The sequence below is a fragment of the Piliocolobus tephrosceles genome, unplaced genomic scaffold (genome assembly GCF_002776525.5).
Source record: "Piliocolobus tephrosceles isolate RC106 unplaced genomic scaffold, ASM277652v3 unscaffolded_74, whole genome shotgun sequence".
Taxonomy (NCBI): Eukaryota; Metazoa; Chordata; class Mammalia; order Primates; family Cercopithecidae; genus Piliocolobus; species Piliocolobus tephrosceles.
The window spans coordinates 448,278-509,814 of NW_022334718.1; the positions used below are offsets into that span (position 1 = coordinate 448,278).

Consider the following 61,537-nt stretch of genomic DNA (forward strand, 5'->3'; position numbering starts at 1 on the left):
CTCAGCTCACTGCAAGCTCCGCCTCCCGGGTTTATGCCATTCTCCTGTCTCAGCCTCCCGAGTAGCTGGGACTACAGGCACCCGCCACCTTGCCCGCCTAGATTTTTTTTGTATTTTTTAGTAGAGATGGGGTTTCACCGTGTTAGCCAGGATGGTCTCGATCTCCTGACCTCGTGATCTGCCCGTCTCGGCCTCCCAAAGTGCTGGTATTACAGGCTTGAGCCACCGCACCTGGCATTTTTGGCCATTTTTGCAAATAATCTCTGTTCCTTCCTCTTTCTCTTCTCCTTTGCTAAACTGCATAATGTGTATCTTGGTCCTCTTGATGGTGTCCCCTGGTCCCTTCAGATGCAGTCACCTTTGTTTGTCTTTTCTTTTTTTTTTTTCTTTTGAGACAGAGTCTTGCTCTGTCACCCAGGCTGGAGTGCAGTGCCACGATCTCGGCTCACTGCAGCCTCCGCCTTCTGGGTTTGAGTGATTCTCTTGCCTCAGCCTCCAGAGTGGCTGGGATTACAGGTGCCCGCCACCATGCCCGGCTAATTTTTGTATTTTTAGTAGAGATAGGGTTTTACCATGTTGACCAGGTCTCGAACTGCTGACCTCAGGTGATCTTCCTGCCTCAGTCTCCCAAAGAGCTGGTATTACAGGCATGAGCCTGTAACATGCCCGGCCTGTTTGTTCTTTTCTGTTTGCTCCTCAAAGTAATTTCAAATGTACTTTCTTCAAGTTTGTTAATTCTCTCTTGTGCCTGCTTGATCCTTCCATTGACTCTACTGAATTTTTCAGTTTATTGTATTTTTCATCTCTAGAATTTTTGTTTTGGTCTTTTTCATAATTTCTATCTCTTTATTGATATTCTCATTTTATACATATATAATTTTGCTGATTTCCTTTAATTCTTTGTCCATGTTTTTCTTTAACTATTCAAGCATATTTTAAGATGGTTTTGTTTTAAGCTCTTTGTCTAGTAAGTCTGATACCTGTGTCTCTTCAGGAATAATTTCTTTATTTTCTTTTTTTGAGATGGAGTCTCGCTCTGTTACTCAGGCTGGATAGAGTGCAGTGGTGCGATCTCAACTCACTGCAACCTCTGCCTCCCAGGATCAAGTGATTCTCCTGCCTCAGCTTCTTGAGTAGCTGGGATTACAGGTGCCCACCACGATGCCCAGCTCATTTTTGTATTTTTAGTAGAGACGGGGTTTCACCATGTTGGCCAGGCTGGTCTCAAAACTCCTGACCTCAAGTGATTTGCCTGTCTCGGCCTCCCAAAGTGTTGGGATTACAGGTGTGAGCCAGTGCGCCCGGCCTCTCCAGATATAATTTCTGCCACTTCATTTTCTTCCTTGAAACAGTCCATGTTACCTTGTTTTTTTAAATATGTTTTGTGATTTTTGTTGTTGTTGGAAAGTAGGCATTTGAAAAGGCAGCCACTTCTTTGCATATTGGGTCTGTGCCAAGGAAACTCCTTTACTAATTAGCAGGACATTTTTTGTGTCTTGGGATCTGCCTGAGGAGAAAGCAAAATGTCTTGGCCCATTTTGTGCTGCTATTACAGAATATTACAGACTGGGTACTTTATAGAGAACAGAAATGTATTTCTCACAGTTCTGGAGACTTTAAAGCCCAAGAGGAAGGTGCCCGCATCTGGTGTGATAAGGGCTTTCTTGCTGGGTCCTCACATGGCAAAAGGCAGAGGGTACAGAGGGATGAAATGTATGTCCTCACATGGCAGCAAACCCTTTATACAGTGGTATTAATCCATTAATGAGGGCAGAGCCCTCATGACCTCCCATTAGGCCCCACCTCCCAATACTATGGTAATGGGGATTATATTTCAATATAAATTTTTGGAGGAGAGAAAAACATTCAAACCATAGCATTCTCCCCTAGCTCCCCGAAATCCGTATCCTTCTCACATCCAAAATACCTTCATTAAATTCCATCCCAATAATCTTTTTCAGCATCACCCTTAAAAGTCTAAACTTCAGAGTCTTATCTAAATCATGCCGGGTGAGGTGGCTCATGCCTGCAACTTTGGGAGCATTTTGGGAGGCTGAGGCAGGCAGATCATTTGAGGTCAGGAGTTTGAGAAAACCTTGCCAACATGGAGAAACCCCATCTCTACTAAAAATACAAAAATTAGCTGGATGTGGTGGTGCATGCTACTCCCAGCTACTTGGGAGGCTAAGGGAAGGGAATTGCTTGAACCCAGGAGGTGGAGGTTGCAGTAGTGAGCTGAGATCACACCAGTGCACTCTAGCCTGGGCAACAGAGCAAGACTCCACCTTAAAAAACAAAACAAGGCTGGGTGCGGTGGCTCATGCCTATAATCCCAGCACTTTGGGAGGCCGAGGCGGGTGGATCATGAGGTCCGGAGATCGAGACCACCCTGGCTAACATGGTAAAACCCCACCTCTACTAAAAAAAATACAAAAACTTAGCCAGGTGTGGTGGCGTGCACCTGTAGTCCCAGCTACTAGGGAGGCTGAGGCAGGAGAATGATGTGAACCCGGGAGGCGGAGCTTGCAGTGAGCCCAGATGGCGCCACTGCACTCCAGCCTGGGAGACTGAGCGAGACTCCGTCTCAAACAAAACAAAACAAAACAAAAACCTTGTCTGGGAAATCTGCTGGTCCCCTTGTTAATTTTTTCTTTTTTTTTTTTTACATGGAGTCTCACTTTGTCACCCCGGCTAGGGTGCAGTGGTGTGATCTCAGCTCACTGCAACCTCCATCTCCTAGGTTCAAGTCATTCTCATGCCTCAGCCTCCTGAGTAGCTGGGACCACAGGCTTACACCACGGCACCCGGCTAATTTTGGTATTTTTGAAGAGACAGGGTTTCACCACGCTAACCAGGCTGGTCTCAAACTCCTGACCTCAGGTGAGCCACCTGCCTCAGCCTCCAAGTGCTGGAATTACAGGCATGAGCCACCACACCCGGCCCCAGACAAGGCTTTTATTTTGGGGCTTGCGCCCCAGTACAAGGATGCTCCAGCTGACTCTCTGAAAAAAGTCAGTAGTTTTTTATTAGGCAAAGTGTGGGAATTGGCATCAGGGGTAAGGTTTGCAGGCTGAGCTGGTAGCACATGATGGGCAAGGCATGCAAGCCAAGCATGTCTGGTTGCAATCTTGGGTAAGGGCCATTTGGTGGTCTGGCTGGCAACAAAAGGGCTGTAAATCAATTACTCAGCATTTCTTTCTGAGGTGGAACACTCCACAGCCTTGGTTTGATATTTAGATCTTCTAAGGTCAGTTCCTGGAATTTTTTTTTTTTTTTTGAGACAGAGTCTCACTCTGTCCCCTAGGCTGGAGAGCAGTGGCACGATCTTGGCTCACTGCAACCTCCGCTTCCCGAATTCAAGCAATTCTCATGACTCAGCCTCCAGAGTAGCTGGGACTACAAACGTGTGCCACCACGCTCAGCTAATTTTTTGTCTTTTTAGTAGAGACAGAATTTTGCCATGTTGCCCAGGCTGATCTCGAACTCCTGAGCTCAGGTGACAGGTGATCCACCCACCTTGGCTTCCCAAAGTGCTGGAATTACAGGCGTGAGCCACACACCTGGCCTATTTCCTGGAATTCTTTAAGTGAAAAGCATGGTTAAACATTATGGCATCAGTGAGGTAGTGGTGTGGGGTTTTTTTGTTGTTTTTTAATTTTTGTGGGTACATAGTAGGTGTATTATTTATGGGTTACATGAGATGCTTTGATAGTCATGCAATGTGTAATAATCACATCATAGAAAATGGGGTATCCATCCCTTCAAGCACTTATCTTTTGTGTTATAAGCAATGTAGGATGGGTGTGGTGGCTCATACCTGTAATCCCAGCACTTTGGCAGGCCGAGGCAGGTGAATCACCTTAGGTCAGGAGTTCAAGACCAGCCTGGCCAACATGGTGAAACCCCATCTCTACTTAAAAAAAAAAAAAAAAAAAAAAAGCCGGGTATGATGGCGCACGTCTGTAATCCCAGCTACTCTGGAGCTGAGGTGGAAGAGTTGCTTAGAACCTGGGAGCAGAGGTTGCAGTGAGCTGAGATGGTACCACCACAGTCCAGCCTGGGTGACAGAGTGAGACTCGGTCTCAAAAACAAAAAAAACTAATTATACTTTAAGTTATTCTTATTTTTAAATTTTAATTATTTTGAGACACAGTCTCGCTTTGTCACCCAGGCTGGAGTGCAGTTGCACAATTTCAATTCACTGTAACCTCCGCCACCCGGGTTCAAGTGATTCTCGTGCCTCAGCCTTCTGAGTAGCTGGGATTACAGGCGCCCACCACCACACCTGGATAATTTTTGTATTTTTAGCAGAGATGGGTGATCCACCCAGCTCGTCCTCCCAAAGTTCTGGGATTATAGGCATCAGCAACCATGCCTGGCCATTTTTTTTTTTTAAATTTTTGTGGGTAGATAGCAGGTGTATATATTTACGGGATACTTTGATACAGGCATGCAATGCATAGTAATCACAGAGTAAAGGGGGTATCCATCCCCTCAAGCATTTATTCTTTGCGTTACAAACAATGCAATTAGACTCTTTATTTTTAAATTGAGGCTGGGCACGGTAGCTCACGCATGTAATCCCAGCACTTTGGGTGGCCAAGGCGTATTGCTTGTGCTCAGGAGTTTGAGACCAGCTTGGGCAATGAGATAAAACCCTGTCTCTACTAAAAATACAAAAAATTAGCCTGGTGTGGTGGCGCACACCTGTGGTCCCAGCTACTCAGGAAGCTGAGGTGGGAGGATTGCTTGAGCCCAGGTGGAGGCTGCCATGAGCTGAGACTTTGCTACTACACTCCAACCTGGGTGACAGAATGAGATTGTCTCAAAAAACAAACAAAAACAAAAACAAAGTACAATAAATCATTGTTGATTGTAGTCACCCTGTTGTGCTATCAAATAGTAGATCTTATTCCTTCTAATTATATTGTTGTATCCATTAGCCATTCCTTCCAACCCCCACTACCCTTCCTAGCCTCTGATAACCATTCTTCAAATCTCTACCTCCATCAATTCAGTTGTTTTAATTTTTTTTTTTTTTTTTGAGACAGAGTCTCACTGTGCTACCCAGGCTGGAGTACAGTGGCACGATCTTGGATCACTGAAACCTCCGCCTCCCAGATTCAAGCAATTCTCCTGCCTCAACCTCCCAAGTAGCTGGGATTACAGGCACCTGCTACCACGCCCGGCTAATTTTTGCATTTTTAGTAGAGATGGGGTTTCACCATGTTGGCCACACTGGTCTTGAACTCCTGACCTCATGATCCACCCCTCTTGGCCTCTCAAAGTGCTGGGATTACAAGCGTGAGCCACTGAGCCTGGTCAATTTTTATTTCTGAAACATTTACTATTAATATGGTAGGAAAATTACACGGAATATATATGCATTTCTTATAAAGTTAAGTCTTCCAGAACCTGGTTTAACAAAAAACTGAGGCTAAATTCAGGTCTCAAATATAGAAACTTAAACTTTTCTTGAAATCCAATTAAAAATGTAGATCTAAATAAAGTCAAGTTTTTTAAGAAAAAAATCACACATTTTAGCTTCAGTCAGATTTCACTTTATTTGTATCCATGACAATATTAACTCTTCAGATTTATAAGATGACAAAACTTCATAATTACCTGGAAACAATTTATTATTAACTAGGTTAACCCTAAATCCATCAAGAAAAACCACCTAACATATTCAGTGTTAAAAAGAGACATTGCGACTACCCTGGCCAATATGGCAAAAACCTGTCTCTATTAAAAATACAGATACTAGCAGGGTATAGTGGCACACGCCTGTAGTCCCAGCTACTCAGGAGGCTGAGGCACCAGAATCGCTTGAATCTGGGAGACAGAGGTTGCAGTGAGCTGAGATCGTGCCACTGCACTCCTGGGTGATACAGCGAGACTGTCTCAAAAAAAAAAAAAAAAAGAGACAATAATGAGACAGATCGGCACATAGTACACATATGCCCTGAGAAATAAATCAACAGCTCCCAGTAAAATTCCCAATACCCTAGAGAGATTTAAAAGTACAATCTAGTACTTTCGTTTTTTTGAGATGGAGTCTCGCTCTGTTGACCAGGCTGGAGTGCAATGTGCGATCTTGGCTCACTGCAACCTCTGCCTCCCCAGTTCAAGCGATTCCCCTGCCTCAGCCTCCTGAGTAGCTGGGATCACAGGCATGCACCACCATACTTGGCTAATTTTTTATATCTTTAGTAGCCAAGGGGTTTCACCATGTTGGCCCGGCTGGTCTTGAACTCCTGACCTCATGATCCGCCCGCCTCCACCTCCCAAAGTGCTGGGAATTACAGGTGTGGGCCACCACACCTGGCCCTAATCTGGTACTTTCAATGTTGCCTATAAACAGATTTCAGCTGAATCTCAAATGGTAAGGTTAAGATGCACGGAACTGCAATCAATTGCCTGGGGAGTGGGACGGATGGATGGGCAGGAGAGGAGGGTTGGAAGAGAAGTAATCCAATCAGCATTGAAAATGAAAGAGTACCAATCTGGAAAATCGAACGTCTACGATCATTTTCTTCCCTAAAACAGGGAAGACAGTGAATGCGGAAAATCCAATTTTCAGCACTATTCGCAGGACCTAAGGCAACAATCACACGCCTGGGGCAACTACACTTTCCAAATCCTGAATTCCTGAATATTAAAAAGGTTTTCACATGGTAATAATCTTATTTATTTATTTTTTTTGAGATGAAGTTTCCCTCTTGTTACCCAGGCTGGAGCGCAATAGTGCAATCTCAGCTCACTGCAACCTCCGCCTCCCGGGTTCAAGTGATTCTCCTGCCTCTGCCTCCCGAATAGCTGCGATTACAGGCGTGCGCCATCACGCCCGGCTAATCTTGTATTGTTTTTGGTAGAGATGGGGTTTCTCCATGTTGGTCAGGCTGGTCTCAAACTCCTGACCTTAGGTGATCCTCCTGCCTTGGCCTCCCAAAGTGCTGGGATTACAAGCGTAAGCCACCCTGCCAGGCTAATTGTGTCCTTTTTAAAGGAGCAAACAATTTGACTGTTGTGCAAATGAGGCTCACCTGGTCTCAATATGAAGCACCTGCCCCGGGCTGCTGTCTCAGGGCAGGAAAGCGGGGTGGTCAGGAAGGCAGCCAACATTGTTTCTACTGCCACTGTCACTAAGCCTGGAGTGCCTGTTTTCAACTGCAGTGATCTAGTCCCTGACATTCAGCCTAAATAGTGAGCTGGTAAACAAAGCCCCTGCCAGCAGAGAAAAGGGGCTCTAGAGCTGTTGAAGGATTGGCCAGGCTGGTCCTTATCTCTGTTGTTCTCGAGGAAATTCCTCTAAGGTGAGCCAAGGTCAGTGACTCATTTTAACTTAGAGTAACTCTGGGGCTCTAACCAGATTCCCAACAGTGCTCTGAGCCCCTGTTTAGTAAGTTCCCAGGGAAGCAGCTGAACCTAATTAGGACATGGCCCACCAAAGAAGACACAAGCATTTTCCCTGCTGTGTATAGAGACCTCCCCACAACTGGGGCAAAGGCCGTGGAGGAAATCTTTCAAGCACAGAGGGGTCCACGGTCACTCTCCCCACCTTCAGCTCTCTGCCCTGACAACCTCGGCCTGTCTTCACCATGTTTCTTCTCCCCAAGGCACAAATATTTCTTTTTAGCTTATTTTTGTGATGAACCCAACTAACCACGAAGCCAGGCCTGCTGGGATAGAGGGTATAATCAAATAAACAATCCTCTCAACATCCAGGAAACGGCTGCTGGGCCTTCTGACTTCATGAAACGCCAGGGCCAGCTGTGCTCTTCTACACTGGGTCCTCTTCGTCCATTGCCACGTCGCTGTTGGTATTCTTCTTCTGCTCAGCCTCTGGCCCTGCAGGCAGAATGCTGGTGACAGTGTGGAGAAGAGCTTCAATCTGCTCCTCCGTGAGCCGCTCTTCACTCTCTTCCACCATCTGCGGAAGGAAAGAAAATCCTCCAGGGTTACAAATGAAACTCACAGCCCTGGGCAGCCCTGCCCACTGTGCTCACAGTCTCAGCCCGGCCTCCTGGCACACAGATCTCATGGCCTGGGTCCTCGTGAGTCCTCTCCATCTTCCAGATGGAAGGGTGGAGCCAACTCACATCCTGGACTAAGCCAATGCGAGTGATCAAAATGAGTCAGTAAAAACCGGGTTGTAGGATAGCATTTTTCTTTAAAGAAAAGGAAAACCCCCAGCCTGGGCAGCATAGAGGAACCCCATCTCTTTAAAAAAAAAAAAAAAATCAGCCAGGCATGGTGGTGTGCGCCAGTAGTCCCAGCTACTCGGGGGTCTGAAGTGGGAGGATCACTTGAGCCCAGGTTGAGCCAAGCACTCCAACCTGGGTGACACAGCAAGATCAACTCTCAAAAAAAAAAAAAAAAAAAAAAAACAGGAAAACGCTAACAGTTATACAACCACCGACACGCACAGAGAGAAGTCAACAGGTTGCATATGCATCTCTGAGAAGTTATACGGCACTTTATGACTTTATGTACTTTTATATTTCACAAGCACATCTGTAATTTTTTTTTTTTTGGGGGGGGATGGAGTCTTGCTCTGCGCCAGGCTGGAGAGCAGTTGCGTGATCTTGGCTCACTGCAACCTCTGCCTCTCGGGTTCCAGCAATTCTCCAGCCTCAGTCTCCCGAGTAGCTGGGACTACAGGAGTGAGCCACCACGCCCAGTTAACTGTTTGTATTTTTAGTAGAGACAGGGTTTCACCATGTTGGCCAGGATGGTCTCGATATCTTGAGCTCGTGATCCACCGCCTTGGCCTCCCAAAATGCTGGGATTACAGTGTGAGCCACCGCGCCCAGCACACAGCTGTAATTTAATGAACATCAACACAGTTGATGATGCCCACTATGTGCCAAATGGTTTGGAGCCTTCTTCTAATCCTCACTCCCACTAGCAACAGCCCTGCGGGGAGGCCTCCCGTGTGCCTGGAGCTGCATCTTGCACTTCCCGTCCAGCATTTCCTTTCATCCTCTCAGCAATGCTGCCAAGAGGTAGAACTAGAATCCCCAGCCAGGCCTGCCCAGTCTAAAACCCACAGTCCCCCACACTCCACACCACACTGCCCATCAAAGGTCCACGCAAAACCTGGTTTCTGATGTGGTCCCAGAAATCTGAATCTAGAGATGATACCCACAGCCTGAGCCCCTAATTCTAAACAGAATTAGGTCGTCAGCTGCCTTTTTAAAAGCAGAATGCAGGCAGTCAAGTTACTTAACCCTGTTTGCTTGGTGGCATCAATCATCGATCACAAACACCTTTCTCCGCTCAAGGTGGCCAGGTCCTATTCCACAGCATTCCCCACAGCACACTCTGAAATTCGGCAAATGGAACCACAGGGAGTTCCAGAAAGAAATCCTGGCAGACTGAAGTAAAACAAGACAACAGGACAGGCCTGCAATCCTGGAGAGGATCCCAGTCTGACCACCTCACTTTACAGACGACAGCACAGTTCAGGAAGTCATGTGACATGCCCAAGGTCACACCACGAACTCCTGGCAAAACCCTGGTCTCTCCACTCACTTCAGCCCAAAAGTGTTTCTGCAACTAGATGATAATTCTGGTGTCCCAGGATGGGCGGTGGGGGATCCCGAGCGAATCAATGGAGGCTACTCCCTATGACGCTGTGAAATAAAATGACCATTTTCTAAAGATTCCATGGCTCAGGAAAATGTAAATTCTCTTCGGAGAAAGAAACAATCTTCAACCCCCACCCCCCCTTTTTTTTTTGAGACAGAGTTTAACTCTTGTTGCCCAGGCTGGAGTGCAATGGGGTGATCTCGGCTCCCTAGTAGCTGGGATTACAGGCATGCACCACCACGCCCGGATAGTTTTGTATGTTTAGTAGAGACAGGGTTTCTCCATGTTGGTTAGTCTGGTCTTGAACTCCTGACCTCAGGTGATCCACTAGCCTTGGCCTCCCAAAGTGCTGGGATTATAGGAGTTAGACACCATGCCCGGCCAAAAACCCATGTTTAAAATTAGACATGCAAAATTACAGTCTATAAAAAGCAGTAATCTAACATGTACTGACCCCAAAGAATAAAGCAGAGAAAGGAGGAAAACAGCCAAGATTTGGTTATTTAATCCAGAGAAAAGATCTCTGTTTGAGGAAAGAATGTGCAGAAAAAATCTTTGCTAAATTCACTAACGGCCGAACCTTTTATCAACATCCAATCCTCAGGGTTATAGTCCGGACCTTTTGTTTTTCAACCTAAGGTTCCCAGTCACAGGAAGAAACCCTACACTGCATTAAACTAAATGAAATACAAACAAAAAGAAACTTTCAGAAATAAAACACTTACTAGCACCTCTTGGATCACTACCGTAAATGACAATGCCTACATTATCCCTCATCCCTGCCTTTTCTTTTCCCAAAGAGAGTGGGTCTTACTCTGTCACCCAGGCTGTAGCATACTGGTGCAATTGTCACTTACCGCAGCCTCAAACTCCTGGGCTCAAGCAATCCTCCTGCCTCAGCCTCCTGAGTAGCTGGGACTATAGCTATGTGGCACCATGTCCAGCTAATTATTTTTTATTATTTTTTGTAGAGATGGGGTTGCCCAGGCTGGTCTTGAACTCCTGGGCTCAAGCGATCCTCCCACATTAGCCTGCCAAAGTGCTGGGATTATAGGCATGAATCACTGTGCCTGACCCTTCACCTTTTCTTTCCAACATAGGAGAAACATTCCAAGAGTAAAGTTCAAAGCACCATCTCAAGGTTCTCAGATACCAACCATTTCAGGTAGTTCAGAACATAAGGACAAATAAATGTAAAAGTCCAAAGTATCGACAGCTGGGTTAACACAAATGATAAACTTTCATTATCTCAGTCTCAGGAGCATCAAACTGGGTTGCTGATCTCCAAAAATGGCAACTCGAAGTTGCCAAACCTAATGTCCTACTTTCCTCAAAATGAGTCAAAGATCTGAGAGCAACAATGTACACTATTAAATATTTGATCCAGGACAGTTTACTGAACCTGGCTTTCTAAATTTCAATTTTCTCTAATGTAAAATGAAAGTAACGCCTACAGCAAGGACAAAAGGAGAACATATGTAACAGTGTTTTACAAGCAATAACACTCTATATGAGTCAAGACTTCATAATCACAAAATTACTAACAGGCCTAAATGGTAGTGCTGTTCAGGACAGTGGCCTGTGAGGTCACAGGATTCACTGACCTCAGGCCGGAGGGCTCACAAATCATTCCAAATCAATACACAACTGGGCACGACAAGTCCTAAGCCGAGTGGCCACCTCATTTCCTCACTGAGCCTCTGAGTCAGCAGGCCTTCATCAGATGGCCACGGCAAATCATGGCTCAGGCGTAACTGAAGAGGTGAGGTTTCAGCCTCCAAAAGACACCTAGCTCCCAAGTGAATGGTAATAAATGTCGGACACTGGGACTATTTTCTGGACCCAGGGAGAAAAAATGGCTCTAGTGTTGATATAGGGAACTTCTCACTCAAGTCCTTTGAGCTTTCCACTGTAAGTGAAACCTTTATTTCTTTTTGTTTTCTTGAGATGGAGTCTCGCTCTTGTCACCCAGGCTGGAGTACAGTAGCGCAATCTCAGCTCACTACAACTGCCACCTCCCAGGTTCAAGTGATTCTCCTGCCTCAGCCTCCCGAGCAGCTGGGATTACAAGCTCATGCCACCACATCCAGTTAATTTTTGTGTATTTAGTAGAGATGGGGCCATGTTGGCCAAGCTGGTCACAAACTCCTGACCTCAGGTGATCCACCCACCTCGGCCACCCAAAGTACTGGGATTACAGGTGTGAGCCACTGTGCCTGGCCATTTGCTTTTTTTTTTTTTTTTAAGACAGGGTCTTGCTTGGTCACCCAGGCTGGAGTACAGTGGCACTATCATAGCTAATTGCCGCCTTGAAATTCTGGGCTCAAGCAATCCTCTCACCTTAGTCTCCTGAATAGCTGGGACCACAGGTGTGTGCCACCACACATGGCTAATTTTTTTTAAATTTTTCGTAGAGATGGGGCCTTACTATGTTGCCCAGGCTAGTTCTGAATTCCTGGTCTCAAGCAATCCTCCCACCTTGGCCTCCCAAAGTGCTGGGATTACAGGCATGAGCCACCATGTTCAGTCAAAGCTTTCATTTCTTATTCACTCTCTGGTGAGAAGAGATACTGCTACAAACCTTGGTAAACAATTTGCTACCTTTTGTAGCCAAATTCCAGAGTGGAAAGAATCTGGGTGTAAAATGGTTCAAATGCTGAGAAACAGCAGTTTCTACTAAGGCCTACATACTTTGTATAAAGGAGAAGGAAACCATCTTAGGAGATGCCACACACATCTTTCGTCTTATCAAGTACAAGTACCTAGCTTGGAGGAGCAAAGTAAAGCTTCTGAATCAGAAGGTCCCAATCAGCCACTCACCAGCCCTCTGGGCTAAAATGGAGAGGACACTTGCCCCCTTCCAAGACTGTGGGGAGGGCATTCAAAGTGACAGACAATCACAGGCGCCAGGACCAAGGTCTGGCACACCCCACACACTCTCTTTTTTTTGAGATGGAGTCTCACTCTGTCACCCAGGCTGGAGTGCAGTGGTGTGATCTCAGCTCACTGCAACCTTGGCTTCCCGGGTTCAAGTGATTCTGCCTCAGTCTCTCGAGTAGCTGGGATTACAGGTATGTGCCACCATGCCCAGCTAATTTTTGTACTTTTAGTAGAGATGGGGTTTCACCACTTGAGGCAGGCTGGTTTTGAACTCCTGACCTCAGGTGACCCGCCCACCTTGGCCGCCCAAAGTGCTGGCATTATAGGCATGAGCCACCGTGCCTGGCCCACCCCAGGCATTCTCATTAGCAGCGAATCTTCCCCCAAGTAATGATAGCACTTTCCACAGGCTGTGGCTGAGGTCACGCTACTCCTCATCTCTTCTCTCTGCCTGTCATTAAGCCATGAGTAACATATGTTGCTGATTAAAGCTGGAGGAGACATGACATGTGATCTTTAACCCAGAGGGACATGGATTCATTTCTTGCTGTTCTGTTTGTTTTTTCTCTCCTCTAAGCTCTAAGTTGAAACTCCAACACAGCGTAAAGCATGAAAATAATCAGGACACATGAGAAAGGGGTTTCTATTTAGCCTACAGGCGGGTTCCCAGAGAAAGGCACCCTTCATGGAAGGAACTGTTCTAATTTAATTTTGGGTACATTCTGAAGGACAAAAACAACCCTAAGAAGACAATGAATAGCTTCTTTTTTTTTTTAACTGGCAGTTAGATGGCCTGCTTGACACTTGTCACATACTGATGCTCTCTGCCCTGTAATAAGAAGGCAGTGGCCACAGCATGCCCAGTGGTGGCCCGGGTATCTCCCTGGATCATTTCCCAGGCCCAATACCCCATCGCAGGCCCTCTACTCTGGCTGCCTCCTCCTGTTCCAAAGCCTATGCTCTCAGTGCAAAGCAGACTCCACAAGTGATGAGGCTGCACTAAATAAATGGTTTCATGCAGGGAAACAGGATCACATTCATCGTTTTAGATGTGATCTCTGACGGTGATGTGGGAGATGGACTTGGGGAGCCAGGGAGAATGGGGAGAGGACAACCGCAAGAGCCGTGTAGAGAAATAATGCAGAAATCAACGTAGTACAGGAAGGAGAGAAGCAAGAACAGAAGACAGAAACAACAGAATTTGGGGACTCCGTGACTATGAGATGAAAGGAAGAGAATGGCTTGCAGGTTTCCAGCATGGGAGGCTAGGCCAGGAGATGAACAAAGAAGGGAGCCGGTGGGAGAGCGCACACATGCTCCCCTCACCCAGAAGGAGAGGAAGCAAGAGTGGGGTGAAGGGTGGGTGTGGGGGCAGAGAATGTTCACCAGAGACATGCTGAGTTTCATGTTTTTATGCAACATCTGGTTGGCAACAACCCCTACAGGGAAGCAATGGCCAGAATGGCCTGGACATCAGGGGAGACGGAGAGCCGCCAAGTCATCAGCCGAAATCCTAGGGGAGTAATAAAATCTCCTCCAGTGTTTTACGGTCCCTAAGTCCACACTAACTATGATCAAACTGGCAAGGCCTCCTTTTCCTTAAAAAATGGGGTGGTTGGGCAGCCTCTTCAAAAAAAAAAAACAACAGTTCCTAGCTTGTCCACCACAGCCTTTCTACATCTCAGACCCACAGCAGCCTCCCCAGCGCAGGCGCCCTTTGCTCACCAGCTGGATCTCCACGGCGGTCACAGGCCGGTGGTTCAGCAGCTGGAGCTTCTCAGCTCTGTGGAGGGAAAGTACAGCGTTGAGAACTCACATAGCCCTAAGTCCTGAGTCCTGACTGAGCTGCACAGAGAATACTTTGTCAGATAAAAAATGGGAGAACCACTGGACTGTGGCTCTCAGTTCCTTCAACTGTAAACCGAGAGAATGGGAACAGGAGCGTCTGTGTGAGTGACTCCCGGCCCAGGGTACGAATGGGTATCAGAGGCGTGATTGTAGGAAACAAAGCAGCAGTGCATGTGCCATTTTAAAAACAGGAGGGTCATTTTCTTTTTCCTTTTTTGAGATGGAGTTTCGCTCTTATTGCCTAGGCTGGTTTGCAGTGGCACGATCTTGGCTCACTGTAGCCTCCACCTCCAGGGTTCAGGCGATTCTTGTGCCTCAGCCTCCCAAGTAACTGGGATCACAGGTGCCCATAACCATGCCCAGTTAATTTTTTGTATGTTTTTAGTAGAGATGGGGTTTCATCATGTTGGCCAGGCTGGTCTCGAACTCCCGATCTCAAGTGATCCACTCACCTTGACCTCCCAAAGTGGTAGGATTACAGGCGTGAGCCACCGCGCCCAGCCCAGGATGGTAATTTCTATCTGGAAAATGTGAAGAAAATAATGCTTTCTTCATCCAAATTACAGAAAGTACCAACTAACAAAATCACCTTGGGCCAGGTGTGGTGGCTCATGCCTATAATCCCAGCACTTTGGGAGGCCAAGTGGGAGGATCCCTTGAGGCCAGGCATTCCCGATCAGCCTGGGCAACATTAAAAGACCTTACCAAAAAATTAAAATAAATTAGCTGGGCATGGTGGGTTGTCCTGCAGTCCCAGCTACGGAGGGCAGAGGACAAGGGGGTGAGGCAGGAGGATCGCTTTAGCCTGTACTCCAGCCTGGGTCCCTGAGCCACACCCTATCTCTAAAACTAAAAAATTAAAACACACAAAATCATCTTGTGTCGTCATCTCTTAGAAATGGGTGAATTCCTTTTTGAGATTAATATTTCCCAGATTTGACCTATTATCTTAGTAAACAGGGACTAAAAGAGGTGGGAGTTGGCCAGGCGCGGTGGCTCAAGCCTGTAATCCCAGCACTTTGGGAGGCCGAGACGAGTGGATCACGAGGTCAGGAGATGGACACCATCCTGGCTAACACGGTGAAACCCCGTCTCTACTAAAAAATACAAAAAACTAGCCAGGCGAGGTGGCGGGCGCCTGTAGTCCCAGCTACTCAGGAGGCTGAGGCAGGAGAATGGTGTGAACCTGGAAAGTGGAGCTTGCAGTGAGCTGAGATCCGGCCACTGCACTCCAGCCTGGGTGACAGAGCGAGACTCCGTCTCAAAAAAAAAAAAAAAAAAGAGGTGGGAGTTAATACATAGAAATACAAGGTACAATCCCTCTGCCCTGAAAGCACTTAACCCAGCTGGAGAAAGAAGACAAATACACACAAATTTTCACAACAAAAGATCTGAGTGACAGTTAGATATAGTGAACATCTGCCTCAAAGAAAGACACAGCTCATTGCTGAAAGGGGGGCTGAATCGTGTGGACGCTGAAAGACTACAGAACTTCGAGGAGATCAAACAACTGCAATGACCACCCCTGTGCAGATGACAACTTCTACATTTCTCTCTCAATTTGACTCTGGGGCTGCAGATCCATCTTTCCAATCAGCTCAGTAAGTATTTATTGCTTTAAAGGCCTTCTGGAGTGAAAACAGGAAGTAGCCACGACTCCTGCAGCCATGTGTTGGGGGAAGCAGAACAATTACCCACTCTCCCTGAGCCTCAGTTTCCTCATCTGTGAAAGAGGAACGATAACAGTACTTACTGTCTTATGAGAGGATGAAGAGGGATGAAAATCTTCCCAGAGGCCACCACTACCACTTATTGCTTGCTTTCCATGTGGAAGTACATTGAATCCTCAGATTTCACTGACACTGAGATAGTAATTAACTTGTCCACAGTTGCAAAGCTAGTAAATGGCGGAAAAGCTCCTGTTCTTGGCCATCTGCTTCTAGTGTACATGTGATAATGGATGGAAAGTGTCATAATGCCATCTGTCCCACAATAATTTCTCCATAAATGGCAGTCATTGTTAGGGCAGGTCTAGTCAAGTTCTACTGCTTATAATTCCCCCAAACATTTACTCTAGACTCAAGAAGGGAGACTCCACAGAGATGACGCTTGCACTAGACCCTGATGGCTTTTCAACTCAAAAGGGTATGGGAGGGACAGACAGCCAAGGCAGGAACAACACAAGGACATGCCCACAGGAAAGAAAGCTCCTGGAGTTTTAGGAAATAGCTAAAGAGGGGTGGGACATGGGGTGAAAGAGTCATTTGGGGTAAGATCAAAAAGGGCTCTATCAAGAGGCTGGGTGTGACTTGGTCAGTACAGGAGAATAACCAAGGAAGAGGGGCATGCTCTGGCTGGTGCTGGCAGCAATTCTGGAAGACCCACAAAAAATGGAGGCAGACAGTGAGGAATGCACTGTAACACCCCTTGGGTGAGTGACAGTGAGGTTATAAAGTTGGCCACCAGCAACAGGCATGCCAATAAGCACACGTGAAATGCTTCCCGTCACCCTTAGGTAAAGTCAACAGTACTTTACAACTGCCTAGATTGGGTGGGGTGGGGGAGGAGGAGTGAGGGAACAGAGAGAGTCAAGGTTAGGTTGTTTAGAAAAAAATACATTACTTAAAATGAAATATGAGTTTATAGTACCTTTATAACTCTGAAGAGGCTTCTGTCAAAACGTGTGTCTAGTTTGGTCTAGAACTAAAGGAAAAAAACCAGCACTAGCTTTATTTGCAAGGAGTTACATGAAACCATGGAGTGGATATTATGCTCCAGAGACCAACTGTGGAGCGAGTGAACCAGGACAGAACACCATAAAGCGTCTCCATTTCAGGGGCCAGAATCCAGACGCGGTGGCTCACATCTGTAATCCAACACTTTGGGAGGCTGAAGTAGGAGGATCACTTGAGGCTACGAGTTCAAAAACAACCTGGGCAACAAACTGAGACTCTGTCTTTACAAAAAAATAAAAATAAAACAATTAGTCAAGCATGGTGGTATACACCTGTAGTCCTAGCCACTCGGGAGGCTGAGGCAGGATTGCTTGAGCCCAGGAGTCTGAGGCTGCAGTGAGCTATGATCACACCACTGCACTCCAGCCTGGGCGACAGAGCGAGAAAAATAGGTAGACTGTGTCAATGTAGAAGTCACTGGATTTGCCAACCAAGACGTCATCGGTGGCCTGTGCAGTTCAGTGGAATGACAGCTGTGCTGATAACTGGACTCTCGGGACTGAGGAATGATTGTGGAGGAAACAGCCTCTTGATAACACAGAAGTAAAAAAGCAACTCCAGCCAAAGTAGGGAGGGTCTGGAAGGAAAGTAGAGAATGGCCACTGGCTGGGGAGACAAACATGTGGAGAGACTGAAATTCCAGGAGGGAAAAGTAAAGACCCTCAGAAACTGCTGCCCAAATCTCCAGCAAAGGGGCTCATGTTTCACCGAGACCACGGTGAGGGGAAAGCAGCAGCCAATCGGAAAGGAGATGAGTTCATTCCGGGTAGTTTTCTCAGTTCCCATCTGAGAGGTCTCCACGTGAAGAGGGAGAAGAGGGATTGCAAGGACTAAAAGCTGCAGGGGATCTGGTAATGAGACGACCAGAATTAAGATCAGCAACGACATTCACAACCGCTCCCTGAAAAACTCCAGCTCGAGGCTGAACCACCAAGCAAGTTCCCTGTTCTACATCCAAGGAGTTGAGCACTGCTGTGGTCACAGCAGGCCCCCACACACTGCACACTCCAGTCTGGGATACTGGGGGAGTTAAGGGGGTTGGGACACAAACATTTTCCGCTGGCTTCAGAACCAAGCCTCTTTCATTGTGTCTACTTTCTCCCCTTGCTTCTCAACTCCCCACACCCTAGCTCTTGCCCCAGTGATCACCAAAACTGTTCTTGCTTCAAGAGCCTGGTGTCCTCCACACATAGTGACTGCTCCTCGGTTCTACTCCATCCTGTTGATGACATGTGACATTGCTGATCATTCCCTCCTCAAAACTGCCTACCCTCAGGGCTTCCATGACACCTTTCTCAATTCTTTTGTGATCCTTCCAACTCTCCCTTCTTCATCTCCTGGATTTTCCCTTCTTCAGCAAGGCTCAGGCACTCTTATGGTGCTTTCATCCTCTGACCCTCCTACTGACGTCCTCACCCAGGCCTCAAAATCTCAGCTACCACTACAGGCTGTAACCAAGAAGTCCGTGCTTTCTGGAGACAGAGAGAGGAGAACGACCAGAGAGTAGCAGACCAGAGGAGGGGACGGGCAGTGGGGTGGGCGAGGTAGGGGGAAGTGCACATGGTTAACGACTATGAAAAAATAGAATGAATGAATAAGATCCAGTATTTGATAGCCCAACAGGGTGACTACAGTCAACAATAATTTAATTATACATTTAAAAATAACTACAAGAGTATAACTGGATGTGTTATGCTCACGAATATAACAAGAGCTGCAAGTTCCCAGAGGAGGAGCCAGGCCCGGCCGCAGTGAAGAAGCCTGCCGCTCCCTCTACTGGCTGTTGGACACCACCTGCCTGTGGTGTTTGCTCTTGGCAGAGTCATGGAAACAAGCAATTAATCAAAGGGTTGAGGTTAAAAGGTTTAGAAAATCTTTTAAAAAGATTTTTTAAAATCCTCGATTTTAGGATCACTAATGGAAAAAAGGGAATTAAAATTAATCCTTCTTGAATTCTACAGTCTGCTTTATATTTATATAGATCACGGCCAATCATGAATCGGCTTGCAAGACAATGCCAGTATATTTGTAGGTTTTTTGAACAGTATTTGTCCATACTTAGAGTAGAAAAGATGTTGGGCTTAGGAAGCAATACGTCAGCCCAGACAAAGAGCTGAAAAGAGGCCTTACAAATCAACTGTTAGCACTTCTGGTATAGGAGAAGATGAAGGAAGCCCACGAAAGCTTTTCTCTCTCCACAGATTACATTGAAAAATTTCCAGACAGCTGGGCGCAGCGACTCATGCCTGTAATCGCAGCACTTTGGGAGGCTGAGGTGGTGGATCACCTGAGGTCAGGAGTTGGAGACCAGCCTGGCCAACATGGAGAAACCTTGTCTCTACTAAAAATACAAAAATTAGCCGGGCACGGTGGCATGCACCTGTAATCCCAGCTACTCAGGAGGCCGAGACAGGAGAATCGCTTGAACCCGGGAGGTGGCAGTTGCAGTGAGCCGAGACTGTGCCACTGCACTGCATCCAGCCTGGGTGACAAGAGCGAGACTCCGTCTAAAAAAAAAAAGAATCCCCAGACAAAAAACACAAAAATACCTGAGGACTCTGAAAAGCAAACAAAAGCAGGTGGTCTGGGAGGGAAACAAAACTTGAGAACCATCTGGAGTGGAGGATGGATGTGAGTTTCTTGGGGCTTTTTCCCCTCTTTTGTCTCAGGGCCTCAATCCTGGTGAAGCTGTGGTGGCCCCACAGGTAGCTCCAACTCCAGGAGAAATCCAATCTTTCTGGCCAGGGGACTGAGAAAGGCTGGAGACCCAGGAGGAGCTCACAACTCAAGGGCAGCCCCCCAGGCGGGGACCAGCAGCAGGTGTAGCCTGGAAGCCCTCGCTGTCCACAGTGCCCAAGAATCCTTTTTCCTTTTCCCTTTTCTACTTCCCTGCTCTGCTCCAAGGACAGCTCTAGTAACAACCATACACAAGCGGGCAGGCAAACCTTTGATAGAAAATCGGAACTTGTGACTAGAGGACCCAAAGAGGGGTATCATGTGGGCTAGAGAGTAGGGAAGTTCCAGAGAGGAGAGCTAGAGAAGGGGACTCCTCCAAATTTGAATATCAATCAACACAAATTCTAGATTCACCTGAGCTATTTATGTGCAGAACTGCACCAAAACAGCAAGCATGGAACAGACCCAGAACAGCAAAGACCCGGAATGAGAAGGGAGTGAGTTACACCACCAGTCCAGTCCCATATGCAAAGACCCAGAGTGGCAGGGCAACAGTTTCAAAACCAAGTAACACTGAAATCCTTGCCCCAGAAGGCAAGACTGACTTGAAGTCTGAACCTAATTAGATAGACAGCCTCCTAAAACACAAACCAGAGTTTAACAGGACCCAGAGTCTAAACAATATAATACTCAAATGCCCAGGATACAATCTACAATTACCCAGATCAGGAAAATACGATTCATTCTCCAGGGAAAAGATAATCAACAGGTGCCAAGCCCATGATACCCCAGATGTTAAGATTATCAAGATTCTAATTATTATAACAACTGGGGGAAAAGGTAAACATTCCTGAAATGAATGGAATAATATAAGTTCTCAGAAAAGAGCAGAGTTATAACAAATAACCAAATGGAAACTTTAGAACTGAAAAATACCCGAAATGAAAAATTCACTGGTAGGCTTGATAACGGAAGATGCCAGAACAATCTGTGCGTATGCAAACAGATCAACAGAAATTATCTCATTAGACTTTGAGGCTGCAGTGAGCCTGATGGCGCCACCGCACTTCAGCTTGGGCAACAGAGTGAAACCCTGTCTCTATTAAAAAAAGAGACAGGAAAAAAAAGAGAAATTATTCCATTTGAACTACAATTTTTTTAAAAAAGGAACAGAGCCTCAAAGATCTGTACAGCAGTATCAGAGGTTTACCAGTTGTGTTTTTGGGAATTGAAGAAAAGGAGGAGAAAGAGATTGGGACAGAAAAAATATTTCAAAAATAGGTGAAAACTTCACAAATGTAGTAAGAAACATAAATCTACATAATCAAGAAGCTCAGCAAAGAAACTAGGGAAAAAAAGCTGAAACATATCATTATCAAATTATTGAAGACCAAAGACTTAAAGAATCTTTTTAAAATTTAATTTAATTTTTTATTTTATTTTATTTTATTTTTTTTGAGATGGAGTCTCGCTCTGTCACCCAGGCTGGATGGAGTGCAGTGGCGTGATCTCAGCTCACTGCAAGCTCTGCCTCCCGGGTTCACACCATTCTCCTGCTTCAGCCTCCCAAGTAGCTGGGACTACAGGCACCCAGCACCACGCCCGGCTGATTTTTTTTTTTTTTTGTATTTTTTTAGTAGAGACGGGGTTTCACCGTGTTACCCAGGATGGTCTCGATCTCCCGACCTTGTGATCAGCCTGCCTCGGCCTCCCAAAGTGCTGGGATTACAGGCATGAGACACCTCACCCGGCCTAAAAAATTTTTTTAGGCTAGTGAAGTGAAGCAGTGAGAGTACAGAGGGGATTAAAAAAAAATCTTAAAAGCAGCCAGAGGAAAATGACACATTAGCGTTAAGGTGATAGCAGATTAAAAAAAATTTTTTAATTAATTATTTTTCAAAATATAGAGATGGAGTCTCACAATGATGCCCAGGATGGTCTCAAACTCCTGGCCTCAAGTCATCTTCCTATCTGAGCCTCCCAAAGTGCTGAGATTACAGGCGTAATCCACTGCATCTAGCCTGATCACAGATTTCTAATCAAAAACTGTGACAGCCAGAAGTCACTGAAATGACATCTTTAAAGTTCTGAAGGAAAAGATCCAGGGAAATAATCCTTCAGGAATGAAAGAAAATAATGACATTCTCAGCTAAACTCTCTTACAAATAAGAGAGTTTGTAGCCAGCAGACCTGTTCTCAGAAAAGTGCCAAAGGAAGTTCTTCCTGGTGAAGTAAATGATAAAAAGGACACAGGGCACTTCAGGAATAGAGAGCAAAAGAAATGATGACATTTTGGGTAGACATAAAAGATATTTTTGTTCTCTCAAGTTCTTTAAACTATGTAAGAATATAGAAAGTAAATGTACCCTAGAACTTAAAGTATAATAATAATAATAAAGTAAAAAAAAAAGTAAATGTTAAAACACCACTAATAGTATGTAGATTATATGTTCCAATGTATGTAGTTTATATGTTATAAATATAACCATAACACAAAAAGAAGGTAAAGAGACCTATATACACTAATTGGTAAAACATTAACTCTGGACTATAAATGGTCAGGCATGCATATTATTAACCCTACTAGTAACCCAGTAGGGATCCCTACATTAACTACTAAAAAATAAACAAAAAGATAAGCCAAAAGGCTACAAATCTTTTTAGCTTTATAGATATAGAAAAAGCAAGTGACAACATTCAACATCCAATCTCAGCAATTTGAACTTCCTAAACCTGGTAAAAGACATCCATGGAAAACCTAAACTAGCATCATACTTAATGGTGAAGGCTGTACTGTATTCCCTTAATACCAGGGACAAGCTAAGGATGTCTGCTCTCACCACTCCTACTCAACATCGTCCTGGAGGCCCAAGCTGGGGCAATGAAATAAGAAAAAGAAGGAAAAGGCATACAGATGAGAAAGAAGTAAAACTCTGTTTGCAAACACCATGACTGTCTGCATAGAAAATCCTAAAGAATACACTAAAAAAGTTCCTGGAACTAATAAGTGGATTTTTCAAAGCTTGAGGGCATAAGATCAATACAAAGTCAGCTGTATTTCTATATCAGCAATCAACAACTGGAAATGAACACCATTTACAATAGCATGCAAAATTATGAAATAGGTATAAATCTAAGAAAATTTGTGCAGAACCTGTATGTTACACTGTTTTCATGGACTAGAAGGTTCAGTATTGGTGGGTTGTTTTTTTAAACCTTTGACTGATCTTAAATTATTATTATGAGTTTTTTTTGTTTTTTTGCTTTTTTTGAGACAGAGTCTCACTGTGTCACCAGGCTGGAGTGCAGTGGTGCGATCTCAGCTCACTGCAACCTCCATCTCTCGGGTTCAAGTGATTCTCCTGCCTCAGACGCCCGAGTAGCTGGGACTACAGGCGCTCCTGCCACCACTCCTGGCTAAGTTTTTGTATTTTTAGTAGAGACAGGGTTTACCATGTTGGCCAGGATGGTCTCGATATCTTAACCTTGTGATCTACCTGCCCTGGCCTCCCAAAGTGCTGGGATTACAGGTGTGAGACACTGCGCCTGGCTGATCTTAAATTACTAATATTGTCAAAATGTCAATTCTCCCCCAAAACTGACCTATAGATGTAACACAATCCCAATCAGAATCTCAGCAGGATTTGTTCCAGATATCAACAAGTCAATTAAAAAATGTATACATAGGCCAGGCACGATAGTTTACGCCTGAAATGCTAGCACTTTGGGTGGCTGAAGCAGGAGAATCACCTGAGGTCAGGAGTGTAAGACCAGCCTGGCCAATACAGTGAAACCCCATCTCTACTAAAAATACAAAATTGGGCCCGGGGGCGGTGGCTCACGTCTGTAATCCCAGCACTTTGGGAGGCCAAGGCGGGCGGATCACAAGGTCAGGAGATCGAGACCATCCTGGCTAACATGGTGAAACTCCGTCTCTACTAAAAATAGAAAAAATTAGCCAGGCTTGGTGGTGGGCACCTGTGGTCCCAGCTACTCGGGAGGCTGAGGCAGGAGAATGGCGTGAACCCAGGAGGCAGAGCTTGCAGTGAGCCAAGATCGCGCCACAGCACTCCAGCCTGGGCAACAGCAAGACTCCATCTCAAAAAAAAAAAAAAAAAATTAAAAAAAAAATAAAAACACAAAATTGGCCAGGCACGGTGGCTCATGCCTGTAATCCCAGCACTTTGAGAGGTCGAGGTGGACGGATCATCTGAGGTTGGGAGTTTGAGAAAAGTCTGACCAACATGGAGAAACCATGTCTCCACTAAAAATACAAAATTAGCCAAGCGTGGTGGTGGCATGCCTGTAATCCCAGCTACTGTGGAGGCTGAGGCAGGAGGAATCACTTAAACCTGAAGGTGGAGGTTGCGGTGAGCTGAGATCACGCCATTGCACTCCAGCATGAACTCACAAGAGCGAAACTCCATCTCAAAAAAACAGACAAAAGAAAACAAAAAAAACTGGGCTTTCTTCTCATGTAAACCTTTGGTCTATGACGTTTTCGATTTTAATAGATTGAACTCATTCCAGACCAAGAAAAAGAACTGGACACTACAAGAACTCACAGAATACGATCAAGCCACTTTTGCCTCAAGCAAACACAAACATCAAAGGACTTCATTGATCAACTTTATAAAAAATACTTTAACTTGTAAACCCTACTTTTCATTCAATTTGGTCTGAATTCTGGGAGTGGGGGTGATGCAATAGGTCATACAAACTGGGACTCCAAGAAAAGATTATTTATTATTATTTTTTTTGAGACGGAATTTTGCTCTTGTTGCCCAAGCTGGAGTGCAATGGCGTGATCTTGGCTCACCACCAGCTCACTGGCTCACCGCAACCTCCGCCTCCCAGCTTCAAGAAATTCTCCTGCCTCAGCCTTCCTAGTAGCTTGGATTACAGGCATGTGCCACCATGCCCAGCTAATTTTGTATTTTTAGTAGAGACGGGGTTTCTCCATGCTGGTCAGGCTGGTCTCGAACTCCCGACCTCAGGTGATCTGCCCGCCTCGGCCTCCCAAAGTGCTGGGATTACAGGCATGAGCCACCGCACCCGGCCAAGAAAAGATTTTTACACCCCATTAAGATTTGTTCCTCATGGCACTTGTACACATATGTAACAAACCTGCACGCTGTGCACATGTACCCTAGAACTTAAAGTTAATAAAAATAAATAAATAAATAAATAAATAAGGAAGGTCTTCTCTTGCATTTACTCAGTCAAACCAGAGTTAGTACTTGATTAATATAATATTTCAATTCTGTCTTGTTTTTTCCCCATTTCTACCACATTATCACATTTCCTTCCTTTCAAAACAATTTAACTTATTTTACTAACATTTTGAGATCAGCTCATGACATTTAATATTCTCAGTAATTAGAGAAGAATTAATTTCGTTAGCCTAGAATACACTCACTTGTGTTTCTAAATTAGTAAGCTCATTTTCATCCAGATAATGGAAGGCTAGAGGGGTCCTGCTTTAAAAGTAGAACTATTGGTTCTACCAATTTTGGCTTGGAGGCACTGTGTAGGTAAGAACCAAGTGGCCCTGATCCTCAGCTCTTGGAGTGAAGCGCTCTATAAAGTTCATCTGAATTGAATCGTTAGGGTACAGGCAGTGTTAATAATATAGAAATGTTTGGCCCTGTTCACAGTAATGATTAATAAATAAGGTTGCATCATTTACGGCTTCTGGAGTCCAAAAAGGACATCTACACATATTGTTTCCATGAAGACACCACCCTCCACCCTTGCCCCAGCCTTGTGAGTTTAGCAGATGATCCTTATCTCAGTGGTGAGGATAATGAAACTCAGAGAGGTCAAATACCTTTTCCAAGGTCATGGTGCTAGTAAGGGGCAGAAACTGGACTAGAGCCCAGGTTCCCCGATTCCAATCTTGTCATGCTGTGGTCAGAGGCTAGCAGTTGGGAGTTAGCAGATATAAATAAACTGTATTTTGGCCCATTTGATTGAGATCTCTACCCATGACCTAAATTTGCCTTCTTTTCCATGAGGCATTTCCATTTCCCCTCACCCGTCTTTTTTGAGAATGTAAATTATTCTCTGCTAATTTTGCCGAATAAGCAGGCACACTAATACAGTATCACTAGGAGAAATGAACTTTCTTCATTGATTAAAAAAAAAAAAAAAAGATTTGTTCCTTACTCTAGTCCCTATGTCTAACTTTCAGTTGTTTCATCTACAATACTATAATCCTCCTTTAAATCCAAACCCAGCTGAGTATCAATACACCGTAGCTTCGAATGGCTTTCCTCAGCCATCATTTCACCATGTGTCACTCTCTTCCTACTTAAGAGATTTACTTACTTGGTCAACTTGTGGCTTTTCATTGCTGTGAGAAATTCTCTGACAATCTCAGGACTCTGGTGCCTGCACGGTGTTTTTGATATGTATTTTAACGTCTGGAAAAAAAGAAAAAAGCCAAGCATAAGACAACCCTGAACGAGAAAAAAACGAAGGAAATGGCTGTAATTAAAATTCTAAAATTTTGTTTTTAAAAATCCTGTAGAGGCTGGGAACGGTGGCTCACACCTGTAATCCCAGCACTTTGGGAGGCTGAGGTGGCCAAATCACCTGAAGTCAGAAGTTCGAGACCAGCCTGGCCACCATGGTGAAACCCCATCTCTACCAAAAATACAAAAAATTAGCTGGGTGTGGTGGTGCATGCCTGTAATCCCAGCTACTAGGGAGGTGAGGCAGGAGAAACACTTGAACTCGGAAGGCAGAGGTTGCAGTGAGCCCAGATGGCACCATAGCACTCCAGCCTGGGCGACAGAGTCTGAGACTCTGTCTCAAAAAAAAAAAGAAAGAAAAGAAAAGAAAATCCTATATAAAACAAAGAGGCATTCAGGAGAACCAATCTTCATGTAATTGGAATTCCTGAAAGAGAAAATCAGTAGCTAGAACAGGAAGAATAATTAATGAAATTTTAGAAGAAAATTTTTCTGATTTCAAAAACAAAAACTCAATCTGACAATTGTGCTATCATATTTTGAACAATTTGTTTAAAGAGGGGGAACCCAAATAATAAAATAAATTGCCATGAGTCTACATGGATATATATGAGTGAATAAAATAATGGGTAGGAAGATACAACTTTTACTTTTTTTTTTTTTTGAGACAGAGTCTCAGAGTCTCGCTCTGTTGCCCAGGCTGGAGTACAGTGGTGTGATCTCCGCTCACTGCAAGCTCCGCCTTCCGGGTTCACGTCATTCTCCTGCCTCAGCCTCCCCAGTAGCTGGGACTACAGGCACCTGCCACCACGCCTGGCTAATTTTTTTGTATTTTTAGTAGAGACGGGGTTTCACCCTGTTAACCAGGATGGTCTCAATCTCCTGACCTCATGATCTGCCCGCCTAGGCCTCCCAAAGTGCTGGGATTACAGGTGTGAGCCACCGTGCCCAGCCAGAAGAGACAACTTTTTCTTATGGAAGAATTCTAACTCATATGAGCTGGGTACAGTGGTGCACACCTGTAATCCCAGCACTATGGGAGGCCAAGGTGGGAAGATCACTTGAGCCCAGGAGTTTGAGATCAGCCTGAACAACACAGTAAAATCTTGCCTCTTAAAATAAAAAAATAAAAAAAATTGTATCTAATAAGCATAGAAAGAATGAGAAAATTTATAAATCACTCTCAGGCAATTGTACCATAGTCATAACTACTGCAAGAAAGATCCACCAATGAATGCTAACATTGATGGTTAAAAGCTTAAGGAAGGGTAGGCTGTTTTCCTAGCCTCAAAGCATCTCCCACAAAATATTTTTTAATTACTGTGGTGGTTTTAACATACATCCACAAATTCTTTGACATCCCTCCCTTCAAGAGGTGGAGCTTAATCTCCCCCTTCCCCTTGAATATGGGCTGAACTTGGTGAATTCTTTCTAACATAATATGGAAATAAAGAAACAGTAGCTTTACAGTGGAGAAACCGGGCAGATACCATCTCAACCAAATGACCAAAGTTAACAACATTAGCCATAAGAAACATCGACATCATGTACCCCGAGAAATCATGACACAAGAAGGGGAGATCACCTCTGTGGTACTCTTCCTCAAAAGCCATAGGTTCTGTGTAATCATAAGAAAACATCAGGCCGGGCGCGGTGGCTCAAGCCTGTAATCCCAGCACTTTGGGAGGCCAAGACGGGCGGATCATGAGGTCAGGAGATCGAGACCATTCTGGTTAACACGGTGAAACCCCGTCTCTACTGAAAAATACAAAAAACTAGCCGGGCGAGGTGGCAGGCGCCTGTAGTCCCAGCTACTCAGGAGGCTGAGGCAGGAGAATGGCATAAACCCGGGAGGCGGAGCTTGCAGTGAGCTGAGATCCGGCCATTGCACTCCAGGCCGGGTGACAGAGCAAGACTCCATCTCAAAAAAAAAAAAAAGAAAGAAAACATCAGACAATCACGAATCAAGGGACATTCTACAAAATACTTGACAAGCCCTTTAGAAGTGTCAAGGTCATGGAAGACAAAGGAAGAGTAAGGATACAGATCGAATGACATTATGGAGACATGTTAACTAAATACAAAATGGTATCCTGAATTGAATCCTGGAACCCAGAAGACAGCAATGGGAAAACAAGGTATTAAATAAAATTTTAGCTTAGTTTAGCAGTATGTACCACTGTTAATTTCTTGGTTTTGATCACTGTACCATGGTTATGTAAGATGTTAACAACAGAGAAAACTATGGGAAGGGTACATGAAAACTCCCAGCACTGTCTCTACTCTACAACCTTTATGTAAGAGAAAAATGGCTGGGTGCAGTGGCTCATGCCTGTAATCCCAGCATTTTGGGAGCCCGAGGTGGGCGGATCACCTGAGGTCAGGAGTTCGATACCAGCCTGACCAACATGGAGAAACCCCCGTCTCTACTAAAAATACAAAATTAGCTGGGCAAGGTGCTGCATGCCTGTAATCCCAGCTACTCGGGAGGCTGAGGCAGGAGAATGGTGTGAACCTGGGAGGTGGAGCTTACAGTGAGCGGAGATCGCGCCACTGCACTCCAGCCTGGGCAACACAGCGAGACTCCGTTTCAAAAAACAAACAAACAAACAAAATCAGGTTAGAATAAAACTATTCAGATCATATAAAAAGCGATCTTGATTTCGGCAGCCAGTCACTGGGAGAATAAACCTCCCTCCCTCAATGGTACTTTAGGTAGGTCTGCCAGAAGCCCAGGCTTACTTCATAGGTGATAGTGTTCAAGTTCTGTTGTCCAGAGCTGTGTTTATTCTTTCCACTTTCTTTACGCTGCTCCTTCAGATCAGTTAATAACTGAAACACCTAGGAGGAGATACAAAAAAGATGTTTATGAATAAATTTGAGAAATATTATCTATCCAAGGTCAGTGGTTTGGAAAGATAAACAGGAAAGTGTAGTACCTTCCTTTCACCTGCCTATCACCCAGCTTCCAACTCTTGTATTTGAGCAAATGAGTCCTAGAGACATGACATTTTAAAAAAATGCTCTTATATAAGCCAAATAATCCAAATTCATTAATTTATTTAAAATATTTAAAATATTTCCTATCAATATATATACATCACTAATCTCCTCTGATCTCAAAAATATACTATTTGAAAGCAGATTTTCTTAAAACAAATATTTTGTTAAAAAAGAATTATGTGGCGGCCGGGCGCGGTGGCTCAAGCCTGTAATCCCAGCACTTTGGGAGGCCGAGACGGGCGGATCACGAGGTCAGGAAATCGAGACCATCCTGGCTAACACAGTGAAACCCCGTCTCTACTAAAAAATACAAAAAAATTAGCCGGGCATGGTGGCGGGCGCCTGTAGTCCCAGCTACTTCGGAGGCTGAGGCAGGAGAATGGCGTAAACCCGGGAGGCGGAGCTTGCAGTGAGCTGAGATCCGGCCACTGCACTCCAGCCTGGGCGACAGAGCAAGACTCCGTCTCAAAAAAAAAAAAAAAAAAAAAAGAATTATGTGGCCAGGCACGGTGGCTCATGCCTGTAATCCCAGCACTTTGGGAGGCCAAGACGGGCAGTTCACGAGGTCAGGAGATCAAGACCATGCTGGCTAACACGGTGAAACCCTGTCTCTACTAAAAATACAAAAAATTAGCCGGATGTGGTGGCATGTGCTTGTAATCCTAGCTACTCGGGAGGCTGAGGCAGGAGAGGCAGGAGAATCACTTGAACCCGGGAGGCAGAGGTTGCAGTGAGCCTGGATGGTGCCACTGCACTCCAGCCTGGGTGACAGAGCGAGACTCCATCTGGGGAAAAAAAAAAAAAAAAAAAGAATTCTGCTTCTCTAGTATAAAAATCTAATATAACGATTTCTTTCTGGAAAATAAAAATTTTGAGGCAAGTGATAAGACAGAGTTTACCCCCCTAAAAAAAGAAAGGAAAAAATGCTATGGATCTTTAGAAGCAAACTTTCCCCACAAGGATAAAACATACATGCATTAGTGCTGGGGGCAGGGGGGAATCTCAATCTCATTCCTGTTTTAGAGATTCTACCAGAGAAGTGAAGAAAATGCAGGCTCACACACTATTACTAGATACAATGGAACCCCTCTCGTCTGCTGTTCCTTTCAGAAATAGTGACATGAGATCAATGAATGCAATGTTTCCCCAACGGATAAAACACTCAAACACCTAGCAAAGTCCAAACTGGACAAGGAGGCTCCTAAAAGCCAAAGGCTTGGCCAATGACCATTCGACCATTTCCTTCCTGTTCTAAGCTGCAACCATTTACGATTGAGCCTTTAGGGAGGAAAGAATACGGTCAACTGTGTTTATATTCTACTACCTTCTAACTTGTGGGGCGGGGTAGGGGGCACAAGGGGGAGGTTTCTTTCTTTCTTTTTGCTGTCTTCAACTCTGGGAGCTTTTTCTGGGGACAGGGTCTCAAAGGCTGTCTCCCAGGCTGGAGTACAGGGTGATCACTGTAACCTCAAACTCTAGGGCTCAAGGGAATCTCCCCTCTGTCTTCCAAGTAGCTAGGACCATAGTAGGTGTTTGCTACCACGCCCTGCTAATTTTTTTTTTTTTTTAAGAGATGGGGCTCTTGGCCGGGAGCGGTGGCTCAAGCCTGTAATCCCAGCACTTTGGGAGGCCGAGACGGGCGGATCACAAGGTCAGGAGATCGAGACTATCCTGGCTAACATGGTGAAACCCCATCTCTACTAAAAAAGTACAAAAAACTAGCTGGGCGAGGTGGCGGGTGCCTGTAGTCCCAGCTACTTGGGAGGCTAAGGCAGGAGAATGGCATAAACCCGGGAGGCGGAGCTTGCAGTGAGCTGAGATCCGGCCACTGCACCCAGCCTGGGTGACAGAGCGACATTCCGTCTCAAAAAAAAAAGAAAAAAAAAAGATGGGGGTCTTGCTATGTTTCCCAGGCTGATCTCTAACTCATAGCCTCAAGTAATCCTCTCTCCCTGGCCTTCCAAAGTGCTGAGATTACAGGTGTGAGCCACCGCGCTTAACCTACTACCTTCTAGACCTCCTCTGAGTCTTCCTGAGTTTAGACTCCAGCACATGGAAAATTCACAGTCAATGTAGAAATGGTTCTTTCTACACCTGGAGCGAGCCTATCAGATGGTTTTGCTAGTGCCAAATAGGAGGCAAAAATGCTGGAATATCTCCTGTCTTACCAACCTGTTTCCTTCTTTTCCTTTCTCCAGCAATCTCACCCTAAGCCCCAAAAATTCTACATTTCTTAATTTCTACTATTCAGAAAGGCGAGTCAACTAAACTCACTTTTATTTATTTATTTTTTTTAAGTAGGGACGGGGTTTCACCATGTTGGCCAGGATGGTTTTGATTTTCTGACCTCGTGATCCTCCTGCCTTGGCCTCCCAAAGTGCTGGGATTACAGGCATGAGCCACTGCGCTCAGCCTAAACTCACTTTCAAAATAAGGATATTAATACCCATAAGACTATTTGCAATGATAAAAGCATTATAAATATACAAATATATCAAGGGTGATAATTAGGAAAAAGCATAAAAAATGTAATGGGAAATTTTGCATACAGAAACAGCGTTAAAATACTTTTAGATATTAGACATAGCTTCTATACTATGATTACATCCCAAATGATGATCTAGAATCTTTGAGATTTAAAGAAGGTTGCCACCTCTAAATTAGAGTCTTCCCAGCTTCCCTGAAGTACTATGTATAACATATCAAGCTTACACTATTCCAAGGGTCCACCAGATGGTGCCATATGTCTTGTTTTAAAGTGGAAAATCCAAATAAATTCAGTCATTTCTTTTTTCTTTTTCTTTTTGTTTTAGACGGAGCCTTGCTCTATTGCCCACGCTGGAGTACAGTGGTGCATCTTGGCTCATTGCAACCCCTGCCTCCTGGGTTCAAGTGATCCTCCTGCCTCAGCTGGGATACCAAGTAGCTGGGACTACAGGCACGTGCCACCACACCCAGCTAATTTCTGCATTTTTAGTAGAGACTAGGTTTCACCATGTTGGCCAGGCTGGTGTTGAATTCTTGACCTCAAGTGATCCACCTGCCTCAGCCTCCCAAAGTACTGGGATTACAGGCGTGAGCCAATGCGCCCAGCCTGAATTCAGTCATTTCTAACCAAAATGAATTTAACAATCTCAGGAGCAAAGGGCAAACTATCAGAGAGGAAAATGTAACAGTTCGATTTACCTCATAGTTACTGAGAAGAGCAGAATTGGCATCCTTCCTGAAAAAGAAAAGTAAGCTATCATCAGTCGGCGCTCACACCCCTTTCTGGGTATCAAATTCTGTAAAAGAATTCCTGTTAAGATGTAGTAGTCCACTTTTTGAATTTAGGGCCTACAACCTAAAACTGAAACTGAGAAATGTCTTAAGTCCAACATAGTTTAGCTAGCTGTGGGCAATTTCAGAGCAGACTTAGGATCAAAGTGCTGTCCCATCACACAGCCATGTCCTCTCCCCATTACTATCTGCCTCCCATCAGCTACTGACATCCTGGGCTAGCCACGTCCTCCTGCTGAATCAACAGAAATGGGCCACTTAACACTAATGTCACCACTGGGAATTCCAGCCATGGTCAAGTATCCTGCCAAATATCCACCATGCTCCAAGGGTGTTCACCACCTACATCAACTCCACAGGCAGAGTCAGGGTGGCAAGCAGCGGCCAAAAGCCTGGTTCCCTGTGTGACAGTTAATCCAGGCAATATGCCATCTTTCCTGAGTGAAGAAACACAACGATGTTACATATATTAAATCACAATCAATCCACCCTACAATAGCACAACAGAAAGCATTGTTTCAGCAGTCTGGAGGCAGTGCAGTATGACAAAGAGCAGAGTTTTGAAATCAGACTTGGGTTCGTATTCTAGCTCTGCCATTTATGTGCTGTGAGAATTTTAGTTAAGTTAATTACTCCCTAAGTTTTCCTTCTACAATAAAAATGGGATGAAACAAGTGTCGAAAAGTATGGCCTGGATTCTAAATCCAGCTCCTGAATTCTTTGGCTATGTGAATCTGGGCAAGTTACTTAATCTCATGTTTAAATTTCCTATCTATGAAATGGCAATTATAGTATCGGCCTTGTAAGACTGTTCACAGGGTTCACTGGAAACATGTAAAGTACCTGGAACATAGTAAGTGCTCAATAAGCACCAATGTTATCATTACCACTACCTGTGCAACTACCATTACCACCAGCTCCTCCTACCTCATCAAACTGTTATGATGAAGTGAGACAACAAATTTTAAAAGTTTAGAATAGTTCTTGGTACTTGTATTAACATTTCCATAATGGAAGACTATTATTTTTAAAAGATATTATCTCAGCTAATTCTCATTAAAACCCGTCTGACGTAGGAGCTATTTGTAAGATCCCTACTCTATAGAGAGGAAGCCAAGGTTCAGAAATTAAATAACTTGCTCAAGATCACACAGTAAGAAGTCTAAACAAAGTGGAAGGTAACTATGGAATTGTGGGAAATGAGATTGGACTGGATGAATGGAAATTCATAATGCAGAATCCTGAAAAATCAGGTAGAGGGGTCTGCACTTGACATAATGTGCAACAGAGACACCTATATTTTCTTAAACCAGGAGTGCAGCGAGATGATGCAAATGATGACCCAAGATTTCAAAAGCACAGGCCAAACAGAGAGGTGATTTCCCAGCCAATAAATAAAGCAAAACCAACAGGGGTTCACACAGGGCTCGACCTAGGCCTTAGGTCATCAGCACAGTGATGTCAGCACTGTAATCAAATCAGCTCTGTGCTACCAGTGATCCAAATGCTACCAGTGATTCAAGCTACGATTTCACAAAAGTGCTGCTTTGCCCAAATGACCACAAACACACTCAAGTCACAGAGTATCATATTTGAAAGGAACCTAACACAGGAAGGACAATGCATAATTAGTGCATGTGATGCAGTTCATTTAAAATTGAAAATGACAAGTGAAACCACATGTCATCTTTGCCTACTTAATCAGGAAATCAGCCCACTGTCTTCCTCTTATCTTTGCTTGAAATTGAGTTATAATTCCCTGTGCTCTACACAATATGAGGCATTAAGACATCTCTTCCTGGAATACTTGACTGGAGAAAAACACATGAATGTTATTTCTCTTCGGGGCCAATGGATCCATCCCAGGTGCACCGTTAAAACTTCATTTCCAAATCATGGCCCCTTCTCTGTCACTCAGAATATTCCACACCCTGGGAAATTTGTCCTTAGCCATTCCAAGTTACTACCCCACTAAACAAGTCAATATTGTAATGCAAGAATCCAAAGAACAGCCTCTGCCTCTTCTAGAACAAACGTAAGTTTTAATGAATCTGTGTTTTGGGATCAAGAGAACAATCGATGTTTACACAGTACTGCATTTTGCAGACTCTGGCTGACAGAAGCTGATCTATCCATTGATTTTTATCAGGAAGATAAATTTTTTTTTAAACCCAGCCAAATACTCACAGTATAAATGCCCATGTATGCCAGGCCTTTCTTTATTTAATAAAATGTCAAGAGGTACCTTATCTACCTTTTATGAAGTCCTAAACAAGCTGTATGTATAGGAAATTTTTTTAAAGGCAGTTTTTATTCTTGAGAAGTGACTGTAACCACCACTAAATGACAGATTGTTGGCAACAGGACAGGATACGGTGAAACCAGACAGACATCAACTTAATCAAGTTATCCAATTTCACAGCACCAATGATGATATGACACATGAGAAAGACACATCCCTCAGAGTAATCCAGCCCCAAGATGGTTTTTTTTTTTTTTTGAGACGGAATCTGGCTCTGTTGCCCAGGCTGGAGTGCAGTGGCCGGATCTCAGCTCACTACAAGCTCCGCCTCCCAGGTGGGAGACACATCCCTCAGAGTAATCCAGCTCCAAGATGTTTAATTCAAATCTATCCATGGGGATACAGTCAGAGAATTCCAAACTGAGGAACAGCCTTCAAAACCACTGGGTTAGATTCAGACTGTTCAAATATCAATGTCATCTGTCAGAATGCCAATGTCACAAAAAGAAGCTAAGGAAATTTCTAGAGGAAAGAAAATTAAAGAAACATGACAACTAAATGCAATGTGCAGTTCTTCACTGGATCCTGAATTGGGAGGAAAAATAACACTATTATGACAACTGATGAAATATGAATTTACATTGTTTGTCTTAGTAATAGTAGATGCTAAGTTTCCTGAGCGTGATAAGACAATTAGAGCTACACAGAATGCCCTGTTTTTTCAAGAAGGGGTGAAATGATCTGATATCTACAACTCTCTAACGGTTCAGTTAAGTAAGTGTGTGCACCTGTGTATGGAGAGAAAGCTCATGCCTGTGCAAAAGAAATAAGGGAATGCCAGGCAGGGTGGCTCACACCTGTCATCCCAGCTACTCTGGAGGCTGAGACAGGAGGAAGCTTCAGCCTAGAGTTTAGATCCAGCCTGGGCTCAAGTGTCTCTAATCAAAAAAAAGAAAGGAAGAAAGAAAGGAAGGAAGCGAGGGAAGGAGGTAGGGAGGGAACGAGGGAGGTAGGGAGGGAAAGAGGAAGGGAGGGAGGGAAAAGAAAAAAGAAAAGAGAAAACGAAAAAGGCAGCAGATATCCGAATCAAAATGTTAACAAGTGGTGATTCTAGGTAACAAGTATAAAAATGTAAAACTAAAATAAAGAATGCCATAAGGTTAAAAAAAAAAAATACTGTAACTTATAATTGAGGATGTAAAATACATTTTCCCCCAAAGTTTTTTTTTTTTTTTTTTTTTTTTGAGACAGAGTTTCGCTCTTGTTGCCCAGGCTGGAGTGCAATGGCATGATCTCAGCTCGCTGCAACCTCCACTTTCCGGGTTCAAGCAATTCTCCTGCCTCAGCCTCCCAAGTAGCTGGTATTACAGGCATAAGCCACCACACCCGGCTAATTTTGTATTTTTAATAGAGACAGGGTTTCTCCATGTTAGTCAGGCTGGTCTCAAACTCCCGACCTCAGGTAATCTGACCGCCTTGGCCTCCCAAAGTACTGGGATTACAGGTGTGAGCCACCACACCAGGCCTCTAAAAGATTTTTAGAGGTACTAGAACTTAATAGACACATCTAGCAATTATAAATGTACAAGCTGTTGATCTCTACAAAGCAGAACTGTCTGCTCTACAGCTAACACTTCAGTATTATGTAATATATTCACATGCAATCAGACTTCCAGAAACTGCTTACCTATACAAAAACTTCATATTCTCCTGTAGGACTTAAAATAGTACTCATTTTATTTACATGTGTTTAAAGCAAATACTCCAAATGCATTTTAAAGACTGTCTAGAAAAACGTTTAGGGACTTGTGCTCACAGAGAGACCATGTGAGAACACAGCAAGAAGTATGCAATCTGCAAGCTAAGGCAAGATGCCTCAAAAGAAACCAAACCTGCTACACCTTGATCTTCGACTTCCAGTCTCCAGAACTGTCAGAAAATAAGCTTTTGCAGTCGAAGCCACCCACTGTGTGGTGCTTTCTAAAATCAGCCCTGGCAAATTAACATGGCAATGCTTGAGTAAAAAAAACAAAACAAAAACAACTGTCTAAATCAATACCACAGGCAGGCAGTTACTTAATTTCCTCAAGTAATGAATTAGATGACTGAAGCTGACGTTCTATTTGACACTTAACTTGTAAAATTTGCTTAAAAAGGTGAGTCAATTAAATGGATGTAAACAAGTAGTTGGGGAAACTGAATTCCAAATAAACAGAACAAAATGATCTCTCAGTGAACTTTCCTTAGAAGCAAACACATACACAAATGGCCCATGCAAACAGTGCCTATTATTTATTTATTTATTTTGAGACCGTCTCACTCTGTTGCCCAGGCTGGAGTGCAGTGGCACGATCTCAGCTCACTGCAAGCTCCACCTCACCGGTTCACACCATTCTCCTGCCTCAGCCTCCAGAGTAGCTGGGACTACAGGCGCCCGCCACCACGCCTGGCTAATTTTTTGTATTTTTAGTAGAGACGGGGTTTCACTGTGTTAGCCAGGATGGTCTCAGTCTCCTGACCTCGTGATCCGCCCGCGTGGGCCTCCCAAAGTGTTGGGATTACAGGCGTGAGCCACCGAGCCCGGCCAAACAGTTCCTATTAATTGCCACACAGTTAACTCTAATGCAGGCAATGATTAAAAGAATTGCTCAAATTCTCCTATGCCCAACCTATGCTATCAAGTCATGCTCTGAAAAACTAAACTCTGGTACAAGCAAACTGGACAGCTTCTGAAATCAATGAACAAATTAACCTGTAGCATTCTCTTGGGATCTAGCACATGAGTATCCTCTTTCCAGTCCTGTTACTGGGTTGTTATAGTACCTATTACCTACCTTTTGTAAATATCAGTATTTCCGGCTGTAAAAGGAAAGAAATCCTGACACTACCTCAAAAAAATGGTACAGAGGATAGTGTCCACTTTGCTAATTCTACATATTACGTTCAAGAATAAAAGAGTAGACACAAATCTTTCCAGCATATCAATGATCATTTATAGACAAAGCCAAACAGCAAATACCTTATATACAGAAATACCTAACTTTGCTATATAAATATTTTGCATGGTGGCACATGCCTGTAGTCCCAGCTAGTCAGGAGGCTGAGGCAGGAGAATCGCTTGTACCCAGGAGGTGGAGGTTGCAGTGAGCTGAGATCGCACCACGCACTCCAGCCTAGGTGACGGAGCGAGACTCCACATTAAAAAAAAAAAAAAAGAAAAAATTGTAACCTTTTACTTAAGGAAAATACATTTCCAAGTAATGGTCAAGAAGTTTTTATTTTTAAATTGTCAATCAAATAAAGCATAAATATTCCTCCCCTTTAATAAATTTCTGGGCCGGGCATGGTGGCTCATGCCTGTAATCCCAGCACTTTGGGAGGCAGAGGCGGGTGGATCACCTGAGGTCAGGAGTTCAAGACCAGCCTGGCCAACATGATGAAACCCCATCTCTACTAAAAATACAAAAATTACCCAGGCAGTTACTCAGGAGGCTGAGGCAAGAGAATTGCTTGAACCCGGGAGGTGGAGGTTGCAGTTAGCCGAGATTGTGCCATTGCACTCCAGCCTGGGTGACAAGAGCGAAACTCTGTTTCAAAAAAAAAAAAGAAATTGCAGGTATCATTATTATTATTGGTATTATTATTATTATTATTATATACTATTAACTTAGTAGGTATTTACTCAATAAGAATTTTTAAAGTAGCAAAAACTTAGGGGAGTTGTTCACTGTGCCTCCTCACTTCAGGTTCTGGGAGTGTCTGATGAGGTACAATACACAGTCATCCCCTGGTATTCATTGGAGATTGGTCCCAGGACCCCCACATATACCACAATCCAAACATGCTTGTCTCCCAGAGAGCCCTGCAGAACCAGCAGCTAGGAAGTCAGCTCTCCACATACGCGGTATATTCTCAACCCTCAAATACCGTATTTTCATTCTCTGCATTGGGTTGCAGATGTGGAACCTGCAGATACGAAGGGCCAACTGCATTTATTTTTTAACGTCTGCGTATAAGGAGATCCATGAAGTTCAAGCTCATGTTGTTCAAGGGTCAACTGTATCTGCAACTCAAGGTTCTGCTAAAGATCCCAAGGAGCAGACTTCCAAAGGCCACGCCTCCTGTTGAAGACCAGGTAAGGACCAGAAGTTAGGCTTCCAGACCTTTCCACTCCAGGGCCCTTCCCACTCCCAAACCACACGTCTATATCAGGAAACCTCATTTTCCCATGAATTACTGGGGGCTAAATTCTGGATTGGTCACCAGAAGTCACTGACTACTTGGCAGAAGTGGACAGGCTGTTACAAGAACAAAAACCCCTTGATTCAAACCATTTCACTTAGGAAAGTCAGAAAATATACACGCCTAGCAACTAGGATGCTAGCTAATGAATTCCTATACAGTCGGTCCTCCTTAGCCTCAGGTTCCACATCCTTAGATTCAACCAACCTCAAACGAAAAACATGCAAAAAAAAATTTTAAGAACATGCTACATTGTTGCTGACATGTACTATGTAGTTAGGCCTAGGATGGCTGCCTCTATACTAAACATGGACAGACTATTTTTTGTCATTATTCCCTAGACAACACAGTACAATAACTATTTACACAGTCTTTACATTGCATCAGGTATGACAAGTTGATTGAGAATCAAAGTTTTTCCTCTGCTCTCACCCGACAACAATCTATACAGAAGACTTCTGTGACCAGATGCGTGGGGATTTCTACCAATAAGCAGGCAATCAACTCTGCAGCCAACACCAGCTGGGTATCTTCCCATCCAATTCAATCCGGACACTAACTACCTGGAAACAGTGTCAGATGCCACGGGTTGAGGGCTCAGTCCCAGAAGACTACCCCTACTTCAGACACCAGTCACAAAAGTTAGGGCCTCCAGAACTTCTCAATAATGGGCTTCAAGCTACAGTTCCCAGGACCTCCTTTTCGGGTTTCATTCATTTGCTAGAATGGCTCACAAAACACTTACTTAGGTTTAACTGGTTTATTATAAAGGATATTACCAAGGAAACAGATGAAGTGGTGCACAGGGTGAGGGATGGAGAGGGGACACAGAGCTCTATGCCCTTCCCAGGCGTACCACCCTCCAGAAACATCTACCTATTAGGCTATCTAGAAGTTCTCTTGGGCGTTTTGTAGAGATTTCACTGGAGAGAGATGACTGAAGCATGGCCAACCTCACAGTAATTGATTGGATAAAGAGTGTGATCTAATACTAGCAGACTAAGTGCAGAAACCCAGCAAGGCCCATCCAGATTCTCCTTGGCCTCTCTGTGCAGTATTCCTTCCTCCCAGGTAAGGAGCAGGATCCCCTCTGAAACATCCAGACAAGATAGGTCAGAGATTTTCTTTATGGCCAGCTCTAAGACAGAAAGGCAGTGGATGATTAGAGAGCAAGAGACAGATGGAGCTTCTGTTTTCTGAGGCCTACAGCGCCCCAACATTCTTTTTTTTTTTTTTTTGAGACAGAATCTCGCTCTGTCACCCAGTCTGGAGTGCAGTGGCACTATCTCGGCTCACTGCAAGCTCCGCCTCCTGGGTTCCCGCCATTCTCCTGCCTCAGCCACCCAAGTAGCTCGGACTACAGGCGCCCGCCACCACGCCCGGCTAATTTTTTGTATTTTTAGTAGAGACGGGGTTTCACTGTGTTAGTCAGGATGGTCTTGATCTCCTGACTTCATGATCCGCCTGCCTCGGCCTCCCAAAGTGCTGGGATTATAGGCATGAACCACCGTGCCTGGTCAGAGCATCCCAACATTCTAACAAAAGACTGTCTTTCACTTTTACTGCTCTGAAGCTGTTCCAAGGCCGCTTTAGGAACCATGGCAAAGGACAAATACTTTAACAAAAGTTATGCTTACTGTTTTAGTCACTCAGGAAGTAACAAGGACTATGGCAGTTGTGAGCCAGGAACCATGGACAAAAACTGGTATTATGTGTCATGAGATCACAATAAGTAATCTAGAAATGATTTAAAGTATATGGGAGAATGTGCATAGGTTACATGCAAATACCACACCGTTTTACATAAGGGACTTGAGCATCTGTGAATTTTGGTATACGCGGGGGGTCCCAGAACCAATCCCCCAAAGACACTGAGCGATACTATATTTATGAAGTTAATAAAGTATTGTTATATTACTTTATTGAACAAGTATTTGCTGAATGCCTACTGTGTGTCAGATGCAATGCTAAGCACTAGGTGAACACACACTGGTCCCCAACCTCCAAACAAGTAAACATACATTTATCATTGCAACTTGTAATTATTTAAGGGAAAGTAAATCAAGGTGATGTGAAAGACAAAAAGAACTTATGTTAGACTCACTGAAGAGGAAAGGCAACTTTGAAAAGGGACACAACCTTCAAGAAGAGAACAGGTGGCCAGGTGTGGTGGCTCACATCTGTAATCCCAACACTCTGGGAGGCTGAGGTAGGTAGATCACCTGAGGTCAGGAATTCAAGACCAGTCTGGACCAGTCTGGCCAACATGGAAACCCTGTCTCTACTAAAAATACATAAATTAGCTGGGCATGGTGGCAACGCCTGTAATCCCAGCTACTTGGTAGGGCACGAGAATCTTGAATCCTGGTGGCACAGGTTGCAGGGAGCCGACACTGCGCCATTGTACTTCAGCCTGGGTGACAGAGCGAGACTCCATCTCAAAAACAAACTTAAAAAATACAATAAAAAGAAGAGAACAGGGCGAGAGCAAGGAGGAAAGTATACCAGACAGAGGGTATCGCAATGCAATAGTCCCCAGGAAGTGCTCAGAAGGTTAGAGGAGAAGGAAATACCTGTCAGTGGAAAGTGTGTGTCTGGGAGGTTGGGAGAGTGGCAAGTGGTCAGGCTGGGGAGTAGGTGAGGTTTTACAGGGTCTTGCAGGTCCTGGTAAGGGATGGAGATTTCCTCTAACTGCAATGGAAAGTCAATGAAGGGTTTTATCCAGGGGATGACATATTCCAGTCATTATTTAAGATCACTCCAGTTGCCATGTGGAGAACAGAATGGAGGCTGGGGAAGAGTGAACACTCAAAGGCTATTGTTTAATCCAGCCCAGAGGTGATGGACTACAAAGCTAACAGTGGAGATGGTGAAAAGTAACTGCATTCAAAATACATTCTAGGGTGGAGACAACGGGACCACTGATGGATTGGATTTACAGAGTGAGGAGAGAGGGCTAGATTTTTCATCTATGCAATTGGATAGATGATGAGAAGAGGCTAGAACACGCCGTTGGGAACCATCAGCAGACAGATGGGTTAAATGACAGAGCGTGGAGAGAAAGGGTCCCAGGACTGAGTCCTAAGATACCTCAACATTTAGACATCAAGCAAGGGAGGAACAGGACCCAAGGAAGGACAGTGTGAAGTGGTCCTTGATGTAGGAGGAAGTATCACAAAGGAACATATGTCATGAAGAAAGGAAAGATTCTAGAGTTTCTGTATTAACCACTGCTGAGAGATCAAAAAAGTTGAGGCCAGAAAATCAACCTCTGGATTTGACAAGATGGAGGGATGGAGGGATCAGGTTTTTTTTTTTGGAGATGCAGTCTTGCTCTGTCACCCAGGCTGGAGTGCAGTGGCACAATCTGGTTCACTGTAACCTCTGCCTCCTGAGTTCAAGTGATTCTCCTGCCTCAGCCTCCTGAGTAGCTGGGATTACAGGCACCCACAACCATACCTGGCTAATTTTTGTATTTTTAGTAGAGACAAGGTTTTGCCATGTTGGCCAGGTTGGTCTCAAACTCCTGACCTCAGGCGATTTGCCCACCTTGGCCTCCTAAAGTGCTGGGATTACAGGCGTGAGCCACTGCGTCCTGCTGGATCAGGTAATCTTAGCAGTCATTTCTATAGACCAGTGAGGATGAAAGCCCAACAGAATGGTTGAGAGAATGAGGGGCTAATCAGCACTTTCAAGAAGTTTTGTTGGGATGGTAAGCAGAAATGGAGTAAGAGGTGGACATGTATGTGGGGACAGGGGATTTTCTAAGATGAATATATTAAAGCAGGGTTGTATGCTCACAGGAAATGCTCTAGTAAAGAGGGAAAAATTAGTAATGATGGCTTGGACTAGAGTAAATTATATGAATAGTTTTTCAGGTTGCAGATGAAATCCGATCAGTGGGTTGCAAAATTAATTCAGTGGGTCAACCTTTTTTGTTATATTTTGTTTTGTTTTAGACAGAGCCTTGCTCTGTCACTCTGTCAGGAATGCAGTGGCTCCATCTCAGCTCACTGCAGCCTCCTGGTCTCAAGCGATCCTCCCATCTCTGCCTTGTAAGTAGCTGAGACTACAGGCATGCACTACCACACCCAACTAGCTTTTTAATTTTTTGTAGGGACAGGGTCTCCCTATGTTGCCCAGGCTGGTCTCCACCTCCCAGGCTCAAGTGATCCTCCTGCCTAAGCTTTCCAAAGTGCTGGGATTACTGCTATGAGCCACCATGCTTGGCCCCATTCATCTTAATAAAAAATAGACGGCCGGGCGCGGTGGCTCAAGCCTGTAATCCCAGCACTTTGGGAGGCCGAGACAGGTGGATCACGAGGTCAGGAGATCGAGACCATCCTGGCTAACACGGTGAAACCCCGTCTCTACTAAAAAAAATACAAAAAACTAGCCCGGCGAGGTGGCGGGCGCCTGTAGTCCCAGCTCCTCGGGAAGCTGAGGCAGGATAATAGTGTAAACCCGGGAGGCGGAGCTTGCAGTGAGTTGAGATCGGCCACTGCACTCCCGCCTGGGCGACAGAGCCAGACTCCGTCTCAAAAAAAAAAAAAAAAAATAGACAATATGAGAGTGTACTCCATACATTATTGTTTCATGAGCCTTTCATTTCAGTTACACAGACATATTATGTTAAGGTAAAAAAAAAAAAAAATGGGAAGGGACCAGGTGAGGTGGCTCACGCCTGCAATCCCAGCACTTTGGGAGTACAAGGCAGGAGGATCACTTGAGCTTAGGAGCTGGAGACCAGCCTGGGCTGTAGTGAGATCCTGTATCTACAAAACCTTTTTAAAAAATTAGCCGTGAGTGATGGTATGGGCCTGTAGTCCCAGCTACTGGAGGGGCTGAAGCAGGATTGCTTGAGTCGGGAAGGTGAGGCTGCAGTGAACCATGATTACACCATTGCACTCCCACCTGGGGGACAGAGCAAGACCCTGTTTCTTAAGAAAAAACAATTATGAATGTAAAAATCTGAAATACCATCGTACATATAACCATTAAACATGAGGCAAAAGAACATAAAGGAAACTCAATCAAATAATCAGTGCACAGAGAACACAAGATAGGTAAATACCTACAAGTTAATATCAACTATATAAAGCCCACATTCGGAGTAGGTGCAAAAATTTCCATTTGCACGCGGTGCAACGAGCAAGCATGGCAAAGACCACGTGGACTTAAATTGTCAGAAAATCTTTTACCGTCGCCTTGTACACACCCACACACCCTGTGCTGTTTCTCCGGTCCCAGTCCTGGCTCACATCCTTCCCTTCTCCCCACAAAAACCAGCCCCTTCCCTCACAGTGTTGACTGCTCCCATCCAACTCTGAGAGCAGCTCTTCCGAGCGACAGCTCCCCAGGGGCCCAGTGCTGCAAGCAGAGCTCTACCCGGCCCTGATTCATCTTTCCTCCAGGTACTTTCAGGGCGGACAGACTCAGGCCTTTATAGCCTTCTAAGTCCTGGCTCGGATACCAGGCTGGGCTCCACCCCCGCACTGTGACCCAAAAACGCTTCTAAATGAATGAGAGAAGGAGGGGGCACACTGAAAGGCAACCAGACCTGGAGGTGTTCGGCCGCGCACCCCAGACACAGGGTGCGGAGGGGAAGCGAAGGTTCGGAGGTGCAAAGCGCGAGTCCCATTCGTCCCCGTCCCCACCCCGCGGCCCTCCCGGACAGGGCCGGCGCCCTGTCCTCACTTCCGTACGAGGGTCGCCCAGTTCCCACGGATCTCGGCTCTCAGCGGTCAAACCGTTGGGCTCCTCGGCCGAAAAGGGACGCGCCCGAGTACACTTACACTTCCATGACGTCCCGCCTCGTCACCCCTAGCTGCCAGCAGACCAGGAACTCACACTTCACAGCTGTCCCCGCCGCCGCCGATCGCGCCAAGGTGCCAGCTCCGCGCGCCAAGGTGCTCGCCGGGATTGCAGCGCTGCATGCCGGGAGCCTGGCGGACCCGGAACCTCGCGCTGCGCGTTCGCCTTTCTCGGGGGCGCGGGTGGGGGAGTGTTCCTGCGTCCTTTCACCGGGCCGCCGTAAGACGGCTAAGCGTTTGCGGACAGGATTATCTCGTGTTTTCTTTTCTTTTTTTCTGTTTTTTTTTTTTTTTTTTTTGAGACAGAGTCTCGCTCTGTCGCCCAGGCTGGAGTGCAGTGGCGCGATCTCGACTCATTGGAACCTTCGCCTCCTGGGTTCAAGCGATTCTCCTCCTGCCTCAGCCTCCCAAGTAGGTGGGACTACAGGCGCTTGCCACCAAGCCCGGCTAATTTTTTGTATTTTTAGTAGAGACGGCGTTTCACCGTGTTAGCCAGGATGGTCTCGATTTCCTGACCTCGTGATCCGCTTGCCTTGGCCTCCCAAAGTGCTGGGATTACAGGTGTGAGCCACCGCTCCCAGCCTCTTTTTTTTTTTTTTTTTTGAAACAGTCTCGCTCTGTCGTTTATTTTTTGAGACAGAGTCTCGCTCTGTCGCTCAGGCTGGATGGAGTGCAGTGTCGCGATCTCGGCTCACTGCAACCTCTGCCTCCGGTGTTCAAGCAATTCCCTGCCTCAGCCTCCCGAGTAGCTGGGATTACTGGCGCCCACCATAATGCCTAGCTAATTTTTATATTTTTTAGTAGAGATGGGGTTTCACCATCTTGGCCAGCCTAGTCTTGAACTCCTGAACTCGTGATCCACCCGCCTCGGCCTCCCAAAGTGTTGGGATTACAGGCGTGAGCCACCTCGCCGGCCTATCTCTGTTTTCATGGTCCAGGTTTTAACAAAGTATAGTATTAATCAGCTCAAGTTGAGAGATGTGTTCGGGTTAGTGGGCCTTTGCATGTTAAAATCCCACCCCTCAGAGAGTAGTGAGGCTGGTGGCATCTGGGCTGCCAGAAACATTGAAGTTTTTTTTTTGTTTGTTTGTTTTTTAAGAGACAGGGTCTTCCTCTGTCGCCCAGGCTGGAATGCACTGGTGCAGTCAGAGCTCACTGCAGCCTTGAACTCCTGGGCTCAAGCAATCCTCCCATCTCAGCCTGCCAGAGTAGCTGGGGCCACAGGTGCGCTCCACTACACCTGGTTAATTTTTTTTTTTTGAGATGAGTCTCACTCTGTTGCCCAGGCTGGAGTGCAGTGTCGCCATCTTGGCTCATTGCAACCTCTGCCTCCTGGGTTCAAGCAATTCCCTGCCTCAGCCTCCCGAGTAGCTAGGATTACAGGCGCCGCCATAACGCCCAGCTAATTTTTGTATTTTTTAGTAGAGCCGGGGGTTTCACTATCTTGGCCAGGCTGGTCTTGAACTCCTGACCTTGTGATCCACCCACATCAGCCTCCCAAAGTGTTGGTATTACAGGCGTGAGCCACCGCATCTGGCCACCTGGCTAATTTTCTAAAATAAAATTCTTTATTGTCCAAAGGGTCAGCTAGAAAATTTTAAATTTTTTTTTGTGGAGATGGGCGTCTCACTATGTTGTCCAGGCTGGTCTTGAACTCCTGACCTCAAGTGATCCTCCCATCTCCACCTCCCAAAGTGCTGGAATTACAGGTGTGAGCCACCGCAATAGCCTCTGTTGCCTACTTGGTAAATAATAAGTGTGTTAAATAATCCTTATAAAGTGCCTGGCACTTTATTAATTACTGCGGCAATACAACCATGACTCTCTATGAAGTAGATTCCAGTATTATTGACATTTTATAATTGAAGAAACTGAGGCAGACTTGGAGAGATTATGATTTACCAAAAGTCACTCATCTAGGAACTTGTCCAGTGGGTATTGAACCCCAGTCAATCTGAACAAATACTAGGGATGCATTAACTAGAGACTGATGAGTGGATGAATAAAATGTGCTACATTTGTACAATGGAAAACTACCTAAAAAGGAGGCCCGCCGGGCGCAGTGGCTCACGCCTGTAATCCCAGCACTTTGGGAGGCCGAGGCAGGCGAATCACTAGGTCAGGAGATTGAGACCATCCTGGCTAACACGGTGAAACCCCATCTCTACTAACAATACAAAACAAAATTGGCTGGGTGTGGTGGGGGGTGCCTGTAGTACCAGCTACTCGGGAGGCTGAGGCAGGAGAATGACATGAACCCAGGAGGCGGAACTTGCAGTGAGCGAGATCGTGCCACTGCACTCCAGCCTAGGTGACAGGGCAAGACTGCATCTCAAAAATAAATAAATAAATAAATAAAAAGGAGTCCAGGCTTGGTCCCAACACTTTGGGAAGCGGAGGCAGGAGGATTTCTTGAGACCAGGAGTTCCAGACCAGCCTGGACAACATAACCAGACCCCCATCTACGAAAACTTAGCCAGGTGTGTGGTGGTGAGCACCTGTAGTCCCAGCTACTGGGGAGGCTGAAGTGGGAGAATTGCTTGAGCCGGCAGGTCGAGGCTGCAGGGAGCTATGATCACACCACTGCACTCCAGCCTACAGAGTGAGAGACCTTGTTGCAAAAAAATACATAGATAGATAAATGCTGTGAGATGGATAACCTCCCAAAACATGATGCTATTAATAAGTGAAAGAAGCCAGACACAAAATAATACATATCACCTGCCTGGGTGGCTCATGCCTGTAATCCCAGCACTTTGGGAGGCCGAGGTGGGTGGATCATCTGAGGTCAGGAGTTCAAGACCAGTCTGGCCAACATGGTGAAACCCCGTCTCTACTAAAAATACAAAAATCACCAGGCGTGGTGGCGGGCACCTCTAATCCCAGCTACTCAGGAGGCTGAGGCAGGAAAATTGCTTGAACCCAGGAGGTGGAGGTTGCGGTGAGCCAAGATCACGCCACTGCACCCCAGCCTGGGTGACAGAGTGAGACTGCTTCTCAAAACATAAGGCCAGGCACGGTGGCTCACGCCTGTAATCCCAGCACTTTGGGAGGCCCAGGCAGGCGGATCGTGAGGTCAGGAGATCAAGACCATCCTAGCTAACACGTGAAACCCTGTCTCTAAAAAGAAAAAAAATTAGCTGGACATGGTGGCGGGTGCCTGTGGTCCCAGCTACTTGGGAGGCTGAGGCAGAAGAATGGCACGAACCCAGGAGGTGGAGCTTGCAGTGAGCGGAGATTGTGCCACTGCACTCCAGCCTGGGTGACAGAGTGAGACTCTGCCCCCCCCCCACAAAAAAGAATACATATAGTATGATTCACTTTATATGGAATGTGCAAAAGGCCAACCTATGGATACAGACAAAAGGCTAGGTTGGGGGCAGGGATGGGAAGTGACTGGTAATAAGTAGGGAGTTTCTCTTTGGGAAACAAAAATCATCTAAAAGTATTATAGATGGTGATGGTGGTTGCACAACCCTGTGAATATACTGAAAACATTGAGTTGTACACTTTAAATGGCAAATTGTACGGCATATGAATCCTATATTAATAAAGCTGTTAAACATTTTTTACTGGCTAAGCGTGGTGGCCCACACCTATAAACCCAGCACTTTGGAAGATGAAGGCAAGTGAATCGCTTAAGCCCAGTCTGAGACCAGCCTGGGTGACATGACGAAACATCATCTTTACCAAAACAATAGAAATTAAACAGTGTGATGGCTCGCGCCTGTAATCACAGCTACTCAGGAGGCTGAGGCAGGAGAATCGCCTGAAACCGAGAGGAGGAGGTTGCAGATCACGCCACTGCACTCCAGCCTGGGCGAAAGAGCGAGACTCTATCACAAAATAACAACAAAAAAAGTACATAAAATGCCACCCAGACCCAGCTGGCCTGGTTAGTGTGGAAAATCCCCCGTATCTTCATTGAGGAAAATGGATCCCACAAAGAAATGCTAAAGATGCTCCTTGTGTTACTCACTCACAATCCAAGCCATGGCCCATCGGGGGCTGATGATACAAATGTGACTAATACACACCCTCTGCACTGGCTAGCTGACAGCCTAGTTGGGGAACCAACTCTGGACATAAATAACTACAATGCATTGTGTTTCGACGGGATGGGGCAGAGGAGGGAATGACTAATGAGGTGGAGATGCGTCCCAAAGCCACGGGCCTTTGAAGTGGGTGCGGGGAAAAGCACACAAGGTCTAGGGATTGGGTACAGGCTTCAGTGGAAAAGAGCAGTGCCTCTGACAGCCCCCATGATAAAATGGCTCAGGTGTGACTTAGAGTGGCGAGTTAGCTGGGTGTTCAAATGGTACCCACTAGGCCGAGCATGGTGGCTCATGCCTGTCATCCCAGCTTTTTGGGAGGCCAAGGCAGGTAGATCATTTGAGTCCAAGAGTTCAAGACCAGCCTGGCCAACATGGTGAAACCTCATCTCTACTGAAAATACAAAAATTAGCCAGGCATGATGGTGGGCGCCTGTAATCCCAGCTACTCAGGAGACTGAGGTTGGAGAACCACTTGAGCCCGGGAAGCGGAGGTTAGAGTGAGCTGAATAAAAATTATTTTTATTGTCTGCACCTCTGGCCCTGGACAGTCGCTGATCACCATGACAATTAAGGGTATGGACCTTGGGATGAAAAGAAAAGATTATCCTGGATTTTGTATATGGTATCAACGTAATCACATGGGTCATTAAAAGCATAGAATCATTCTCCCCTGATGTCAGAGCCCAAGGGAGGTATGGCTAGGGAAGAATGGTCTGAGAGATGCAATGTTCCTGCCTTTGAAAATGGAGGAAGGAGCCATGAGCCAAGGAATGTAGGGGACCTCTAGAGGCTGGAAAAGGCAAGAAAACAGATTCTCCTTTGAAGCTTTCAGAAAGGACTGCAGCCTGGCTGGGTGCGGTGGCTCACACCTGTAATCCCATCACTTTGAGAGGCCAAGGCAGGTGGATCACTTGAGATCAGGGGGTCAAGACCAGCCTAGCCAACATGGTGAAACCCTGTCTCTACTAAAAATTAAAAAAAAATTAGCTGGGTGTGGTGGCGGGCACCTGTAATCCCAGCAATTTGGGAGGCTGAGGTAGGAGAATCGCTTGAACCTGGGAGGGGTAGGTTGCAGTGAGCCAACATCATGCCACTGCACTCCAGGCTGGGTGACAGCGAGACTCAGACTCAAAAAAAACAAAAAGACTGCAGCCCTACCAACACCTTGATTTTAACCCAGTGAGATCCATGTAGGACTTCTGTATTTACTCCGTTTTCACACTTCTATAAAGAAATACCCGAAGGCGGCCAGGTGCGGTGGCTCACGCCTATAATCCCAGAGCTTTGGGAGGCTGAGGCGGGTGGATCACTTGAGGTCAGGAGTTTGAGACCAGCCTGGCCAACATGGCGAAACCCCATCTCTACTAAAAGTACAAAAATTAGCCAGGCATGGTGGTGGGCGCCTGTAATCCCAGCTACTTGGGAGGCTGAGGCAGGAGAAGCACTTGAACCCGGGAGGCAGAGGTTGCAGGGAGCTGAGATGGTGCCACTACACTCCAGCCTGGGCCACAGAGCGAGACTCCGTCTCAAAAAAAAAGAAATACCTGGCCAGGTGTGGTGGCTCAAGCCTGTAATCCTAGCACTTAAGGAGGCCGAGATGGGCGGATCACGAGGTCAGGAGATTGAGACCATCCTGGCTAACATGTTGAAACCCTGTCTCTACTAAAAAATACGAAAAAACTAGCTGGGCGAGGTGGCAGGCGCCTGTAGTGCCAGCTACTCGGGAGGCTGAGACAGGAGAATGGTGTGAACCCAGGAGGCGGAGCTTGCAGTGAGCTGAGATCCGGCCACTGCACTCCAGCCTGGGCGACAGAGCAAGACTCCGTCTCAAAAAAAAAAAAAAAAAAAAAGAAATACCTGAAGGCCGGGCACGGTGGCTCACGTCTGTAATCCCAGCAGTTTGGGAGGCTGAGGCGGGCAGATCATGAAGTCAGGAGTTTAAGACCAACCTTGCCAATGTGGTGAAACCCCATCTCTACTAAAAAAATACAAAAATATTAGCCGAGTGTGGTGGTGCACATGTGTAATCCCAGTTACTGGGGAGCCTGAGGCAGGAGAATCGCTTCACCCAGGAGGCAGAGTTTGCACTGAGCTGAGATTGCACCACTGCACTCCAGCCTGGGCAACACAGCAAGACTCCATCTCAAAAAAAAAAGAAAAGAAAGAAAAGAAAAAAATAAAAATAAAGAAATACCTGAGACAAAAAAAAAGAAAGAAAAAGAAAAAAAATACCTGAGACTAGATAATTTGTAAAGAAAAGTGGTTTAATCAGGTTACAGCTCCACAGGCTCTAGAGGAAGTAAGGCAGCATCTGCTTCTGGGGAGGCCTCAGGGGTCTTCTACTCATGACAGAAGGTGAAGGGGAGCAGGACCGAGAGGAGGGGAGGAGCTACACACTTTTATTATTATTGCTTTCTTTCTTTTTTTCCTTTTTTTTTTGAGACGGAGTCTTGCTCTCTCACCCAGGCTGGAGTGCAGTGGCGCGATCTCTGCTCACTGCAAGCTCTGCCTCCCGGGTTCACACCATTCTCCTGCCTCAGCCTCCCGAGGAGCTGAGACCTCAGGCGCCTGCCACCACACGTGGCTAATTTTTTATATTTTTTAGTAGAGATGGGGTTTCACCGTGTTAGCCAGGATGGTCTCGATCTCCTGACCTCGTGATCCTCGGCCTCCAAAAGTGCTGGGATTATAGGCGTGAGGCACCGCGCCCGGCCAATTTATTTTATTTTATTTTTTGAGACAGAGTCTCACTCTGTTGCCCAGGCTGGAGTGCGGTGGCACAATCTTGGCTCACTGCAACCTCCACCTCTGGGGTTCAAGCGATCCTCCTGCCTCAGCCTCCTGAGTAGCTGGGATTCCAGGCTTGCACCACCACACTCAGCTAATTTTTAGTAGAGACAGTGTTTCACCATATTGGCCTCGCTGGTCTCAAAGTCCTGACTTTGTGATCTGTCTGCCTCGGCCTCCCAAAGTGCTGGGATTACAGGCGTGAGCTACCGCACCTGGCCAATTTATTTATTTATTTATTTATTTATTTATTTATTTACGTACTTATTTATTTATTTTTTTTGAGACAGAGTCTCACTCTGTTGCCCAGGCTGGAGTGCGGTAGTGCAATCTTGGCTCACTGCAACCTCCATCTCAGGGGTTCAAGTGATCCTCCTGCCTCAGCCTCCTGACTAGCTAGGACTACAGGCACACACAACCACACTTGGCTAATTTTTGTATTTTTAGTAGAGACAGGGTTTTTCCATGTTGACCAGGCTGGTCTCCAATTCCTCACCTCAGGTGATCTGCCCACCTCGGCCTCCCAAAGTGCTGGGATTACAGGCATAAGCTGCCACACTGGGCTGGATCTACACACTTTTAAACAACTAGATCTTGTGAAAACTCTCTGACTATTAAGAATAGCACCAAAGGGACAGTGCTATACCATTCATGAGAACTTCACCCACATGATCCAATGACCTCCCACCAGGTCCCATCTCCAACACTGGAGATTAAAATCTTCATGAGATTTGTGTGGGGACACAGATCCAAACCATATCAGCTCCTAATCCAGTGGTCCCCAACCTTTTTGGCACCAGGAACCTGGGTTGTAGAAGACAGTTTTTCCACTGTCTTCTAGACTGGGAGACAGGGAGGTTTCGGGATGGTTTAAGCACGTTACATTAAATGTGCACTTTATTTCTATTATTATTGCCTTGTAATAGATAATGAAATATTTATACAACTCACCATCATGTAGAATCAGTGGGAGCCCCGAACTTGTTTTCCTGCAACTAGACAGTCCCATCTGGGGGTGATGGAAGACAGTGACAGATCATCAGGCATTAGATTCTCATAAGGAGCACGCAACCTAGATCCCGCGCATGTGCGTTTACGCTCCTATGAGAATCTAATGGAATCTAATGCTGCCACTGATCTGACAGAAGGCAGACCTTAGGTGGGAATGCGACCAATGGGGAGCTGCTATAAATACAGAAGAAGCTTCTCTCACTCGCCTACCACTCACCTCTTGCTGTGAGATGTGGTTCCTAGCAGGCCACAGACTGGTACTGGTCTGTGGTTCAAGGTTTGGGGACCCTTGTTCTAACCTATAGAAATTTAAAACAATAAATTTGTGGGGTTTTGTGCAGTAGTATGTTACTGCAGTAAGAGAAAATCAGTATATTCCCGTACACATCTGTTGTTCTGTGCAGACTGTCTCCTGCTTACTCAGGGTCCAAAGTTATAAAATGCTACTTCTCCAGGTTTGTCCCTATGTTTTCTGCAGGAAGCTGAGTACTTCCTCAGATACCTCCTAGATAGATCCAGGTGTCTCAAAAATGTCATATGCGCGCCCGCGCGCACACACACACACACACACACACGCATGCACGAGCACCCCCAGAGTCTGTGCCCCCGACGGTGGCTGCCACTGGCCTCTGCAGTAGGGGCTGCTACCTTGCTGCAGCAGGCCAGGCTGCTGTTATTCTGGGGCCCTGAGGTATGGCCTCCTGCCTGACACCATGTCTGCAGACGCCTTGAGCTGCTTTAATTTATTATTATTTTGATTCTCTGCCTGCTGGAGTCCGTGGGGCCTTGTAGGGAGACAATCAGAGTAATAGTCACAGTGTTCCACTCAGGATTGCCCCTTGGACCTTCCAACCAAGCAGGAACCTTAGCTCTGCACCCTTGGGAGGAGGGACTCTTTCCTGGAGGCTCCCTGGTCCTGAGGGGGCCTGCTCTTCACTCCCAACCCAGCCCTCCAGGCAGGCCTGTCTCCTGGGGCCTCTGCCATGGGCTTTTTCCCATAAACAATATGCAGTCCCCAGAAAAGTACTTGAGATAGTGCTTGGCACTTAGTAAACACTATATAAGAATGCTTATTGGCCAGATGCCATGCCTATGCCTATCATCCCAGCACTTTGGGAGGCCAAGGTGGGAGGATTGCCTGAGCTCAAGAATACAAGACTAGCTGGAAAAACACAGTGAGACATGTCTCTGCAAAAAATTAGCCAGGCAGGGTGGCATGTGCCTGCAGTCCCAGCTACTCAGTAGGCTGAGATGGAAGAATCACTTGAGCCTTAAGGTTTGAGGTTACAGTGAGCAACATTGCACTCGTCTGGGCGGCAGTGTGAGATGCTGTCTCTCTTTTTTTTTTTTCTTGAGATGGGGTCTCGTTCTGTCACCCAGGCTGGAGTGCAGTGGCCAGATCTCTGCTCACTGCAAGCTCCGCCTCCTGGATTCACGCCATTCTCCTGGTTCAGCCTTCTGAGTAGCTGGGACTACAGGTGCCCGCCACCACGCCTGGCTAATTTTCTGTATCTTTTTAGTAGAGACAGGGTTTCACCATGTTAGCCAGGATGGTCTCGATATCCTGACCTCATGATCTGCCTGCCTCGGCCTCCCAAAGTGCTGGGATTACAGGCATGAGCCACCGAGCTCGGCCAAGATGCTGTCTCTTTAAAAAAAAAAAAAAAAGAGGCTGGGCGTAGTGCCTCACACCTGTAATCCCAGCACTTTGAGAGGCCGATCACCTCAGGTTGATCACCTGAGGTCAGGAGTTCGAGACCAGCCTGACCAACATAGTGAAACCCCTATCTCTATTAAAAACACAAAAATCAATCGGTTGTGGTGGCACGTGCCTGTAATCCTAGCCACTCAGGAGGCTGAGGCAGGAGAACCTCTTAAACCTGGCAGGTGGAGATTGCAGTGAGCCGAGATCGCACCACTGCACTCCAGCCTGGACAACAGACCAAGACACAGCTCAAAAAAAAAAAAGAGAAGGCCAAGCGCGGTGATTCATGCCTGTAGTCCCAGCACTTTGGGAGGCTGAGGCTGGCGGATCACCTGAGGTCAGGAGTTCAAGACCAGCCTGGCTAACATGGTGAAACCCCGTTTCTACTAAAAACACAGAAAATTAGCTGGGTGTGGTGGCGCATGCCTATAATCCCGGCTACTCGGGAGGCTGAGGCAGGAGAATTGCTTGAACCCGGGAGGTGGAGGTTACAGTGAGCCAAGATTGTGCCATTGCATTCCAGCCTGGGCAACAAGAGCGAAACTCCATCTCAAAAAAAAAAAAAAAAAAAAAAAAGTGCTTATTAACAAATTCCAGCTGGACACAATGGCTCACTCCTGTAATCCTAGCACTTTGGGAGTCTGGGGCAAGCAGATTACCTGAAGTCAGGAGTTTGAGAACAGCCTGGTCAACATGATGAAACCCTGTCTCTACTAAAGATACAAAAGTTACCTGGGTGTGGTGGTGGGTTCCTGTAATCCCAGCTATTTGGGAGGCTGAGGCAGGAGAATCACTTGAACCTGGGAGGCGGAGGTTGCAGTGACCCGAGACTGTGCTTCTGCACTCCAGCCTGCGTGAGAGCAACACTACGTCTCAAAACGAAACAAAGAAACACATCGCCTTTATATTTCTGTCTAGTATAATTTCTATAGCATAGGGATTAAGAAAACAGGTTGGGTGGGTGGCTCACACTTGTAATCCCAGTACTGAGGGAGGCTGGGGTGGGCAGATCACCTGAAGTCAGGAGTTCAAGACCAGCCTGGCCAACATGGTGAAACCCTGTCTCCACCAAAAATACAAACATTAGCTGGGCATGGTGGTGGGAATCTGTAATCCCAGCTACGCAAGAGGCAGAGGCATAAGAATCTTGAAGCAGAGGCTGCAGTGAGCTGAGATCACACCACTGCACTCCAGCCTGGGTGACAAGAGTAAGACTCTGTCTCAAAAAAAACCAAAAAGAAACTAAAAAAAAGAAATGGACACTTTTGGCAATAAAGCTTGAAAAGTATATTTATTTTACCTGAGTTCCTTCCTCAGGAGGGATCCCCAGGCCTTTCAAAGATTATCAAAGAACTGAAACTAACCAGGTCATGGCATCTTGACAATAAGACTCCAGACCCCTCATTCATCATGATTGCTTCCTTACCCCTCCTGAGTTCCTGTTTTCCCACACATAGTTGCATTTCTTCCCTGCTGTATAAACCCCTAATTTTAGTAGTCAGGGAGATGGATTTGAGATTGATCTCCCAATCTCCTCAGCTGCAGCACCCAATTAAAATCTTCCTTGGCAATAATCATTGTCTCAATGATTGGCTTTTTGTTTGGCCAGCAGCTGGAGCTAGGCTGAACCCTGCTGTTTTGGTAACGCTAAAATTATGAAATGTGATCATAAACATGCAGTGATTCTAAAACATGTCTGCAAATTCTTTTTTTTTTTTTTTTTTTTTGAGACGGAGTCTCGCTCTGTTGCCCAGGCTGGAATGCAAGAGTGCAGTGGCGTGATCTCAGCTCATCACAACCTTCGTCTCCCGGTTTCAAGCAATTATCCTGCCTCAGCCTCCTGAGTAGGTGGGATAACAGGTGCCTGTCACCACACCCAGCTAATTTTTGTATTTTTAGTAGAGACAGGGGTTTCACCGTGTTGGTCAGGCGGGTTGCCAACTCCTGACCTTGTGATCTGCCTGCCTTGGCCTCCCAAGTGCTGGGATTACAGGCATGAGCCACCGTGCCCAGACCATGTCTGTGAATTCTCTGACACCCCTCATGGAGTGGAGTCTAATTCCTCCCCACCTTGAACATGGTCTGGTCTTCATGACTCACCTCCTTTTCTTTTGAGACAGGATCTCACTCTGTTTCGCAGGCTAGAGTGCAGTGGTGCAATCAGCTCACTGCTGCCTCGACCTCCTGGGCTCTGGCTATCCGCCCACCTTAGCCTCCTGAGAAGCTAGGACCATAGGTGCTTACCACCACACCCAGCTGAATTTTTTTTTTTTTTTTTCCCGAGATGGAGTAATGCTCTTGTTGCCCAGGCTGGAGTGCAATGGCGCGGTCTCAGCTCACTGCAACCTCTGCCTCCTGGGTTCGAGCGATTTTCCCGTCTCAGGGTCCCAAGTCGCTGGAATTACAGGTGCCTGCCACCACACCCGGCTACTTTTTGTACTTTTGAGTAGAGATGATGTTTTACCATGTTGACCAGACGCCTGAGTCTCAAACGCCAGTCAGGTCTCAAACGCCTGACCTCAGGCGACCCGCCCACCTCGGCCTTCCAAAGTGCTGGGATTATAGGTGTGAGTCACTGCTCCCAGTTGATTTTTGTATTTTTTTTGTAAAGATTGGTTCACCACTGTTGCACAGGCTGGTTTTTTGTGCGGCCAGCAGCTGGAGCTAGGCTGAATCCTGCTGTTTTGGTAACACTAAAATTATGAAATGTGATCATAAACATGCAGTTCTAAAATATGTCTGCAAATTCTTTTTTTTTTTTTGAGACAGAATCTTGCTCTGTTGCCCAGTCTGGAATGCAAGAGTGCTCGGCTCAAGTGATTCTCCCATTTCAGCCTCCCAAAGTGCTGGGATTATATGCGAGAGTTACTGTGCCTGGCCAACTCACTTCTAATTCTTTTATTTTTATTTTTATTTTTTTGAAACGGAACCTCCCTCTGTTTCCCAGGCTGGAGTGCAATGGTGCAATCTTTGCTCACTGCAGCCTCTGCCTCCCGGGTTCAAGCGATTCTCCTGCCTCAGCCTCCCGAGTAGCTGCAGGCATGTGCCACTACAGTACTCAGCTAATTTTTGTATTTTTACTAGAGATGAGGTTTCACCATGTTGGCCAGGCTGCTCTTGAACTCCTGACCTCATTCAGGTGATCTGACCACCACGGCCTCCCTAAGTGCTGGGATTACAAGCGTGAGCCACCACGTCTGGCCCTGACTCACTTCTAAGAGGTAGAATGTGGTCAAAGAGACTGCATGACTGCTGAGGCTGCGTCAGAAAAGGTAATGCAGCTCCGACCTGGCTCTGGGGGATATGGGTCTTTGGAGCATGGAGTCAGCCTATAAGAAGCTCAGCTGCCTCCACACCATATGCTGGAGGGATTACATGGAGAGATCACACGGTTATACTGTGAGATGTCCTGTCTGTTCCAGCCCTCAGTCATTTGAGTCTTCCCAGTCTAAATACAAGACATGTGACTGAGGAAGCTTTTGAAATGACCCCACGTGGTGGTGCGCACCTGTAATCTCAGCTACTCGGGAGGTGAGGGAGAGTTGCTTGAACCCAGGAGGTGGAGGTTAGAGTGACCTATGATCAAACCACTGCACTCCAGCCTGGGCGACACAGCAAGACTCCATCTCAAAAAATAATAATAATAAAATAAAAATAAAAATAAAAACATGGTCTGGTCTTCATGACTCACTTCCTTTTGAGACAGGATCTCAGCCAGTACTGTAACCATATGAGGAACCATAAGCAAGACCTCTTAGCTAATTCAACCGCCTGAATTATCAGAGGTAATAATTGTGACAGTTGTTTTACAACCTGGGATGTCTCCTTATACAGCAAAAGACAACAGGTATACACATATAGTACTTTGCACATAAAAAATATTGAAAACATAGCAGTCCTGGCCAGGCGCGGTGGCTCACATCTGTAATCCCGGCACTTCAGGAGGGCAAGGCGGGTGGATCACCTGAGGTCAGGAGTTTGAGACAAGCCTGGCCACCATGGTGAAACTCCCATCTCTACTAAAAATAAAAAAATTACCGGGTGTAGTGGTGGACACTTGTAATCCCAGCTCCTCAGGAGGCCGAGGCAGGAGAATTGCTTGAACCTGGGAGGTGAAGGTTGCAATGAGCCAAGATCGTGCCACTGCACTCCAGCCTGGGCAACAGAGTGAGACTCCATCTCAAAAACAGAAACATAGCAATCCTAATTGTTATTATTTCAAACCAGCTTTATCTTGACCCACTAGGCCCTTACATATTAATCATAGCAACTATTATTTATTGAACACTTAGTATAAATCAGACACAGCACATACGCGCACACCTTGTTATGCTGCACTTTGATTTATCGTGCTTCACAGAAACTGCATTTTTTACAAATTGAAGACTTGTGGTAACCCTGTGTTGAGTAAGTCTGTCAGTGGCATTTTTCCAACAGCACATACTCACTTCATACCTCTGTGTCACAGTTCGCTAATTCTTGCAATATTTCAAACTTTTTCATTATTACTCTATCTGCTGTGGTGATCTGTGATCAGTGGTCTTTGATGTTACTACTGCAGTTGTTTTGGACGTCATACACTGTGCCCAAATAAGATGGTGATTTAATCAACAAATGTGTGTGTTCTAACTGCCTCTCTGACCAACTGTGCCTCCGTCTCATGCCCTCTTGCCCTCTTGAGTCTCCCTATTTCCTGAGACAGAACAATATTGAAATTAGGTCAATTAATAACCCTACAATGGTCCCTAAGTGTTAAAGTGAAAGGAAGGGTCCTACATATCTCACTTAATGTCGAAAGATGGAAACATCGTGAGGCAGACATGTTGAAAACTGAGATGAACAAAAGCAAAGCCTCTTGTATCTGTTAACCAGGTTGTGAACACAAAGGAAAAGTTTTTTTTTCTCTCTCTCTTGAGATGGAGTCTTGCTCTGTGGTCCAGGCTGGAGTGCAGTGGCGCAATCTCAGCTCCCTGCAACCACTGTTGCCAGGGTTCCAGTGATTCTCCTGCCTCAGCCTCTCAAGTAGCCGGGATTACAGGCACGTGCCACCATAACCGGCTAATGTTTTGTATTTTTAGTAGAAATGGGCTTTCACCATGTTGGCCAGGCTGGTCTTGAACTCCTGACCTTTAGATGATCTGCCTGCCTTGGCCTCCCAAAGTGCTAGGATTACTGGCGTGAGCCACCGTGCCTGGCAGGAAAAGTTCTTGAAGGAAATTAAAAGTGCTACTCCTGTGAACACACGAATGAGAAGAAAGCAAAGCAGTCCTATTGCTGATACAGAGAAAGGTTGAGTGGTCTGGATAGAAGATCAAACCAGTCACAACATTCCCTTAAGCCAAAGCCTAATCCGGAGGAAGGCCCTAACTCTCCTGAATTCTATGAAGGCAAAGAGGGGTGAGGAAGCTGCAGAAGAAAAGTTGGGGCCGGGTGTGGTGGCTCACGCCTGTAATCCCAGCACTTTGGGAGGTCAGGGTAGGTGGATCACCTGAGGTCAGGAGTTTGAGACCAGCCTGGCCAACATGGTGAAACCCCATCTCTACTAAAAATACAAAAATTAGCCAGACATGGTGGCAGGTGCCTGTAATCCCAGCTACTCAATAGGCTGAGACAGGAGAATCACTTGAACCTGGGGGGTAAAGGCTGCAGTGAGCCAAGATCATGCCACTTCACTGCAGCCTGGGTGAAACAGCAAAACTCCACCTCAAAGAAAAGAAATATATTTTGTGGCTGGGTACGGTGGCTCAAGTCTGTAATCCCAGCACTCTGGGAGGCCGAGGTAGGTGGATCATGAGGTCAGGAGATCAAGACCATCCTGGCTAGCCCAGTGAAACCCTGTCTCTACTAAAAAATACAAAAAAATTAGCCAGGCATGGTGGCAGGCGCCTGTAGTCCCAGCTGCTCAGGAGGCTGAGGCGAAATCATGGCGTGAACCCAGGAGGCAGAGCTTGCAGTGAGCCGAGATGGTGCCACTGCACTCCAGCTTGGGCGATGGAGTGAGACTCTGTCTTAAAAAAAAAAAAAAAAAAAAAATGTTTACACTCTTCTGTAGTCTTTTATTAATTAATTAATGTTTTGAGAGGGAGTCTCGCTCTGTCACCTAATCTTGGCTGATCTTGGCTCACTGCAACCTCCACCTTCTGGGTTCAAGTGATTCTCCTGCCTCAGCCTCCTGAGTAGCCGGGATTATAGGCACATGCCACCCTGCCCTGCTAATTTTTGTATTTTAGTAGAGATGGGGTTTCACCATGTTGGTCAGGCTGGTCTCGAACTCTTGACCTCAAATGATCTGCCTGCTTCTGTAGTCTCTTAAGTATGCAATAAAATTGTGTCTATAAAAACAATGTACAGGTCAGGCACAGTGGCCCATGCCTGTAATCCCAGCACTTTGGGAGACCGAGGTGGGCAGATTACCTGAGGGCAGGAGTTTGAGACCAGCCTGGCCAACATAGAGAAACCTCATCTCTACTAAAAATACAAAAATTACCTGGGTGTGGTGGCACATGCCTGTAATCCCAGCTACTCGGGAGGGTGAGGCATGAGAATTGCTTGAGCCCGGGAGGCAGAGGTTGCAGTGAGCCAAGATTGTGCCACTGCACTCCAGCCTGGCCGACAGAGCAAGACTCTGCCTCAAAAAAAAAAAAAAAAAAAAAAAAAAAGGACATACCTTAACTTAAAAATACTTTATTGCTTAAAAATATTAACGATCATCCGAGTTTTCAGTAAGTCATTACAGTTTTGTTAATGGAGGGTCTTACCTTGATGTTGGTGGCTGCTGACTGATCAAAGTGGTGGTTCCTGAAGGTTGAGATGGCTGTGGCAATGACAGGCGTGCACCACAACACCTGGCTAATTTTTGTATTTTTAGTAGAGATGGAGTTTCACCATGTTGGCCAGGCTGGTCTCGAACCCCTGACCTCATGATCCACCTGCCTTGGCCTCCCAAAGTATTGGGATTACAGGCATAAGCCACTGGGCCCAGCCTTAATACACCATTTTATAATTTTTTTTCTTAGACGTGGTCTCACTCTGTCAGCTAGGCTGGAGTACAGTGACGTGGTAAGAACTCTCAATGAAGCCTCAAACTCCAGGGCTTAACAGATCCTCCTGCCTCACCCTCCAGAGTAGCTGGGACTACAGGCATGCACCAACATGCCCTTCTAATTTTTGAATTTTTTTTTTTTTTTTTTT

At 45.7% G+C, this 61,537-nt stretch overlaps 1 protein-coding gene across 2 annotated transcripts; it reads right to left on the minus strand.

Moving 5' to 3' along the window:
* Positions 1 to 5,538: 5,538 nt before the first annotated feature.
* LOC113219498 (DNA-directed RNA polymerase III subunit RPC9) lies at positions 5,539 to 44,982 on the minus strand. 2 transcript variants are annotated; one of them, XM_026446711.1, is made up of 6 exons: positions 44,771 to 44,982; positions 32,399 to 32,435; positions 28,952 to 29,050; positions 26,064 to 26,158; positions 14,200 to 14,257; positions 5,539 to 7,933 (listed from the first exon to the last, which is right to left on the minus strand). In XM_026446711.1, exons 1-6 carry the CDS (start codon positions 44,776 to 44,778, stop codon positions 7,784 to 7,786), a joined length of 447 nt encoding a protein of 148 aa, XP_026302496.1. In that variant the 5' UTR covers positions 44,779 to 44,982; the 3' UTR covers positions 5,539 to 7,783. The 2 variants fall into 2 exon arrangements, with proteins under 2 accessions (XP_026302496.1, XP_026302497.1); XM_026446712.1 differs by lacking the exon at positions 32,399 to 32,435 and having other exon boundaries at positions 44,771 to 44,897.
* Between the last annotated feature and the right edge of the window lie 16,555 nt (positions 44,983 to 61,537).

What these genes read in the sequence shown, in the direction of transcription:
- LOC113219498 (XM_026446711.1), bottom strand. An exon ending in CTCTTCTCAGTAACTATGAG is followed by an intron (nt 29,051 to 32,398) that starts GTAAATCGAACT and finishes ATCTCCTCCTAG; the next exon opens with GTGTTTCAGTTATTAACTGA. An exon ending in CCGCCGTGGAGATCCAGCTG is followed by an intron (nt 7,934 to 14,199) that starts GTGAGCAAAGGG and finishes TTCCTTCCGCAG; the next exon opens with ATGGTGGAAGAGAGTGAAGA.